This window comes from Melanerpes formicivorus, unplaced genomic scaffold (assembly GCF_026170545.1).
Source record: "Melanerpes formicivorus ecotype bairdi unplaced genomic scaffold, bMelFor1.0.p_v2 SCAF_152, whole genome shotgun sequence".
Classification (NCBI taxonomy): domain Eukaryota; kingdom Metazoa; phylum Chordata; class Aves; order Piciformes; family Picidae; genus Melanerpes; species Melanerpes formicivorus.
In genome coordinates this window covers 177,643-245,814 of record NW_027142504.1, presented here as the reverse complement: position 1 = coordinate 245,814, position 68,172 = coordinate 177,643, and the positions used below count along the sequence as shown (strand labels likewise).

General features: G+C 60.0%; 1 protein-coding gene across 1 annotated transcript; it reads right to left on the bottom strand.

Annotated features, from left to right (window-relative positions):
* Positions 1–9,304: 9,304 nt before the first annotated feature.
* Positions 9,305–20,727, bottom strand: LOC137456981 (hydrocephalus-inducing protein-like). Its single transcript, XM_068168675.1, has 11 exons — positions 20,651–20,727; positions 19,852–20,090; positions 18,928–19,000; positions 18,460–18,664; positions 17,858–18,096; positions 16,846–16,997; positions 15,485–15,677; positions 14,575–14,680; positions 13,725–13,988; positions 12,966–13,108; positions 9,305–9,539 (listed from the first exon to the last, which is right to left on the bottom strand). The coding sequence occupies exons 2-11, from the start codon at positions 20,052–20,054 to the stop codon at positions 9,369–9,371; spliced, it is 1,749 nt and encodes a 582-aa protein (XP_068024776.1). The 5' UTR covers positions 20,055–20,090; positions 20,651–20,727; the 3' UTR covers positions 9,305–9,368.
* Positions 20,728–68,172: the final 47,445 nt, after the last annotated feature.

The window sequence follows — 68,172 nt, the reverse complement described above, 5'->3', positions numbered from 1 at the left end:
GATTTCCATGGCTCACCTAGTGATAGTAAGTTATTAGCTGTCACCACTGGGGCACAGAGCACTGGAGAGGTTGTGGAGTCTCCTGCTCTGGAGACTTTCAAAACCCCTCTGGATGTGTTCCTGTGCAACCTGTGTTAGATTCTGTGTCCTGCTCTGGCAGGGGGGTGTTGAACTTGATGATCTTCGGAGGTCCATTCCAACCCCTAACATCCTGTGATCCTGTGATTATGTCTTTGTTCAGAGTAAAAACCAGCCCAAAGGTGAAACTGCTCCAGGGTGTTATGTGGATGAAGAATGGCAGAACAGCTCAGCTGGTACCACCCTCTTTGGTGATAGTTTTGAGGCTGTTGGTTGATCTGTGGCTGATACCAAGTGATTGATATTTCTTTCTAGTTCTGAAACCCTTTTTCCCCTGTAGTGTTCCCCTGAGAATAACGTAACAACATGCACAGGATTGCTCTGTCAGCAGAGTGTGTTCTGACTTTGCTTCCCATCTCCCTGAGAGCCATATGCACAGGATTGCTCTGTCAGCAGAGTGTGTTCTGACTTTGCTTCCCATCTACCTGAGAGCCATATGCACAGGATTGCTCTGTCAGCAGAGTGTGTTCTGACTTTGCTTCCCATCTCCCTGAGAGCCATATGCACAGGATTGCTCTGTCAGCAGAGTGTGTTCTGACTTTGCTTCCCATCTACCTGAGAGCCATATGCTTTCAGTAGCAGTGGGAGAGTTAAATTTCACAGCACTGAAGGATGCTGGACTTGGAAAATTAATCACAGGCTATCATAATTATTGATATTTAGCAGGTGAAAAATCTGCCCAGGCCACTGTTATTGCAGCAGACATAAATGTCACAGGATAAACTGCTGCTGTGCCCTGTCACTCCTGCCATGGACATGTAGATAGAGATCCTCAGTGGGACTGCGGGACGTGTAAATATCCTGCCCGGTGTGGCTGGGACTAGCCTTGGCTCCACTGGGATGTGCTGTCAGGTGAGGGGTGTAAAAGCTTAGCAAATTACTGGGAACCTTCAGACCTTGCCTGAGGCTCTGGGCCTGGAAACAGGAGTGGGTGTTCTCTGCTTGGTTAGTGTCAGTATTTTAAAGCGAGGTGGATATTAACACAACAAAATACAGACTTTGAACACAGTGTGAAGGGAAGTGTCTCCTAAAGGAACAGGAGATGTTACTGAGCCCTCTGCAAGGGCTCTAACTTAGGATGCTTACCATCTTTTAGTGTCTGGTTGTGGCTCTTCTTAAATGCATAGACCTTTCAGAATTCAAAGGACTATTTTCCTTTCCTTTCTGATGTGGCCTTCTTTCTCCCCACATACCCTGAGCCATCAACTTTCATTCTCTGCTGTGCTCCTGGAAAACATGAAGGCCAGGGTCTGAGAATAGGGTTTTTTCCTCAATTAAAACCAGAAAGCAGGCAAGTGAAAATAATCTGAAGATTTCAAGCAGCTGCATGGGGGAAAAAAAGTAAGAGTCACATATCTTGTGTGCAGACAGTGACAGTCTAGTAAGTAAGATCATGGTTTCTTTCTTAATTATACCTGTGTGAAAGAATCGACTGTTGCACACAGGTATCATTTAATAAGCATGCAGGTGTGTCTGCAGCCTTTTGATCCCCCATTGGCAACACTTTACACCCCCACTCTCTACACAAGGGTGCATGGGCTTCCTGCGGCTGTAAGGAACCACCCCAGGGGCACCCCCAAACCTACTTTTCTGCCGTGGCTTTCTCCCCGGAGGCAGGGTCTGGTGGGGGCCGGGGCGGTGCGGAGCGGGGGCCGGGGCGGTGCGGAACGGGGCCGGGGCTGGCCGCGCTGTTCGCCGCGCTGCCACTGGGGCTATCTTTGTACCATTCTTCATCCAGCAGCAGGGTTCTCGGCGGTTAGAGCGAGCCGTGCATCCAGGAGCCAAAACAGATGACCACCCTCCATCCCCCCCTCCCCACACACACTCACACGCACACACACACGCACCCCTCGGGGCACCGTCGCGGCGCCGAGATCACCCGCCGGACATCAAGCGAAAGGGATTCGCCTGGAGGGCAATTTCGGCTCGGGGGAGATCTATTGGATTAGTAGGATCATCTGCTTGCGGACGGAGAGAAGGAGCGTTTGATCATTTCCATTGCTTGCCTGATGGTCGGATTTAAATGGAGGTGGCTCGGCACGGATGAGGCTGAATTCCGGATGGGGATTTCCAGCTCCCCGCTCCCCTCGCCCCGATCCGAGGAAAGGGGAGAAAAGTATAGAAAAATCGATATAATTGGGAAGTGTCCGGGGCACGATTGGGAAACCTCCAGCTCGCAGCGGCTGGGAGCGAGCCGGAGAAGGCGAATCCAGGGAATTCCAGTTTCAGCTGCGGCTGCAGACCAGCGGCCGTGAACTGGTAACTCCTTTGATGCTCTCGGCGTGCGGGGCGAGCCCGAGCCGGGATGGAGGGAGGCGGTCGGGATGGAAGGGGGCAGCCCGGGGTGCTGAGCCACCCCCCACCCCCCTCCAGCCCCGAACAGGGCAGGGCGGCTGCGGGGCCGGGGCTCGGGGCTGAGCCCGGGGACGCTTTGCGGTTCCGGTTTGGGATCCGTGTGTGAATGTGCGTGCGTGTCCGCGGGCAGGGAGATGCCACTGAAGCTGCTGCAACCGGCCCGGGGTGCGGGGCTGCGCGGGGGCTGCGCGGCTGCGGCGGCGAGCCCGAGCTGTGCCTCGGGGGACCTGCGGGAGGCAGGAATCGCTGCGGGGAGGGGTGGGGGGTGGGTGGGGGGAGCAGGGTGTTGGGAGGAGATTCGCGCACACACACACACACAGCCCCGCACACGCACACCCCACATCCCCACAAGCGCGGTCCGCCCGCTGGCTCCTGCCCCCGCCGCCGCCGCCCGAGCGAACTTTTCCTGCCCCGGTGCCCCCGGGCAGGCCGGGCCCAGCTCTCGCCTTCGGCCCGGGCACGGAGCTGCGCGGTCGATGCCGCCTCCTCCGCGCAGTGCCGAGGCTCTCTGAGGCTGCCATGCCTTTCCCCTTTCCCTTCTTCAGACATCTTCTCGCCTGGCTGTAAAGTCCGGGTTTGTCTCTCCCCTCCCCGTTCCTTTCTTCCTGACGATCGCACTCGAGCCTCATCTTCACTTGCTGAAGGAAAATCAGTTTTCAACAGGTTTAATTGAAATTAATCAGTCAAATTACTTAATATTAATTGACTTATAATTAAAGGCAGAAAGTTACCTTGGAATCAGGAGAAAGGATATTACCTGGGCTCGTTTTAAGGATCCATATGGCTCTACAGCAATGACATTAACATAATTGTTTCAATACAAGAAGGAAGAGCTTGATCAAAGGGCTGCGTTCCTGCTGCTTCAGGGGACACAATCTGGGCAAGCTCTTTTCTCCTGTAAATGTGCTGACCTTTGTAAGGAATCCCATTTGAGTTTGACGCTGGTTTTGCTTGCTGGAAGGCCAGTTTATTTCGGCTCTAACAACTGTGATATTAAAAAGCCACCAGCATGCAATGGAAACATATCTTATGGCAGTTACCAATATCAAAGGGAATGTGATTAGGTGTTCTGTAAATGTGAAATGAAGAGGATGATTTTTTTCCCCTCCCCAGCATGAATTGTTGTAGGAAATATTTCTTTCCAGCACAGGCATCCACAGTGGCAATATTTCCATTTCTCCATAGCCTTAGTGGGCTCAGGCAGTGCTGGTAAATTCACAGAGATAATTGAGGTCTGAAACCATCAATGCCCAAACCAACTTTTTCGTACTTCCTGCAGACCTAAGGGTCCTTTTAGGCTTGTTTATTTTTTCCAGCAGCAGTGTGTTTGATGCCTCTACAGAGCATTGCTGCTGGTGACAGAGCAGCACTGGGATCCTTGGGACCTTTTCTCCTACTTGTTTCCTGTTTTCCATTGGCTTAGTTGAAACAAAGGACACTTATGAAATGGCATGTCTGTTACTGCAGGCACCTGACAAGTGAGAGACTCATGGATGATAGAAATGAACGTTTAAAACTAGATCCCATGATTCAGGGCCCTGAGTTTCAAAGCTCCTGATTTCCATTGGCTGCACTGAGACTTGTGTGGGCTCAGCAGCTGTAACACGCAGCCCACTGCTGCAGCTTTGGAACTGCAGACTGGGAGCCAAAAGCTGAGTAGCCATGTTTGAAAGTGCTGGTTGGGTGTTTGGTTTGTTGTGGGCTTGTTTGGGTTTAGTTCTTTATTTTCATTATTGTTTCTCTTTCTGTTTTTCCCTTCCTTCTCCATTCCTGGTGCACACTGCTGGGTTAAAGAGGAGCACTTCTTAGTTCCTTTTGATAAGTGACACTGCTTTGCTTAGACTCCAGCTACAGACTGCAGCAACCTTCCACAGCCAGTGCTGCAGTAAATCATTAGAGGGTCTTTAGGTGCATATAAAGAGATCCCATTTATTCTGCATACTTCATATGAATCATATGCAGACTGTGGGAAGAAAAAGGAGACTGAGGATAATCATACTAAGTGTGCTGGGAAGCATCAGTGGTGCCAGTGGTGCCATCCTTGCCCTCAGGGCTTGGCTTCCATCTTGGTTTGTGTCTCTGTGTCTCTATCCCATGGCATTGTTCTTCTTCCCATCCCAGCTGGGTTAGTTTCTTCCCCAGCCCATCAGCCTCTCTCCCTTCTTCCCTTTCTCTTCCCTTAGGAAAGGCAGAGGGGTTCATGGAGAGCCTCTGGCACTCCTCTGGTGCCCAGCCCTGCCCTGCCCCTCAGTTTGGGATCACTAACCCCACAGCAGCCTAATCACCAAAGGGCAGGTGACACTTTCTAGGACCCTCTGAGCCAATGCTGTGGATTAAGCCAAATGTTATCAGTTTCCATCAAATAAGTTCACAGAGGACCTCTGTGGCTCCATCCTCCTGGCACCTTCCCTTCTGAAAGTCAAAACTTAATTCAAACCAGGACCTTGTGGCTGGGCACCTCCTTTGTCAGAGGCAGCTGTAGCAGCAAGAAGCACTTCAGACACCAGAACTGCCAACCCTTGCAGCTTTGCATGAGACTCAGTGGATTTAGAACTCCTTAAGCTTCATCCCCTGAACCCTTCTGATTGCAGAAAGTTGCAGATATCATTTAAAAGATGCCATAAAAAAAGGAAGTCAGTTCTGAGCCTTGTGTTCAAAAGCCTCAGTTCTAGGAGGTAAAGGACAATAGTCCCAAATGTAATTAAATCACAGAATCAATAAGGTTGGAAAAGACCTCAGAGATCACCAAGTCCAACCTATGAGCTAATACCCAACACCTCCTGACAACTGAACCATGGCTCCAAGTGCCACATCCAAGCCTTTTCTGAACACCTCCAGGGATGGGGACTCCACCACCTCCCTGGGCAGCACATCCCAGTGGCCAATTCCTCTTTCTGGCAAGAACTTTCTCCTCACCATCAGCCTAACCTCCCCTGGCACAGCTTGAGACTGTGTCCTCTTGTGCTGGTGCTGGCTGCCTGGGTCAGACTTTGCCCTTGCAAGGATTAATGCTGTGTGTACCAACTGCATCAATGAAACCAGGAGGATCCTGGCATCACAGAGTGGTAGTGGTTGGAAGGGACCACCAGAGATCATCCACTCCAAGCTCCTTGCCAGAGCAGGGGCACCCAGGGCAGGTCACTCACAAATACATCCAGGTGAGGCTTGAAAGTCTCCAGAGGAAACTTCTCAACCTTTTATGGGCAGCCTGCTCCAGTACCCTCACACCAATGAAGTTTCTCTTCATGTTGAGGTGGAAGATCAACCTCCAGCCTGCCAACCTCCAATCTGACAACCCTCAGCCTGATAGCCCCCAGCCTGACATCCTCCAGTGTGACAACCCCCAGCCTGCCAACCTCCAATCTGACAACCCTCAGCCTGACAACCTCCAGCCTCACAACTTCCAGCCTGCCAACTTCCAGCCTGACTTGTGCAGCAGCTCTGCTGTGTGTCTGCACACACACACACATGCAAGGCCACCTTGGGAACCTCTGTGCCTGCCCATGACCGCCTCTGGGCCCTACAGAAGTCCTCAGAGGTAGGCTCAGGACATGCTGACACTGCCTAGGGTCAGGGGATGCAGCAACCTTGTGGCCCTGCTGCCCTACAGGGTGGCTCCCTCCCAGTGGAACGCTGCTTAGGGAGCTGCAGAAGCCCCCCAGGCCACAGCAGCAGGACACAGTGACAGACTCAACCCTTCCCTACTCCTCAGCTCCACTTCAGAGATCTGGATTAGTGTAGGAATTCAGCAGAGGCTGTGCTGAAGCTGCACCTGCCCAAGAGATGGCAATGTCTCACTGTCAGACACAGCCTCTGCAAGGCAAAGAGCTTTGCATGAGGGAAAGCTTTTGTCTAAAGCTTAGTAACCCATCCTGAACACTGCAGGCAGGCTCTGTTTCCATCCTGTGCAATCCACTCAGCTGAAACTACCCAAGTCAAGAAGCATCTCCTGAGATAAAAGGCTGAGAGAGCCCCACAGCAGCAAATTTCCTGCAGCAGTTTTGTCCTGCTCCCCTGGGCCACAATGTCACACAACCACAGAGCTGTTTGGGTTGGAAAAGGCCTCTAAGATCACCCAGTCCAGTCAGCAACCCAACCCCACCATGGCCACCAAACCCTGTCCCCAAGTGCCATGGCCACACAGCTTCCTTGAACACCTCCAGGGCTGGGGACTCCACCACCACCCTGGGCAGCCTGTGCCAGTCCCTGACCACTCTTGCAGCAAAGACATTGTTCCTCATCCCCAACCTAAGCCTCCCCTGGCACAGTTCCAGGCCATTTCCTCTTGTCTTATCACCTGATAGTAGAGAGAAGAAACCAACCTCCCCCCGGCTCCAGCCTCCTTTCCTGCAGACACACAGTGACACGGAGTCTTTGCAGGTCATCTTACATCAGGGAGTGCTGCAGCACCCTCTGCACATCAGGAAGTGGAAAACTCAACTTCCCTTTCACCCAACTTCTCTTTGCTCTGGCAAATATGTGCTTGGCAGGTTCCAGCATGGATCACAGTGGTGTGCAGAGACCTGGGCAGGCTGAGAGCTGGGCACAGAGGAACCTAAGGAGGGTCAAGAAGGATGAGAGCAGAGTCCTGCAGCTGGGCAGGAAGAATCAACTGCAGCAGCACAGGTTGGGAGGGGATCTGCTGGAGAGCAGCCCCAAGGAGAAGGAGCTGGGAGTGCTGGTGGGCAGCAAGCTCTGCATGGCACAGCAATGTGCCCTGGGGGCCAAGAAGGCCAAGGGGGTCCTGGGCTGCATCCAGAGGAGTGTGGCCAGCACAGCCAGGGAGGTTCTCCTCCCCCTCTGCTCTGCCCTGCTGAGACCTCACCTGCAATATTGCATCCAGCTCTGGGCTGCCCAGCTCAGGAGGGACAGGGATCTGCTGGAGAGAGTCTGAGGGAGGGCTGCAAGGATGCTGAAGGGACTGCAGCACTGCCTGGGGAGGAGAGGCTGAGAGCCCTGGGGGTGGTTAGTCTGCAGAGGAGAAGGTTGAGAGGGATCTGATCAATGTCTATCAATAGCTGAGGGTCAGGAAGGAAGGGACAGGGACAGGCTCTGCTCAGTTGTGCCCTGGGATAGGACAAGAGGCAATGGATGGAAACTGCAGCACAGGAGGTTCCAGCTCAACATGAGGAGAAACTTCCTCACTGTGAGGGTCCCAGAGGCCTGGAGCAGGCTGCCCAGAGAGGTTGTGGAGTCTCCTTCTCTGGAGCCTTCCCAGCCCTGTCTGGATGTGTTCCTGGGTGACCTGTGCTGGATTCTCTGCTCCTGCTCTGGCAGGGGGCTTGGACTGGCAGATCTCCAGAGGTCCCTTCCAACCCCTAGCATCCTGTGAGCTTGTGATCCTTGGCCCCTCACCCAGCAGCAGAGGCAGGGAATGTATCTCCCAGAGAAAGGGAATATAAGATAATCACCAGCATCACTTTGAATTATAAAAGAGTGCAGACATTAGAGCTCCTGACTGGGGCAGGAGCAGAGTAACTTCCTTCCTTTCCATCTCTCACTGCAGGCCTTGAAAGGGGAGAAAGAGCCAAAGGTGCTGCAGTGGGAAGGATTTCTCTGTGCAAGGTGACAGAGCCTGGGCTGCACCCAAAGGCAGTGCCAAGCCCTGCCACCTGCCAGCCCTGCTGAGGAAATCATAGAATCATACAATCAGTGAGGTTGGAAAATACCTTTGAGATCATCAAGTCCAACCTGGCACCCAACACCTCCTGACAACTCAACCATGGCTCCAAGTGCCACATCCAATCCCCGCTTGAACACCTCCAGGGATGGGGACTCCACCACCTCCCTGGGCAGCACAGCCCAGTGGCAAATTACTCTTTCTGGGAAGAACTTTCTCCTCCCCTCCAGCCTAATCCTCCCCTGGCACAGCTTCAGACTGTGTCCTCTTGTTCTGGTGCTGGGTGCCTGGGAGAAGAGACCAACCCCCACCTGGCTACAACCTCCCTTCAGGGAGTTGGAGAGAGCAAGAAGGTCTCCCCTGAGCCTCCTCTTCTCCAGGCTAAGCAACCCCAGCTCCCTCAGCCTCTCCTCACAGGGCTGTGCTCAAGGCCTCTCCCCAGCCTCATTGCCCTTCTCTGGACACCTTCAAGTCTCTCAATGTCCTTTCTAACCTGAGGAGCCCAGAACTGGACACAGGACTCAAGGTGTGGCCTCAGCAGTGCTGAGGCCAGGGCACAATGACTTCCCTGCTCCTGCTGGCCACACTCTTCCTGATGCAGGCCGGGATGCCATTGGCCTTCTTGGCCACCTGGGCACACTGCTGGCTCATGTTCAGGCAGCTGTCAATCAGCACCCCCAGGTCCCTCTCTGTTTGGCAGCTCTCAGCCACTCTGACCCCAGCCTGTAGCTCTGCATGGGGTTGCTGTGGCCAAAGTGCAGCCCCTGGCACTTGGACTTGTTGAATGCCATCCTGTTGGCCTCTGCCCATCTGTCCAGCCTGGCAAGGCCCCTCTGCAGAGCCCTTCTGTCCTCTAACTGACCAACATCTGCCCCCAGCTTGGTATCAGCTGCAAATGTGCTGATGCCTGACTCAATCCCCTCCTCCAGATCATCAATGAAGATGTTAAAGAGGATGGGGCCCAGCACTGATCCCTGGGGGGCACCACTGGTGCCTGGCTGCCAGCTGGCTGTGGCACCATTCACCACCACCCTCTCTCCCTTCAGCTTTGAGTTTACTACCAGGAGGGCAGTCACTCTAGAGGGAATCCTTCCTCTCTCTACAGTGTTCACATCGTTTGCGTTACCAAGGTGCTGGGGAAGGGATTCCCCACCGGATCCCCGAGCCCAAACAAATGAGAACGAAGTTTATTAACCTTTGGGGCAGGGAAATTATGATGAATGAAATGAATTAATTCCTTCTATCATCCTGCCTCTCAACCCTGAGGAGCCTTATCTTCTGAACTGGATGCAGAGGAAGGCTTCCCCAGCTCCTCTGGGGGCAGCTGGAGCTCAGCGCCGGTGACAACAGCGCTGAGGAGAAGCTGCACCTCGCGGCTGCTGCCCTCCAGCACAGTGTGAGCTGGCTCTGCCTCTGGCTCCAGCACCTGCCAAGAGAAGAGGGAAGAGTCACTGAGCAGAGCCCAGAGAGCCAGGCTGAGCAGGGAGCCTCCAGCAGCAGCCACACCCAGGGGCCACCAAGGCCATCCCCAGGCCTCAGCCCCGAGAGAGGGCAGCAGGAGAGCCTACTGCTGGAGGCTGGGGGTCACCTGCTGGCCAAAGCCACCAGCGCTGCAAACACAGCCCTGGGGACTGCCCCTGGCTCCCAGGGCCTGACCTTGCTTTTCCTGGCCCCTAGAAACCCAGCAGCCTCTCCTGCAGGAGTCAGTTTCCCTCCTGGAGCTCTGGGGCTGGAGCAGCCCAAGAAGGAGCAGCTCCAGCAGCTCCTTTTCCTTCCTGTCCTAGCAGCAAGGATTTCCCAGAGAGAAGTCTCCTGTGGGGCATCAGCCACGCTGCTGGGGGCTGGGAAAGGGCACTGGGGGCTGGGAACCAACTCCTTTGGGAAGTCTCTGGGTGCTGTCCCTCTGCTGGGCAAGAAGCTTTGGGGCCCAGGTCTGACACTGGCTCAGCAGCTGGGGCAGAGGCAGCAGCCAAGAGCAGTGTGTTGGACAAGCAGGAAAGGCAGAGCAGGAGCTGCTGCTGAGATCCCCCCAGCAGAGAGCCCACAGCCAACAGCAGAGGAGGGTTGGGTTGGGAAAGACCTGGATGCCTGTGGAGGCCAAGCATCAGCCCTCTTCTCCAGAGGCCTGGCCAGCTCTGCTGCCCTGCTTGGTGCAGACAAGGCTCAGAGCTCAGCCCCAAGGGGCCAGGGAGCTGGTCAGCACACACAGCAGAGTGCTGCTGCTGCTGCTCTGCACCCCAAAGCAAGCAGCAGGGGCTTGAACTCCTTGGGAGTGCAAAGGCACTGAACCAGAGAGAGAGATCTGCCCTCCAGGGAATGGAGACCTGCTCAGTGCTGACCAACAGCTCAGGTGGAGGGCAGGGGGTGGGAGGCAAGAGGCTGGGGCCAGACTCTGCTCAGTGGTGCCCAGGGACAGACAAGGGGCAATGGGCACAAACTGGCACCCAGGAGGAGAAGAGGCTTTGGGGTGAGGGTGCTGGAGGCCTGGAGCAGGCTGCCCAGAGGGGTTGTGCAATCTCCTTCTCTGCACAGCTCCCCACCCCCCCTGGCCCCTGTGCTGCTGGGCAAGCTGCTGGGGGTGCCCTGCTTGAGCAGGGGCTTGGACTGGCTGAGCTCCAGAGGGCCCTTCCAAGCTGCAGCAGGCTGGGCAAATGTGTTCAAAACTGTGAGCTCCCATCCAACACAGGCTGCAACACTTCAGCTCTTGGCTTAGGCTTTGCCTGTGGCCAAAGCCTCTCTTGTCAGAGACTTCCCCACCTTGGCTGAGCCCTCAGAGCCCCCAGCAGCCTCCTCCCCTCTCACCCACTCTGCTGCTTCCCCTCAGGGATGGAGTCACTGCCAGGAGGAAGAGCAGCTCTTGGCCAGCAGAGAGGGAGATCTGCTGCCAGCAGCAGCTCCTCTTGGGGCAGCTCAGGGAGCTTTGGCTGCTGTGCTTCTCACCTTCTTCTTGAGAGGCCAGCTGGCACCTGGGGCCCTGGTGGTATCCACCCACTTGAGGGTGCCCAGGCGGTCGTCCCAGTCAGGGACCTCCTCTGGGGGCAGCTGGAAGCAGATCCTGGACAGGAGACACCTCACAGGGTGCCTCTGGAAGGTGACCTCCACTGCTGACTGCAAGGTGACTGTAACATCTTTGGCACAGCCAGCATGCAGGTGCCCCACCTAGGGAGAAGCAGAGAGCCAAGACCAACCTGGGATCACTGCCAAGGCCAGGCAGGCTGTGGGTGTGGGGAGCAGCAGTGCCAGGAGCAGCTCTGTGAGGAGAGGCTGAAAGCCCTGGGGCTGTTGAGCCTGGAGAAGAGCAGCCCCAGAGAGGTTCTCTCAAAGCTTAGCAAGAGCTAAAGGGGAGGGCACAAGAGGCTGGGGCCAGGCTCTGCTCAGTGGTGCCCAGGGACAGGACAAGGAGCAGTGGGCACAGACTGGACCCCAGGAGGTTCCATGTGAAGAGGAGGAGAAAGTTGTTTGGTGTGAGGGTGCTGGAGGCCTGGAGCAGGCTGCCCAGAGAGGTTGTGGAGTCTGCTGGTGTGGAGAGCTTCCAACCCCCCCTGGGCACTGTGCTGCTGGGCAAGCTGCTGTGGGTGCCCTGCTGGAGCAGGGGCTTGGACTGATGATGCCCAGAGGTCCCTTCCAACCCCAGCATGCTGGGACTGTGTGAAACTGCATCTGACTGAGTATTCATCTGGGCTTTGCTGGAGAGGAACAGCACCACAGGATGCCACCTCCCACAGCATGGAGCCTCTTCTGGCCCCAGCAAACCAGGGAGGGCACCTCCTGGGTGGCACTGAAAGGAGCTCTCACTGCTCCCTGGTGGCTCCCCAGTAGCTCCTGGGAAGCTGCCAGGCAGGGGGTGGGCAGCTGGGGGGCAGAGACAGCTGGGCAGGGGGTGGGCAGCAGGGGGGCAGAGACAGCCAGGCAGGGGGTGGGCAGCAGGGGGGCAGAGACAGCCAGGCAGGGGCTGGGCAGCAGGGGGGCAGAGACAGCCAGGCAGGGGCTGGGCAGCAGGGGGGCAGAGACAGCCAGGCAGGGGCTGGGCAGCAGGGGGGCAGAGACAGCCAGGCAGGGGCTGGGCAGCAGGGGGGCAGAGACAGCCAGGCAGGGGCTGGGCAGCAGGGGGGCAGAGACAGCCAGGCAGGGGCTGGGCAGCAGGGGGGCAGAGACAGCCAGGCAGGGCCTGGGCAGCAGGGGGGCAGAGACAGCCAGGCAGGGGGTGAGCAGCAGGGGGGCAGAGACAGCCAGGCAGGGGGGTGAGCAGCAGGGGGGCAGAGACAGCCAGGCAGGGGGTGGGCAGCAGGGGGGCAGAGACAGCCAGGCAGGGGCTGGGCAGCAGGGGGGCAGAGACAGCCAGGCAGGGGGTGGGCAGCAGGGGGGCAGAGACAGCCAGGCAGGGGGTGGGCAGCAGGGGGGCAGAGACAGCCAGGCAGGGGCTGGGCAGCAGGGGGGCAGAGACAGCCAGGCAGGGGCTGGGCAGCAGGGGGGCAGAGACAGCCAGGCAGGGGGTGGGCAGCAGGGGGGCAGAGACAGCCAGGCAGGGGCTGGGCAGCAGGGGGGCAGAGACAGCCAGGCAGGGGGTGGGCAGCAGAGGGGCAGAGACAGCCAGGCAGGGGGTGGGCAGCAGAGGGGCAGAGACAGCCAGGCAGGGGCTGGGCAGCAGGGGGGCAGAGACAGCCAGGCAGGGGCTGGGCAGCAGGGGGACAGAGACAGCCAGGCAGGGGGTGGGCAGCAGGGGGGCAGAGACAGCCAGGCAGGGGGTGAGCAGCAGGGGGGCAGAGACAGCCAGGCAGGGGGTGGGCAGCAGGGGGGCAGAGACAGCCAGGCAGGGGGTGGGCAGCAGGGGGGCAGAGACAGCCAGGCTCACCTGGGGGCAGAAGTGGAAGGGGGCCTCAGGCAGCCACTGGAAGCGCAGGGCCTGCTCCCTGCTGCGGTTGGTGAGGCTGAAGGTCACGGAGCAGGGGGTGCCCAGGGCACAGGCCCCAAACTGGATGTGGTGCCCTGGGGCAGCTGTTGGCAGGGAGAGAGAAAGGTCTCAGTGTGCAGGCAGACCCAGCTGCCCCCTTACCCCACAGACACTCAGGGCTCTGCCTTCTCCAAGCCTTCCTTCCTCTGGCACCTGCAGCCCAGGACGTGGCTGGGCCTGGGCTGTGAGCTCAGGGGGCAGCTCCTGGGCAGACTTTCACCCTCTGCACCCCCAAGGCCTTCTCTGCAGGGCTGCTCTGGGCCCAGCATGGAGCCCTGAGGGACACCCCTCGTCCCCAGTCTCCATCTGGACATTGCTGATCACTGCCCTCTGGCTGTGAGCAATTCCTTAGCCAGCAGCAGTCCATCCCCAGAGGACACAGAGGATCAGCTGTGCTCTGCACAGCACCCCGGGGGCTGGCAGGCCTCCTTGCAGAGGTCCTCAGCCCAAAGCTGCTCTCTGGGAGCCCTCCCTGCTGGCCTGCAAGCTCCTGCCTGGGCAGGCCAGCTTCCCTGGGGCTGCCAAGCAAGGCTGCTCTGCAGGCTCCAGCAGGGGACAGCAGCTGGCTGCTAAATCTGGGCCAGCCCTGCGCCGGCACAGCCTGAGCCCAGCCCTGGAGATTCCTGTGCCCTGCTCCGGCCTGGCAGCCTCTCCTCTTACCCTCCAGGCTGTCCTCCTCCAGGCTGCTCTCAGGGAGGTTCTCCTCCTCCCTGTCTGCCACCAGCCCCTGGATGTTGTCCAGGCTGAAGTCCTCCTGGCAGCCTGCCCCCAGCAGCCTGATGGTGCTGGCCCCAGCAGGGTTGTCCAGCACTGCCAGCTGCAGCTTCCCTTCCAGGCGTTGGGGCAGGCTGGCTCTGAAGAGCACCTCCAGTTCTGCTGCCTGCCCACACTGCAGGAGCAGGGAAGCAGTGTGGAGCTTCCTCTCTGCACAGAGATGGACAGCAGGGACAGGTGAGGCACTGCAAACATTGCCATGCTGCACAAGAGGAAGCCCAGCTCCAAGCCCAGCTGCCTCTAGGCACAGCCTGCCTCACCAATGCTCCCAGACCTTCCTCCCAGGCTCACAAGGCTGGGACCCCAGCAGCAATCTCCCTGCTGCTTGCTCTCAGCTGAGCTCAGCACTCAGCTCTGGCTCAAGCTGCAGCCAGCCAGCTCCTGCCTTCAGCAGAGCTGACCCAGAGAGTGCCTTGGGCTTTGGCTGGCTGGCTGTGGGCTCAGGGGCTGCCTCCTGCCAGGCTGGGGACTCCCCACCTGCAGCAGCAGAGAGCTCAGATGCTCCACTGAGGTGCTGACAGCCCCCCAGGACTCAAGCCCCCATGTCCAGAGGAAGAGAAACACTTCCCAGAGCTTGCCAGAAGGAAAGCAACCCTGCAGAGAGTCCCTCTGCAAGAGCCCAGAGAGCCCCAGGACACAGCCCAGGGCCAGCAGCTGGTTGCTGCTTGGCCAAGCCAGCAGCAGGAGAGGAATTCTCCCTGGGGGGGTGAGCACATCTCATGCTCCAGGACTTCACCTTCTCCAGCAGAGTCCTCCATGCCCACAGCCTGGTAGAGGCACTTGGTGCTGGGCCTGGCTTTCAAGAAGAAAGCTCCCTCCTCATCCAGCAGGTCCAGCAGCACCTGGGAAAAGAGCAGGAGCACACTGGGGTGGGCACAGCATGGCCCAGGGCCTGAGCCCACGCTGCTGCTGTCCCACCACAGGGAGCCCAGGGTGCTGCCCCCCTTCCAACACAGCTCTGAGCACAAGGCTGGAGTGAAACCAGACCAAAGCCAAGGCTCCACAGCCCCTGGGAGCTGATGGAAACAGCAGCAGGCAGGACAGGAGGGGCCAAAGTGAGGAGCACAAGGGGACTAAGCCACAAGTGAGGCTCAGCAGAGCCTGGTAAAGCAGGAGCAGAGCCAAGCCAGCGCCAGCAGGACAGGAGGATGTCCTCCAGCCCAGCCAAAAGGGGAGAAGGGAGCCTGGGGAAGCCCTGCCCCTCCAAAGCCTCTCTCAGAGGAACTCCCTTCCTGGCAAGCAGAAGGCAGCCAGGGGCTTCCAGCAGACTTTCTGAGGCCCCTTCCCAGGCTGTTCCCTGAGGCAGGGAGCAAGGAAGCAGCACAAGCCCCAGGGCTGGCTCAGGAGCGGCAAGGCCAGCAGCAGCCGAGGCCAAGGAGAGGAGGACACAAGGGAAGGGCTGAGGGCACCTTCCTGGAGGCAGCTGCTGGCAACAGGCCTCTGCCCACTGCTTTGCCACAGCAGAGGCTCAGGAGGTCGTCCTCCTGCCACAGAGGGGCTCTGAGCACAAGCCAAGGCTTTCCTTTGGGCTCCAAGGGCACCTGCAGAGCCGTGGGGCACCTGCCCACCCCCCCGGCTGCGCTGGGCCCTCTCCTCCCCAGCAGCAGCCTTGTTCCCCGAGCAGAGTTCCCTCAGCAGCTGCTCACCTGGGCAGGGACAGGGCCAGAGTTCTGCAGGACCAGGGGCAGCTTCTCCCAGGCCCCCAGGGGCAGCTTCCTGAAGAGCAGCAGGGGGTTCCCTCTCCTGTCCCTCCGCGCCGGGCGCAGGACCCTCACCTCCGGCACCTTCCCCTCGCCGCTGACCTCGAAGCTCAGGCTCTGTGCTCTGCCTGCTGCAGGGCTGCAGGAGAGGGGCAGCAGAGCCATTGCTCACTTGGCAAGCAGGGAGGCCAGGGCCAGCTGCTGCCCTTGCCCTGCCTGGGGCTCCTGGCCCCCAGGACACAGCTCCCCCTGGCTCCTCTCCTCCCGCAGCAGGAGCGGAGCGGCAGGAAGTGGCCAAGCCAGAGGCACAACTCAGTGACCCCAGCAGGGAGCTGATCTCCAAGGAGCTGCTCCTCAGGGCAGCAAGCTGCTGGACCTGGCCCCAGCTCAGCCACTCAAGGGCTGGGCCAGGGCAGGGCAGGCCCAGGCCACACAGGGGGCCCAGGGCAGAGGAGCTGAGCTCTGTCAGAGGGGAGCCAATGGCTCCTTCAGCACCAGAGCTCTTCGTGCCCCCCAGGAGATCCAGCAGATCACCTCCTCAGCACAGCAGCAAGGAGGCAGCAAGGGCAGCTGCCTCGGGGCACAGAGCCACTGCAGCCAATCCTTTGTCCTTGGCAAGCTCCAGCTCAGCTGGAGCTGCACAGCTCCACTGCTGCCCGAGTCCCCCACCCCCTGCTGGCTCCTCGGGCTCACAGAAGCCTGCAATGCTTTGCCTTGGAAGGGACCTTGGAAGCTCATCCAGCCCAAGCCCCTGCAGGCAGCAGGGACAGCTGCAGCTCCAGCAGCTTGCTGAGAGCCACAACCAACCTGAGCTGCAGTGGTGCTGAGCAGGGGGCAGCTCCCACCTCTCTGGGCAGCCTGGGTCAATGTCCCACTGCCCTCACAGTCCCTGCTGCAGGCTGCAGCAGGACATTGCCTTCCCTGCTCTGCTGGAGCTCAGAGCCACAGCTGCTGATTTCCCTGCAGCATCCCTGTGGGCAGCAGAGGCTGAGAGCCCTGGGGCTGCTGAGCCTGGAGAAGAGCAGCCCCAGAGGGGATCTTGAGTGGGAGGCTGCTGGAGCCCTGCAGCAGGCTGCCCAGAGAGCTTGGGGAGTCTCCTCTGCAGAGAGTCCAACCCCCCCTGCACCCTGGGGTCCTGGGCAAGCTGCTGTGGGGGCCCTGCTCAGGCAGGGGGGTTGGGCTGGCTGAGCCCCAGAGGTCCCTTCCAAACCCCTCCCTGCTGGGGTGCTAAGCACTCTGCCCAAGGCCACTCCAGGAGCCAGAAGCCATCAGGAAGCTCCCTCCCAAGCTCTCCTGAGGTGACTTACCTTCTCTGAGCATCAAGGCAGGCCTCAAAGGTGCACTGGTACCTCTGCACCTTCTGTGGGCTGAAGGTGACAGTGGCAAAGGCCTGGGAGCAGCTGGGCACACACAGCTGGGCAGGATCCACCTGGAACACCTGGCCAGGGCGGCTCTTCAGCTTGGGGGAGCCAAGAGAAGGCTGTTAGGAGGAAACTTTTCTCCATGTGCTGCTGTCTCACCCATACAAAGATCATGAGGAACAGCCCCAGACAGTGTGGCCCCCTTCTGGCTTCCCTAGACAGGCTCCATCTGTCTCAGGGCTGAATCCAAAGCAGTGCTGAGCCAGGGGGCTGCCAGCAAGCCCAGGAGTGCAAAGCTTGCTTTGAGCACTGGGCAGAGCCCCAGCACAGATGGGAGGTGGGGACTGCATGGAGAACCCTGCAAAGACCCTGCCCCTGGCCTCTAAAGAGAAGGGGCAAAGAGCAGGGAGCCTCAGGCAATCAGAGAATGGCTTGGCTTGGAAGAGGCCTTTAGGATCCTCAAGCCAAGCCAGAAGCCAGCACTGCCAGCTCCCCACCAAACCATGGCCCTCAGCACCACAGCTCCACAGCTTTGAAACCCCCCTGCAGATGCCTTGGGCAGCCTGGGCCAGGCCTTGAGAAGCCTCCAGGGGAGGAAATTGCTCCTCGTGTCCAACCTAACCCTCCCCTGGCACAACCTGAGGCCATGGCCTCTTGTCCCAGCACTTGCTCCCTGGGAGAAGAGGCTGAGCCCCCCCCCAAAAGGCTCTGCTGGGAGCCCTGGCTCAAAGTTGAGGGCAAGCTCCTCCTCTCTCTGTGCTTCCAGGAGAGGCTCACAAGGCCCCAGCTCTCCCCCCAAGCACCCAGGGGCCTTGAGCTAAAGCCTTGCCTGGGACACGCTGAATGCAGCCCAGCTGTCAGCTGAGCTGGCCTAGCCTGGGCAAGAGGAAGCCATGAGGCTGGGGAAGAGGGCAGCTGTCAGGCAGGCTGCAGAGTGCCCAAGGCCTCCTGTCCCTACCTTCCTGGGGCTGGCTTTGATGGAGAGCAGCACATCACAGGGGACTCTGTTCCTGTTGCAGATGCTGAAGCGCGCCGTGGCCCGCTGCCCCACCAGCACGTCAGGGAAGAGGAACTTCCTCTGGTCGGTGAGGAACACTCCCTGCTGCTCCTGCCCTCTCTGCAGGCCTGGGCAGAGGTTGCTGCTGCTGCAGATCTGGTGCCCCTCAAAGATGGCCTCGATGTCATCGACCACGAAGGCTGCGAGCGGAGCAGAGCAGAGGGAGGGCTGAGCAAGGAGAAGCTTCCTGCTGAGCTGCCCCTGGGGCCCCCTGGGGGCCTCTCCCGCCCTTGGAGAAGCCCTTTCTGCCCAGGCAGCTGCCAAAGCCAGCCCTGGCTAGGGGAGCTGCCTGTGAGGAGGGAGCTCAGGCACCCTGAGCACCAAAGGCTTTCTTCTGCTCCTTCCATGCAGCCCTCCCAGCCTCTCCCACTGCTGGAGCTGACCAGAACCTGCGAGGAGGCTGAGAGGGGAGCTCGGGCTCAGGCTGGCTGCTCTCTGCCAGGACTGAGGCTGGGTGCTGAGCAGCAGCAGCCTGGCCCCAGGGAGCTGTGGGCAGCACCTACCTGGAAGGCAGGACTCGGCCAGCAGGGTGTAGGGGATGCCAAGAGGGTTGTCCCTGGGGTCCCTGTGGCTGATGTCGATGAGCAGCTGCTCCTGGCACGGCCCTGGCGGCCCCGCGGCGCAATCCACTCTCACCAGCTGCTGCTCCCCAGCAAGGATGCAGCCAAAGGCAGGGGACACAGTGAACATGCCCAGGGTGAGGCCAGCCTGCAGAGAGAGAGCCAGCAGAGGCTGATGGCCAACAGCCTCCCCCTCAGCCTCCCAGCAAGGAGGACTCCAGGCCTCGGCCTGCAGCTGGGCCCAGGGCAGGCAGGGAGGACTCCGTGGCCCAGAGCACAGCCCAGGAGGGGAGAAAGAAGCCAAGCAGAGGTGCAGGCCCAGCATGCAGAGCGTGTCCCACGCCATGGGGACAAGCCCCCAGCCTGGGCACAGTGTGGAGGAGCCTGTGCTGGGCAGCAGCAGCCACTCACCTGCCTGCAGCTCAGCCTGGCTGCAGCAGAGCTTCCCTCCAAGCTCTGCCTCCGCTGGGCCTGGGAGGACTTCCTTTGGGGTGCACCAGAGGGGAGAGCAGAGAACATCCCTCAGGCTGAGCTCCTCCTGCCCCCCTGCAAAGCCAAAGCTTCCTCCCCCTGCAGGAAAGTCCTCCTGCTCTTCATGCCCCCTGCACCACCTGTGCCTGCAGCTGATGGACAGATGGGCTCCAGCCCCAGGGCCAGGAGGATCCCCAGGAGGATCCTGGGGCCTCTTTCTACACCCTGCTCACAAGCCAGTTGCACAGGCAGGCAATAAGCCAGGGCTCACAGGAGATGGACTTGCTTGGCTGGAAGGGACCTTGCAGATCAGCCAGCCCAGCCCTGAGCCCAGCACTACCAGGGCACCACTGTTCCATGGCCCTCAGCAGCAGCTTTGAAAGCCCTCCAGGGACAGGGACAGGGACTCCACCACTGGCCTGGGCAGCCTGGGCCAGGCCTTGACAACCTTCCAGGGGAAGAAGTTCTTCCTCATGGCCACCCTAACCCTCCCCTGGCACAACCTGAGGCCTTTTCCTCTTCTCCTGTCGCTTGGGAGAAATGACCAAGCCCCACCTGGCTCCAAGCAGCTCCCTGCAGGGAGTTGGAGAGAGCCAGAAGGGCTCCCCTGAGCCTCCTCTTCTCCAGGCTGAAGCCCTCCCCCAGCTGCCTCAGCTGCTCCTCACAGCCCACGTGCTCCAGGCCCCTCAGCAGCCCTCTTGCCCTGCTCTGGCCACACTCCAGCCCCTCAATGGCCTGGGAGCCAGGAAGCCAAAGCCGAGGCCAGGAGGCACAGCGCAGCCTGGTTGTGTGTCCTGCCTGCCACAGCCCAGCCCTGCTGTGGGGCCCCCTCCAGCAGGAAGGCTGCTGCAGGCCTTCTCTCACCCTTTCTCTGTGGGCTCAGCTGCCCCCTGCTCTGCTCTGCAGATGAGGAACTGGAAGGGCAGGAGGCCTGTGTTGTGCAGCAGGAAGCTGCAGGCTCTCCTGGTGCCGCTGGCCATGGCCCCGCAGTCGAGCAGCGCCGCAGGGCTGATGCTGTACTGGCTGAGCACAGCTCTGGCTGAGAGCCTCACTGGGATGCTGGCCATGGGCTCCCCTCCTGCACGCAGGCTGGGCTCCAGCACCTGCAAGCAGAGAGCGGCCTCTGTCCTGGCAGCACAGCCCAGCCGCCCAGCAACTCCTGCCCTGCTTTGGAGGCCTCCTCCAGAGCTGCATTTCCAGCCTCTCTGCCCAGCCTGGAAGGCCTTGGAAGAGTCATTGCTCAACCTCCCTGCAGGCCCTCAGCAGCTGCTCAGCTGAGCAGCACCACAGCAGGTGCTCCAGAGCCCCAGCCAGCCTGCCCTGCAACGCTCCCAGGGATGGGGCAGCTACCCCCTCTCTGCCCAGCCTGGGCCAGGCTCTCTCTCCCCTCAGTGTCAAACATTTCCTCCTGCTCCTCCTCTCCAGCCTCAATCTCCCTCTTCTACTTCCAAAGCATCAGCCCTGGGCAAAAGTCTGGCCCCAGCTTTCTTCCTGGCCCCTCCAGGCCCTGGCAGGCAGGAAGGAGCACAGCTGCTGTCTGAAAGCCTTTGCTGTGCACAGAGGAGAGAAGAGTCCCCAGCTGAAGCTCTCCTTCCAGCAGAGCCATGTCCTCCTGCCCCCCTCAGCCCGGCTGTGCTCACCCTGCCCGCCCCAGGCAGCTCACCTGGCACAGCAGCACGGCTTTGTCCTCAATGCTGAGCTCCCTCTGAGGGTGGAAGAGCAGCTGGACAGCGACAGGGCGCTCAGAGAGAGGCAGCAGGCCCTGCTGGGGCTGCACAGTGAAGTGGGAGGCCAGGTCCTGGGTGCTGGGGCCTGCGGGACGCAGCCTGAACCTGGGCAGGGAAGGAAGGAGGAAGGGAGGAGAAGATCTCTGCAGTGAGCAGCCCAGGGGCCAGCAGCACAGCCAGCACTGGGCATGGCACCAGTGACAAGCAACAAAAGGCAAGAGGCCAGCCCCAGCTCCTGGCAGAGCCAGGCAGTGCTGAGTGCTGGCAGCTGCCCTCCACCCCCAGGCTTTTCATCCTGCTCTAAAGAGTCTCCTGAAGAGAAAGGACTTGGCCCTGGAAGGAGGGCAACAGAGCTCAGCAGGGACTGGCCTCGACTTCAGGGGCACAGAACCCTGGAACCCAGCATGGAGGGGTTGGAAGGGACCTCTGGGCATCATCAGTCCAAGCCCCTGCTCCAGCAGGGCACCCACAGCAGCTTGCCCAGCAGCACAGTGCCCAGGGGGGGTTGGAAGCTCTCCACACCAGCAGACTCCACAACCTCTCTGGGCAGCCTGCTCCAGGCCTCCAGCACCCTCACACCAAACAACTTTCTCCTCCTCTTCACATGCAACCTCCTGGGCTCCACTTTGTGCCCACTGCTCCTTGTCCTGTCCCAGGGCACCACTGAGCAGAGCCTGGCCCCAGCCTCTTGCCCCCCACAGCTCCTTTGTCTCTTGCTGAGCATTGCTCAGCTCCCCTCTGGGGCTGCTCTTCTCCAGGCTCTCAGCCCCAGGGCTTTTGCTCCTCACAGAGCTGCTCCAGGTCCCTCAGCATCTCTCTAGTCTCTGCTGGACTCTCCCCAGCAGTTTCCAGTCTCTCCTGAACTGGGGAGCCCAGACCTGGAGCCAGGACTCCAGATGTGCTCTCCCTAGGGCAGAGGAAAGGCAGAGGAGAATGTCCCCTGACCTGCTGGCCACACTCTTCTTCCTGCACCACAGAGCCCAGGGGCTGGGTCTCTCCTTCTGCTGCCTGCTGAGCTGTGAGCAACTGGGCTGTGGCTGGAGCCTGGAGGTCAGGACAGTGCCAGTGCCCACCCCCAGCAGGGCAACAGCCTCCAGCCATGCAGAGCAGCAGACTGCAGGCCTGGGCAGGTGGTGGCCCCAGGCACTCCCAGAGCAGGCAGCTGGACCAACCTGTATGCAAGCTTGCACTGCCCTTGGTTCCTCAGGGTCAGCACTTGCTTGGCACTCCCCAGGACGTTCAGGACTCCAAAGTCCAGGCAGCCCTCTGCACCTGCAGGACACCCCCAGAGCGAGGGAGGGAATGGGGAGGAGACAAACATTTGGAGATCTCAGCTGGGACCAAGCCCTGCTCAGCAACTTGCCAGCCTTGCAACTTTGCCCTGGCTCCTTTGCTGCCCTTTCTCTTCTTCTTGAGAGAGGAGCTGCAGGGCTTGGCAGCCAAGGAGCTCAGCCTCCACCTCCCTGATTCCAAGCACAGATCCAACCACTTGATGTGCTGTGCTGAGCCCTCAGCAGCTGCCAGCTGCTTCTGCACACCCCTGCTGCTCCAAAGCCCCCACATCAAACCAACAGGAAGGGGCACACTTCAAGGGCCAGAGATGAGAGAGGCAAAGCTCTGTGTGGCCTGACAGGGCTTTACTCCACACAGCTGGCAAGAGGCCTGTGTCATGGATCCGTGCCAGGCTTGCACTGCTGTCCCCTCCCATCCCCTCCCCTCCCCTCCCCACTCCCATCCCCTCCCCTCCTCACTCCCATCCCCTCCCCTCCCATCCCATCCCCTCCCATCCCCACTCCCATCCCCTCCCCTCCTCACTCCCATCCCCTCCCATCCCCACTCCCATCCCCTTCCCTCCCCACTCCCATCCCCTCCCCTCCCATCCCATCCCCTCCCATCCCCACTCCCATCCCCTCCCATCCCCACTCCCCTCCCCTCCCCACTCCCATCCCCTCCCATCCCCACTCCCCTCCCCTCCCATCCCCTCCCCTCCCCATCCCCTCCCCTTCCATCCCATCCCATCCCCTCCCATCCCCTCCCATCCCATCCCCTCTCCACTCCCATCCCCTCCCCTCCTCACTCCCATCCCCTCCCATCCCCACTCCCCTCCCCTCCCATCCCCTCCCATCCCCACTCCCATCCCCTCCCCTCCCCATCCCATCCCCTCCCCTTCCATCCCATCCCATCCCCTCCCATCCCCTCCCATCCCATCCCCTCTCCACTCCCATCCCCTCCCCTCCTCACTCCCATCCCCTCCCATCCCCACTCCCATCCCCACTCCCCTCCCCTCCCATCCCATCCCCTCCCATCCCATCCCCTCCCATCCCCACTCCTATCCCCTCCCCTCCTCACTCCCATCCCCTCCCCTCCTCACTCCCATCCCCTCCCCTCCCCTCCTCACTCCCATCCCCTCCCCTCCCCTCCTCACTCCCATCCCCTCCCATCCCCACTCCCCTCCCCTCCCATCCCCACTCCCATCCCCTCCCATCCCCACTCCCCTCCCCTCCCCTCCCCCCTTGCCAAGGCCATGCAATCCATCTGAACTCCTCTGCTCTGGGGCCAGCCACTGACCTTCAGGCAGGGTGATGTTCAGAGCAACTTCGTAGGCCTCGGCCAGGACCTGGATGTTCTCCACCTGCACCACACCCTGGACATTTTCTGCATCTGAAACCTGAGGCACCAAGACACAAACCCTGCTGGAGTCCTTCTCCTCAGTGTTTCTGGCAGGCACCACCTGAGGAGCTCTTGTCTCCAGCAGCTGTGTGTAAAGCCCCTGGGAGGCACCCACAAGGTGTCCCAGAGCAGGTGGCAATGACACCCAACTCTCTCTCTCAGCACACAGCAGCCTCCCTGCAAGGCAGCCTCTCAACCACAGGCAGCAAAACCCAGGCAGAGATTTCTTTGCTCTGCCTTAAGAGCCTGAGCAGGAGACTCCACAAGCTCTCTGGGCAGCCAGCTGCAGGGCTCCAGCAGCCTCACCACACAGATGCTGGAACCTCCTGGCTTCTGCTTTCTGCCCATTGCCCCTCGGCCTGTTGCTGGGCACTGCTGCCAAAGCCTGGCCCCAGCCTCTTGCCCCCCACCCTTCAGCCCTTGCTCAGCACTGAGAGCTTGCCAAGCAGCATCCTCCAGCCAGGGGCTCTTGCTGCTAAGGGCCCAGGCAAGGTGGGGACAAAGGCATCTGCTGAGGGCTCCTCCTTGGGCCTTCAGGCACAGGCTGCAGGGCCCAGAGCACTCTGCCCAGCGCTGCCAGGCAGGGCCCTGCGCCCTCACCTCCAAGCGGATCTTCTTCTCCACGCTCAGAGGCTTGCTGGCCCTGAAGCACAGCTGCACGGCCAGCTCCGAGCGGGGCCCGACCGTGCCCTGGCTCTGCGACACCCAGAAGCTCTGGCCGAGGCTCTCCAGCCCGCTGAGCCTCCAGGCCACCGGCAGGGGGCAGCTGTTCCGCAGCAGCAGCATCCTGCTCTGCTCCCTGCAGAGACACCAAGGCTCCGTGCCAGCTGCTGGGGGGCACAGCGGCAGCCCTGCCGCCGGCAGCAGCCCTCCCCACGGCGCTGAAACCAGCCTTCGGGCTCGGCTCTTTGCCACAAGCCCCAGAGGCCAGGCCCTGGGGCAGAGCCGGCTGGCAGAAGGGGATGCCACGGGAGGCAGAGCCAGAGCAGCTCCTCCGCTCCCTCTGCACCAGCAGGGGAGATGCAAATGCAGCGGGGCAGCAGCGCTGGGGGCTGCCCTGGCACCTCCAAGGCAGCAAGGAAGGCTGAGCAAGAGGCTGGCAAGTGCTGGCAGCCAGAGGGCTGCTGGCCAGGCTCCCATCTCAGCAGCCACACGGCAAGGGGAGGGGAAGGCAAGTTGCAGCAGAGCCACCCCCGGCACAGTGCCCCTGGCCTGACTGACCTGTGCAGCAGCACCCTGGCGAAATGCAGCTGCCTGGGGCTGACCTCCAGCTTCACCTGCACCCCCTGGCAGCACAGCTGGAAGACCACTGGCTCTGGGTTGTCCTTGATGCGGCAGATGAGGCTGTCCTCCACCAGGCCAACTGCAGTGGGGTAGGCCCAGACGCTCAGCTCCTGGCCCCAGCCCCGCAAAGAGAAACACAGAAGAGCCTCCAGTGAGCAGGAGCAACGGCTCCTGGGCTCTGCTGCTGCTGCTGCTGCTGCTCCCACCTGCCTGGCCCCTACCTGCTTCTCATGAGGCTGCAGCTTCATGCTGGCAGGCTCCAAGAGGAAGGTGCCCCTGCTGCCACCCCCGCTGCCAGGAGAAGTGCACCTCTGCCTCCCAGGGGCTGACGTTGCGGATGGAGAGCTGCTCGCGGTTGCCAGCCTGCAGCACAGCCTTGGACCTGGCCACAGAAGGGGCAAAGGCTGCAGGGCAGCTCCAACAAGCAGCCTCAGAGAAAGCCTCACCTCCAGGGGCACTTTGCATGCTGCCTGCCTTCATTCCCAGCTTCCCTCAGTGCCCAGCCCACACTTGCTGCCTCCATCCCAGAGCTGTGCACAGGCCACCTCCAGAGGCCTTCTGCACACCAGGACCCCAAAGGTGCCTGCACAAAGAGCAGCACAGCAGGCACCTGGCTTCCTCCCCTCCTCTGCTGGCTTGCCTTTCCTGCAGGCTTCCCAGAAAGGCTGGGACAGGAGGTTTGAAAGAGCTCAGCTCCTCTCTTCCACAGCAGCCAGGAGACTGCCTTGGCCCAGCTGCTGGCTGAGCCTGAGGCTGAGGGGGGGGTTCCCAAGAGGAGTCCCAGCGTTAACAAATGCCTCTTGGCTCGGGGCTGGGACAGAGTGTGGAGAGAAAAGGGCAAAAAGGGCAATTCCTCAGCCTGGCCAAATCCTCTCCTGGCTTTTAAACACTTGGAACTGCACTTCCCTGGGGGGTCCAAATGCCACCAGCTCTCCAGAGCCCCCCTGCAGACAAAACTTCATTCCTAACCCTGAAAGCAGGGAAAGAGGGAAGTGAAGAGCAGGAAGATGGCAGCAGCTCCAGGGACAAGACTCTGAGGCCAGACTTGATCCAGCAGTGAGGATCAGGGAAGTGGAAAGCCCATTTCTCCTGCTCTGCACGGTGTCTGTGTCCCCTGCTGACAGCTCCAACCATCCTGGCTTGCTGACACTGCAGAGTCATGGAGGCTCCACAAACCATCAGCAGAGAAAGCCTTCCCTTCAGGCTGCCCACAGAGCTCCCAGCACTTGAAATACCACCACAAAGCTGCTGAAGCTGAGATGGGGGCTGACAAGTGACCCCCAGCTGCCTTCAGGCTGCAGGCAGCACGTGGCTCTGGCCACCAAGGCAGCCCCCAGGCAGGAAGAGCAGCTCCATCCCTCCCCAGCTCCTCCAAGCCTCCTGTGCCTGCTAGGTGCTCAAGCGGCCAGAGCTGTGCTCCTCCAAAGCCACCAAAGCCCCAGCTCTCTGCCTGGGCCTGCCCTGAATCGTGCCCCTGGGAGCAGGTTCCTGAGAGCACAAGGTGCTGCAGATCCCTTCTCAACCCCCCCTGCATGCAAGCAGCACGGCTGGGCTGGGCAGCACCTACCGCTCCCTGGCCTTGCCACACAGCAGCGGCCCGAAGTGGAACACCCTGGTGCCCAGCACATACTCCTTGGAGAGGATGGCCTCAGCTGCCTTGCTCTGCCTGCAGCGAGGAAACACCTCCCTGGGCACAGGGAGTGAGGAGCTGTGAGATGCTCTGAGCACAACACCTGCTCCCAGAGCCCCCACTCTGAGCGCTGGCCGAGGCAGCAGCAGCGCTGCCCAGCTCCAAGCACAGCAAGAGATGCTGGGGGGCTGAGGGGCTGAGGGGCAGAGTCTCAGCTCTGAGCTCAGGGGCAGCAGAGCGGGATGGCCCCAGGGGCCAGCCTTACCGTGGCTCCTGGCTGATGGTGGGGTACAGGCAGCTGCCCCTGCAGTGCAGCTGGTAGGGGCGCTTGGTGCCCAGCAGCTCAAAGTGCAGCCTCTGCTCAAAGCTGCCCAGCAGCGCCGAGCTGAAGTGGACCTGCAGCACCACCTGGCCCTGGGCAGGCACTACCCAGCGGTAGCTGCTGCTCCTGGCAGGGAAAGAGGAACCTTCAGGCACTGCTGAGGAGCAAAGGAGAGCAGGAGGAGCTGGGCACTTGCTGGGGGGGAGCTGGGCTCAGCAGCCTCCTTGGCAAGCTGGCCCTGAAGCAGAGGGATCCCTCCTCCCCCACGGCTCACCTGGCACAGCTCTCTGGGGCTGGCACAGTGCCCGTGGGCCTTCGGCCCTCCTCAGAGGGATGGATGGAGGCTACCGTGGCTGACCTGCGCAGAGCTCTCCTGCCATCCCCAGAGCTCCGCTTCCTCCTCACAGCTTCCTGGCTGCTGGAGGCTTTTGCCCCCCTCCAGTGGCCTCTGCCTGGGGCTCCCTGCTCCTCTGAGAACTTCACCCCAAAGGGAGAGAGCAAAGGGAAATGTGCCCTGAGAGCCAGCCCTGCAGGGGGGGCTCAGCAGAGCACAGGGGCAGCACCCCCTCAGGGGAGGCTCTCTCCCTCCCAGACTTGCCCTGTGCTCAGGGCAGAGAGCAGAGCTCTGTCTCTTCTGGACAGCCAGAAGGGATGGCTGCAGGCCTGGGGCCCTGGCACCTCTTCACTGCCCTTCCACTCTGAGCCTTTGCCACCCCCCCTGCCCCCATCCAGCCCTGGCACCTTCACTGTGCGCACAGAAGCAGCCTCCTCTTCTGGCCCTGGGGCACCTTGTGGCAGGAGGACAAAGTGCTGGTCGGCCTCTGCCACAGGCAGCTCTCTCTTGGCTGGGTAGTGAGCCACAGAGTAGAAAGCAGTGGGGGGCAGGGGGGGCCCTGAGGGACCCAGGCCCAGCTCCTCCAGGACCTAGGGCAGAAGAGCAAACCTCGGTCATGCTCCCGGCACCTCCATCCTCACCCCTCCTGAAAGACACTCAGCTGTTGGTCAGCTCTGATGGAGGGAGGTGGAGCACAGCCCCACCCCCAGCCCAGGCTGCTGGGCAGGCTCCAGAGCAGGGCCAGGGCCCACAGGGGGCACCTGCAGAGGAATCTCTGCTCTGAGTGGCTCAGCTGAAGGAAGCAGTGCCCTGGAGCTGGCCTGGCACCACCTTTCTCTCCAGAGCGGGAGAGCAGCTGGCAGGCAGGAGGCCTGCACAGAGAGCACTCCCTGGCTGCCCCCAGCCAAGCCACAAGGCTGCTGTGGGGCAGCAGCAGCAGCCTGGGCAAGGCTCTGTGCCCTTGGCACCCGCTGGGACACAAGGCCCCAGGGCCCCCCCGGGGCAGGCTCCGGCGCTGAGCCTCGCGGGGCTCTACCTGCTCCGGCCTTGGCAGCCTCCTGCTCTCCAGGATGGTGCTCAGCACATCTGCACAGCTCAGCACCTCGATGTCTAGGCAGGGCACCCCGACTGCCTGGCCGCCGCCTGCCCCTGCTGCACCTTCCCCTTCCAGCTGGGCCAGCTTGCGCTCCCCCAGCCTCTTCTGGAGCTCCTTTCTAGACTTCTGCCTCCTGAGGCGGGGGGAAGGCTGCTGCTGGCCTGCTGGCTGCAGCACCCCCGGCTCTGCAGGGACACCCTGCACCCTGTCCCAGCAGGACAAGAGATGAGCCACATGCTGCCGTGACGCCTCGTAGCTCTGGAACCGCAGGGCCAAGCTCTGCTCGCTCTGCTCCCCTGAGCAGCTGTCTGCCAGGCCCAGCTTGCTCTGCTGCTCTTCTTCTTCCCTGCCAGGTGCAGCAGAGGCTGAGCACTCCTGGGCAGAGCCCTTCTCGTTCCTCCTCTTGGGGATGCTCTGCTGCCTGCCGGGGGCCTCCTTGCTGCTGCCGCTCGATGTCTTTGTGCTCTGGGCAGGAGGAGCAGGAGAAAGCCATCAGCATTTCCAAGCTGCAGGACACTGAAGATCTTGGCAAGAGCAGCCCAAGCCTCACCCCAGACCTGTGCTAGGTGCTCTACAAATCCCAGGCCAGAAGGCAGCTGGCACCCACTGGAGCTCCACTGAAACCCAAGGCCTCGGCGCCAGACCCACGAGGAGGCAGCAACTGAGGAGCTGCTCCAAGCCCAGCAGGGAACTCCAGAGGCCTCCTTCCTCCTGGGCAGGCCCTGGGGCTCCTTTCTGGGCTGCTCAGCACCCCTGGCTCTTTGGCAAGAGACACCTGGGCCCTGCTGCTGGCCCTGCTGCTCTCTCCTGCCAGACAGGCAGGAGCAGACCTCACTTCCCAGAGGGGACCTGGCTCAGGGCTGCAGGGCACAGGCAGGGCAGGGAGAAACGCTGGAGCAAAGCCATCCAGGCCTTCCCAGGGCATGCCTGGAGTTGTGTGGAGCCAGGACTCAGAGGCAGCCTGATCCCAGAAGAGCAGCTCAGCCACAGGGCCGTGGCAAAGCCCCCAGGGAAGCAGCAGCAGCAGGCAGCAGCTGCTGTCTCCCAGCACAGCCCCAAGCAGGAGCAGGCTGCCCAGCAGGGCCTGGGGCTGCTGGGCTCTCAGCAGTGCTGCAGCTCAGCAGCAAGGTGCCCAGGGCTCTTGCTCACACAGCCACCCACCTGCCTGACCAGGCTTCTCTTCCCTCTGCCTTTGCCCTGCTGCTCCAGCTCCTCTGCCTCCTTGCAGCGCTGCTGCTGCTCCTGCTGCTCTCCAGCCAGCTGCAGCCTGCAGCGAGGCAAAGGGAAAAGAGCTCTTGAGAGTCACCACCACAGCCCTGGGCTTCCTCAGCCCTTCTCCCTGGGCACAGCCTGCTCCTTCCAGAGCACAGTCACAGCACCCAGGGGCTGCAGGAGCTCCCCTCCTGCAAAACAGGAGTCCTGCTGGAGCCCAGCTGTGACCCAGGCAAACCTCTGCTCTCTGGCCTCACACAGCTGTGCCTCACACAGCCCCACAGCACACCCCCCCTGCTTGGGGGAGGGAGGGCTGAAGGGGATGGAACCGAGGCCACGAACTCAGAGAGCCTCCGAAGGGCGAGGGCAAGGCAAGCACAGAGCCCAGCTGCCTGCAGCAGGCTCTGAGCCCGAGGCCTCGGCACCAGCAGGAGCAGGAGATGTTCTCAGCCCCCAGCAGGAAGCTCTCTCCTCTGCCGGCAGCCAGGCAGGGGGAAGGCACCACCCCTGTGCCGCTCGGCATCGCCACTTTGGGGCTCTCCTCCGGACCCCCCCCGAGCTCAGCCCAGCTCCCCAGAGCAGGGACACCTCTCCGGGAGCCTGTGCTGGGCAGCTCCCCACAGAAGGCTTACAGACCTCTGCTTCCTCTGCCGCTGGAGCTGCCGGATCCTGCTCTCCAGCTGAGCTTGCTGCTGCTGCGGGAGGGCAGCAAACTCCTCCTCCCCCAGCTCCCAGAGCAGGGCTTCCTCCCTCCTGGCTGCAGCTTCCTGCTCCCGGCCTGCAGCAGGGGTCAGAGGAGAGAGCATCAGCAGAGCTGTGCTGGGGGAGCCGAGAGGAGCCCCAGCCCAGCCCCCTGCCGGCAGCTAGCAGGGAGCTCCCAGCCCTGCTCCCAGCTCCAGAGCCCCAAGCTAGCGCCAGGCTGGCAGCTCCTCTGCCTTGCTGGGCTCAGGCCCCAGCGTGGGGCACATCTGGCTGCTGCTCAGACACTGAGCCCCAGCAGCTTGCACTTGGGCCCCAGCTTCAGTGCTGCAGCCTGAGAGAAGTCTCCCAGCCTCAGCCCTGCTGTGCTGGCAGCAGGAAGGAGGCTGAAGGCTTCCTACAAACACCTCTCCCCAGCTGTGCTGTGAGCCAGCTCCACCTGGGCAGGGCTGAGGGCTGAGGGGAGAAGCCTTGGGAGGCAGGGAGATGAGGAGCCTCACCTGCCCGCTCCTCTGCAGCTGCCTGCCTGGCTTGCCAAGAGCCATAGTCCTGCAGCAGGTTGACAAAGTAGATGTGGGGTCGGTTTCCCACAGCCTGGAGCAGGCAGAGGAGAGCAGAGAGCGTGCTGCCTGCACAGAGGCTCTGCAGGCCATCAAACACCACTCCCTGGCAGCAGTCCCTCAGCTGTGGAGAAAGGCCAAGACAAAATCAGCTGTGCCCTGCCTGCAGCTCTGGGCCACTCGGTGAAGCCCCTTGGCAGAGGGCAGCAAGCAGCTGTCCCCAGCTCTGAGCTGTCCCCAGGGCCCTGCCAGCTGCTGGCATCTGCAGCTTCCCCCAAGGAGAAGAGAGCAGAATAGAACAGACCAGGCTGGAAGAGACCTTCAAGGTCATCACGTCCAGCCCCTCACCCAACACCCCCTAATCAACCAACCCATGGCACCCAGCACCCTATCAAGTCTCCTTCTGAACAGCTCCAGGGATGGGGACTCCACCACCTCCCTGGGCAGCCCATTCCAATGGGCAATCACTCTCTCTGTGTAGAACCTCCAGCCTGAACCTCCCCTGGCACAGCCTGAGACTGTGTCCTCTTGTTCTGGTGCTGGGTGCCTGGGAGAAGAGACCAACCCCCACCTGGCTACAACCTCCCTGCAGGGAGTTGCAGAGAGCAATAAGGTCTCCCCTGAGCCTCCTCTTCTCCAGGCTAAGCAACCCCAGCTCCCTCAGTCTCTCCTCACAGGGCTGTGCTCCAGACCCCTCCCCAGCTTTCTTGCCCTTCTCTGGACACCTTCCAGCAACTCAACCTCCTTCCTAACCTGAGGGGCCCAGAACTGGACACAGGACTCAAGGTGTGGCCTGACCAGTGCAGTGTACAGGGGCAGAATGACCTCCCTGCTCCTGCTGGCCACACTCTTCCTGATGCAGGCCAGGATGCCCTTGGCCCTCTTGGCCCCCTGGGCACACTGCAGGCTCATGTTCAGCCTACCATCAACCAGCACCCCCAGGTCCCTCTCTGCCTGGCTGCTCTCAGCCACTCTGACCCCAGCCTGTAGCACTGCCTGGGGTTGCTGTGGCCACTGTGCAGCACCTGGCACTTGGATGTGTTCAATCTCCTGCCCTTGGACTCTGCCCAGCTGTCCAGCCTGTCCAGGTCCCTCTGCAGAGCCTCTCTGCCCTCCAGCAGATCAACTCCTGCCCCCAGCTGGGTGTCATCCCCAAATGTACTGAGCCCAGGAGCCCTCCAACAGCAGGACTCCTCCTCCTCTCCCAGCCCTCCTGCGCTGCCTGGCCCTCTCCAGCAGGAAGCTCTCCTTCCCCCCCTGGCCACGCACCTGCAGCCTCTCGGAGAGGATGGCCACCAGCAGCTCCTGGGGCAGCACACAGCTCCCCAGGCCCAGCTCTGCCACGCCGCTGCCCCTGGGGCTGAGCCGCAGCTGTGCCGGAGGCGCCGAGACCAGAGGAGAGCCAGAGGAGCCCTGGGGGTTGAACAGCAGCACACTGAACATCCCCAGAGCAGAAAGCCCCCTGGGAACCCCCTGAGCAATCCCAGCTGCCGGCCTTGGAGCTCTCACTAGCAAGAAACTCCAAGGCAAGCGTGGGCCAGAGGCTGCAGGGGACAAGCCTGCAGAGCACAGCCCTTGAGCAGCAGCCCCCAGCGCTGGCAGCAGCCCACAGCACAGGAAGGACAAGCAGGAGCTCAGGCCCAGGCAGCGTGGGGCCAGGAAGGGTCCTGCTGGGCCAGCCTGACCTTCAGCTGCCCAGGGCAGTGCTGCAGTCCCCACCCCTGAGGCACTGGAAAGCCACAGAGATGGGGTGCTGCGGGACAGGGTGCAGTGCTGAGCTGGCAGTGCTGGCTCAGCAGCTGCATTTGATCCTCCTTCAGCCCTGCCCCAGGCAACACAGCTCCCAAAGGGAAGGGAAAGGGCCCTGGCATCAGCCAGCGCAGGCCAGGCCTCACCTGGGAGCCTGAGGACTCTGCTGCAAGCTGTCTCACCACAGACATCTTCCTCTGGCCTGCCCCAGCTCTGGCCTGGCCTGGTGAGCTGAGGGAGTGCTGGCTGCCTCTGTCCCCAGAGCTGGGCTGGCTCAGGCTGCGGCTGAGCCTGGCCTTGGAGTAGCGTCGCCACCCCGGGGAGCCTGCAGAGGGCACAGAGGACTCAGGGGGCTGCTGTGGGGAGCAGCCAGGCACCTTCCAGAGCAGTGGGCACCCTGGCAGGGACAGTGCATTTGCAAGGCACAGAGCTCTGGATGCACTGCCCAACCTCTGCTGCCCATCTCCATGGAGCTAAGAGCTCCACGGGAGACAACCCCAGCAGGGAGCCAGAGCCTTCTTCCTGCCAGCAGCTTTCAGGCCAGGCAGCTTCCCAGCTGAGCACTGCAAAAGCAGCCCAAGCAGAGCCCAGCTGGTGGCCACAAGGGCCAGGCTGGAGCTAGCAGGCAAGAGAAAAGCTCCCAGGAAGATGCTGGGGGCTGCCCCAGCCCCAGCAAAGGAAGCTGTGCAGAGGAGGCAGAGTGCCCCTGCCCGAGCCCTCGGGCTGCAGCCTGAGTGCCCAGAGAGGCTCTCGGAAGGGCTCTGCCCCGCTCCGTGCCGCAGCCCTGCTCCCCAAGCCCCCCGGGGCCGTGCCACTGCTCTGGAGCCGGCAGAGGCGCAGCCCCGGGGGCTCCCGCAGCGCCGCTCCGGGCCCAGCCTGGCTCCTTACGGCCATCCTGTGGCTGCTGCGGGCTCTGCTGGCTGCCGGCGCTGCACAGCTCCCGGGCTCGCCGCCCTGCCGCGCTGCTCCCGGCCGCCACGGCCTCGCTCACCACAGCGTCCAGGGACAGGCAGGCGGCGCCGTAGTGCTTGGCCAGGGCGGCCGCTGCCGACGTCTTGCCTGCAGAGAGAGGGAGGCTGCTTGGGGACCCCTGCGGCCGCAGGGCTTGCCGGGGACAGGCTCTGCCAGGCCCCCACGCAGCTGAGGGCTGCAGCCCACCTCAAGCCTGCGCCCAGGCTGCCGCTTCCAGCCCTGTGCCAGCACCGCTCGGACCCTGCCCTGCCCTGGGCTGCTTGCCCTTGCCTCGGGCAGCAGCTGGGCGCAGCTCGGGGCTGGGGAGCGCTCCGCAAGGCAACGTGGAGCACGGCAGCCACCGTGGTGCCATGCGGCCACGGGGACAGGCTCACCCTCCTGGGGGGAACGAGAGCCCAGCTGCCTGGACACAGGAGGAGCCACAGCCCTGGCAGCAGCTGCTGAGGGCCTGGGGCCAGCCCGGCAGAGCCGTGCCTCACCTCCCGGCACCTCAGCCGCTCAAGCCAGCGCCATGGGCCGCCAGGACACATCTCCCCTGCTTCCCCCCTCCTCACAGCCCAGGCTGCAGCTCAGCTACCTGCCAGGGGTGCCCCATGGACGATGACCACGATGCCCCTGCCCTGTGGGGCTGCAGCTCCTTCGGCAGACGCAGCGCTGCCCAGGGCCAGGACCCTATGGACTGGGCTGGCCTGCGGCTCTTCTGAGGCCTCCCTGGTGCCAGTGGTGCTTTGCTGATGCTCTGCTGTGCACACACAGGTACAAGAGTCATCCTTCTGCCCTGCCTAGCACAGCTTCCCCATCAGCCTGATCCCAGCAGCTGCTGGGGCAAAGCTGAGGCTCATTTGGCAAAGCTGAGGCAAATTGCCCAGGCCTATCACTTGGCCCTGCTCCCCCCTGCCAGGAGCCATCCTCATTGCTTCCCCAGGCAGGGCAGATAGGAGCTGGCTTTGGTTGCACTGCTGGCTGTCCCAAGCCACAGTTTCACCAGGGCCTTGCTCCACCCAGCTGGGGCATGAGGACTGCTGGAGCCCCAGAGAATGAGGCCCTGGAGAGCTGGGGGCTGGGCTCCCTGCTGAGCCCCCACTCAGGACAGCCGAGAGCAAAGCCTCACCCTCGTCCTGGGCTGTGGGCTGCTCAGGCTTGGCCTTGGCCTGCTGATCCTGCAGCCTTTTCTGGCCCCGAGACAGCTGCAGCAGCTCTGGAGGCAGCTGCTCCCCCGGGGCACGAGGAGGCAGCAGCAAGGTGCTGCGGCAGTCGAAGCCTTCCAGCGCCCTCAGGATCTGTGCATGGGGAGGAGAAACCACCCCTGGGAGGCACTGCTGGAGCTCCAACACGGCCCGGCCCCGCCCACAGCCACAGCCCCGCCCACAGCCCCAGCCCCGCCCACAGCCCCGCCCACAGCCACAGCCCGCCCCCGGCCCCAGCCCCAGCCCCAACCCCGGCCCCAGCCCCGCCCACAGCCACCCCCAGCCCGCCCCCGCCCACAGCCCCAGCCCCGCCCACAGCCCCGCCCACAGCCCCAGCCCCAGCCCCCCCCAGCCCGCCCCCGGCCCCGGCCCCAGCCCGGCCCCAGCCACAGCCACCCCCCCAGACCGGCCCTGGCCCCAGCCCCAGCCCCAGCCCCAGCCCCGGCCCCAGCCCCAGCCACCCCCCCGGCCCCAGCCAGCTTCCCCCTCTTGCCTTCCTCACAACTGCAGGACCAGCCAAGCCCCTCCACAGCCTGCCAGCAGAAGAGGCTAACTCTGAACCACCACCCCCCCAGGCTGTGCCCTGCCTCCTGTCTCCATCTCCCTGGCACAAGGCTGGGAACACTGCAGTGCCCTGAAGCTGCACAAGGTGGATGTGGGGAGCAGAGCTCCTCTCTTTACCTGCTCCTCAGCAAGGTACTGCAGGTCATACTCCAAGGAGTAGAACTCGATGGGGAAGCTGCAAGGGTTCTTCACCACCACTGTGCCCTGTGCCCCAGGGCTGGATGGCAGCACTGGCCCCAGCTCCAGCACTTCAGGCTGGAACTCCAGCCGTGGCTCCAGCCCACTGCCTGAGACCAGCAGCTGGAGGTGCTGGCTGCTGTGGCAGATGTGGATCTTCAGAGTGCTCCTGTAGAGCTTCTGAAAAGAGAGAAGGGCAGAAAGCTCCTCCATGAAGTGCCAGGGCCTCAAACTCACCCTGTGCCCCGAGGCCAGGGCTGGCAGTAGCACCTCTGAGCTGAATGGAGAACAGAAAGCAGGACAAGGAGGGCTGCTTGGAAACTGGAAAAGGCAGAGTCAGGCTCAGGGAAGGGAGACACTTGGCATGCTGAGAGTGCTGAGCCCCTGGCCCAGGTTGCCCCACGGGGGAGATGCCCCCCAGCAGCACAGGGCTTTGCCTTGCATTTTGGAGAGGGAACCTGGAGCAAAGAGCTGCTCAGCCTGAGCCTGCTCAGCATAGCCCAGGGCCCTCTGATCCCCCAGGAGCCAGGTGGGAGAGCTGCTGCTAGCCCAGGCTGGGCTGGGCAGAGGGACTCCCCAAAGGACTGGCCCTGCCAGGAGAGCAGAGCAGGCTGCTGGCTCAGGAGTCCTGCTGCCAGCAGCTGAACCTCTCCCTGCTCTCTGTGCACCTCCAGCTCTCCTCAGCTGCCCTGGAGCAGAGCTCCTTGGAGCCTGCCCCGTCAGAGGAGATCTTTCAGCACTGCCTCTCCCAGCAGCTCCACAAAAGGCTGCTGGCTCTGTGGAGCAAGGGCAGGGGCAGTGCTGGAGCACGGAGCTGTAACCTTTGCCCTCTGCAGGCTGCTGGCAATCTGCCTCTTGTGGGCAGCAGGAGTGCCCAGAGGTGGGAGATGCCCCATCCCTGGCACCACTCCTGGGGCAGTGCAGTGCTCAGCAGAAAGGTCTGCAGGCTTGTGGTGCCCAGACCCAGCCCTGGCAGCGCTGTGGCGGGCAAGGAGCAGCTGAACAAGAGGGGCAGAGGAGCTCTCCCTGGCCAGACAGGAGGGGAGTCCTCTGCTCAGGGCTTGGCTCCCCAAGCCCCCTCTGCAGAGGCTGCAGCAGGGGAAGCTGAGCTTGCAGCAAGCTGCCCGTGGGGGCAGGGCTCAGCTCCTGCTCCCAGCCTGGGCTCTCCTGCCCACACTGCCCTGCCAGACCTCCTGGGGGGGACCCCAGCCCAGCTCACCTCTTCCACGGGGCAAAACCTGACTCGCAGGTTGCACCACTGCCCAGGGGCCAGGACTCCAGCTGAGGGAAGCACCTCAAAGACGCCGGCCTTGGCCTTGGGCTCCTGCAGCAGCTTCCCACGCCTGCTGGCTGCCAAAGGCTTGTCCACCTGAGCACAGAAACCAGGGGCTGAGGTCTCCTTGCTCTGGCAGGACACAGCTGGCTTCCTGCAGTGCTGGCACTCCTGGCCTCACAGCACCCATCCCAATCAGGTGGGGCCAGCCCTGGCCTAGAACTGGTGGCCAAAGGCAGAGGCAGGACAGGCAGCAGGGGAGGCTGCTCCTGACGAGAGGAGCAAGGGCTGAAGGTGGCAGAGAAGGGAAGCAGCAGCTGCTCAACAGGCCCAGGGCACCCTCCAAAGCCTCCTCAGCCCAGCTGGAGCCCAAGTGCTGAAGCAGCCAGAGGAGCAGAGGAGGCAAGAGGGAAGCAGGAAAGGCAGCCCAGAAGATGCAAGTGGCAGAGTGTCTGTGCTTTACCTTCTGAGCAGGCTCCTCCCTGCTGAGGAACCACTGACAGGGCACTGGCAGCTGGTTGTAGAGCCGAGTGGTCTCCTCCTGGCACTGCCCACACTGGAGAGGGGAGAAGTCCAGCCTGGCCCTGGAGAGGCAGAGGGAGGGCACAACCCCCCTGGCACGCAGGAGCAGACGAACCGTGGGGCCTCCTGTCACCTGGTGAGGCACAGAACAGCCAGGTGAGCTCCAGCTGGCCTCTGCTGCTGGCCCCAGCCTGCCCCCGCAGGGGGTGAGGGCAGAGGGAGGGGAGGAGGCACAGGGCACCTGGATGGGCAGCAGCAGGGCCGCCTGGCCCAGCGGCAGCCTGGCACTCTGGGGCTCCAGGCACACGGTGAAGCTCCTGCTCTGGGAGCAGGGCAGCTGCTCCACGCGCTCCAGCTCCACGCTGAAGCCTTCAAGAGATGGACAGGAAGCAGCTGAGGCACAGGGGACAGCAGCTGGGGCACCAGCAGCCTAGGGCCACCTGAGTGTCCTGGCTGGCAGCCCTGGCAAGGACTCTGCCTCTCCAGAGCAGCTGCTGCTGCTCCTTCTCCCCCGGCACCGCTGCAGGCCCAAAGCTTGGCACAGCCAGAGCCCAGGCCCCAAGGGGGGAAAGGAAAAGGTTTCAGCTGAGGAGCTGCAGCAAGGCCAGGGAAGGACACTCAGACCTCTTCAAAGGAGAATTCCCAGCTAAGATTTGCCCATGCCCTGCTGCTGCCTAGAAACAACTGAGGGAGGCCTCTGGGCACCCTGCAGAGACAGCAGGGCAGCGCTTGGTGCTGCTGCAGCCTTGCCTCAAGGGCCGCTCCAGAGGCCTGTCTGGATACAGCACAGCCCCTGCCAGGCTGTCTCCTCAGCCAGGGCTGAGCACAAGTGCCACGACCTCAGGAGCTTCACACCAAGCAGCTCAGCAGCACCCAGGCTCCAGCTCCTTGCAACACAAGGCCAGAGAGCACCCAGAGAAGCTCAGCTGCTGCTGCTGGCAGCCAAGAGCAGAAGGTGCTGAGAGGTGCCCAAGGTGAGCAGCCCACCCAGCCCCTGCAGGGCAGAGTTAGGGCAGCCACAGGCAGGCCAGGCCCCTGGGCACTGCTGGCCAGCAGAACTCAGGCTCCAAAGCAGCAGGTCCCCAGCAGGACAAAGCTCCCCAAGAGCTCTCCGTGGCAGTGGCTCAGGCTGAGCTGCCACAGGCAGCTCTTGCAAGGCCACAGGAAGGGTCCCCAGCACTGCCTACCTGTGCCACACAGGAGCTGCCCAGGCACTTGGAAGGACACAGGGAAGTGCCCCAGGCTGGTGACCTTCACGCTGCGCCTGTGGATGCCACCCAGCCCCACGCAGCCAAAGTCCAGGATGTACTCAGGCAGCTCAGCTCTGCAAGGAGGAGGGAGGGCACTCCTGACCCCACAGCCTGGCCACGTTGCCATGGCATGGGAGGTGCAACTCCAGGGCAACGACTCAGCTCAAGCCCCTGGAGCCCAACACCTGAGCAGCTGGTGCCAAGACTCTGGCCGGTGCCAGGGAAGGCAGGGCCCAGCTTCTAGCAGCTCCCAGGGGCACCTTCAAGCACAGCTGGCTGCCAGTGGGCACTGCCCACAGCTCCTGGGCCACTGCACACAAGTCCACTGCACCTCCACTGCTCTCAGTGCAGCTGCTGAGCCTGGCCCACAGCCCACCCCTGAAACTGCTTCAGGACCTTGTCAGCAGAGTTCTCCCTCCCCCTCCCCCCCCAGGAAATCTTCACCACTCTGCACCCAGCTCTGTCCCCAGAGCCCCAGGGGCCGCAGCCAGCAACCCCTGTGAGAGCCACAGGAAGGTCCTGTCCAGAGCCATCCCACTGGGAAAACACAGCCAGGATCTGTTCTGCACAGCACCTTCTGCCTGAGCTGGAGCCTGCTGCTCCCACTGCTCAGCATCAAGGAGCAGAGGGAAGGACCAAGCGACCTAGGGGAGCCCTGCAGTCCCCCCAGCAGCCAAGGTCCCTGAGGGAGACTTTGCCAACCTGCTCTTCGGGTCAGATGTGGTCTGGTGGCACCAGGAAGCCAGCTCTGAGCTGCCTCTTTCAGGGCTGCCCAGCTGGGATGGTGTCTGGGCTGGCTGGAGGGGCCTCATGGTCTGCACTGGGTCCCCTCAGCTCTAGGCACAGAGCCCAGCATCTGTGGGGAGCTGAGAGCAGCTCCACAGCTCAGGGAAGCGAGGACACTCAGCTGCTCCCAGGCAGCACGGCACAGCTCTCAGGAGCAAAGCCTTGCTGCTGGCCACAGCTGCTCCAGGCTCTGCAGAGCCCAGCAGCTCTCAGCAGCAGGGCTGCACTGCTGGCTGTCACCCCCAGAGCACCTGCAGACGGCCAGGGATGTCCTTACTCACTCGAGAAGCCTGCGGCGAGCAGGCAGCCTCAAGGCAGCTTCCTTTGGGGCGCTGCAGGCCACAGCTGCCTGCTGCTCCAGGATGTGCTCCTTGAGCAGGATGTCCTCCAGCTGCACCTGCAGCCCAGTGTCCAGCTGAGGCAAGGAAAGACAGGGACTGCTTAGCCAAGGGCCTTCCCAGGGCATGGGCTCAGCTCCCCAGGAGGCTCCCAGCCTGCTCTTGTTGGGAGGGCTGAGGGAGTCCTCCTGCCCCACTGCCTGGGACACCTCCAGCTCTCTTTGGCAGGACCTTGTCTCCAGAGCTACCAACTCCAGCCCCTTCAGCTGCCCAGGCACTGCAATCCAAGCTGATCTGGCCAGACACAGAGGGACAAGCCAGGGACCTGCCAGAGCTCTAGGCATTGGCCTGCCCCCAAGCAGTGCCAAAGCAGCCTGGAGCAAAGCCCTCTTGCCAAGGAGGCCAGGAGGAAGCTGCTGCTGCTGCCTCTTGGAGATGAGCAGCGAGATCACAGTCCCAGGGCTGGCTCAGGCACCTGGCACACCTGGCAGAGCTTGGCTGGGGGGCAAGAAGCAGCCTAGAGATGGGGCCCCAGCAATTCATCCCCAGGAGCAGGGCCTGCAGGATTCCCCTCAGGCTGCCAGGAAGCTCCTCCAGCTCCAGCAGGGACAACTAGCAGAGCTGGAGAGCTGAGCTGATGATGTCCCAGCTAAGTGTGGCAGGGAGGGCCCACCTGTTAGCAGGGCACCCAGAAGCCTGCTGTGGGCTCCAAGGGGATCCATGGCACAAGGGGGAGAGGCTGGCAGGTGCCACACGGGGCAGCAGCTGTTCTCACCGTGGCGTCCGAGTCAGCTGGGGGGGGTTCTGTGGCTGCAGCCTCCCCCAGGACATCTGCTCTCTCTCTCTCCTTGTCCTGGGCCAGCTCCCCTCTCAGCTCCCTGAGAATCTGCTCCCATCTCTTGTTTCCTGAGGGCAGAAACCCCCCCTCAGGTGGCAGCGTGGGCATCTCGGCTGGGCAGCCCCCTCCCCACGCCGCCTCTCCCAGCAACGCTCCTCCAGCAGCTCTGGGCAGTGGGAGCTGCTCCTCCTGCCTGCAGCCTGAGCTTCAGCCCTGCCCAGCTCCCTCCCCCAGAGCAGCAGCTCAGCCCCTGCCAGCTGATGCCCATCCAAGCCTGCCCAAAGCCCTGCCTGCGTCTCGCCCAGCAGCTCGGCAGGGCTGCAGCAGGGAGTCTGCCGGGACACAGCCCCCAGGGACTGCCAGAGACTCAGGAAGCAACCAGTGCTGCTCTGAGAGCCCTGAAGCCTCCAGGCTTGGCTGTGGGAGATGGGGGAAGAGGCAGGGGAGCATCCTGAGGAGCAGCCAGGCAGTGCTTGCCTTGGATGTTCCTGGGCAGGTGCAGGCAGATCCTGGGAAAGCTTCCCTCTCCTCTCAGGCAGATCTCCTCTGGTTGCAGGTGACCCACTTGGAGCTGGAAAGCCTTGCAGAAGAGCCCAGGCACTTCTGGCAGGTAAGAGACTTTCAGCACCTGCTGCTGGCCGGCTTCAAGGCAGCCCTGCAGGGAGAGGAGGGAGGGAATGCAGCAGAAAGGCTTGGCTGGAGTTGAGGGCACAGCTGGCCTGGAGGGTCTGAAAGGCCTCTTCCAAGCCCAAGGATCCTGTGATTCCATCCCCCTCAGCAGAGGCAGCTCCCAGCCCTGGCTGCTGCTGGGGGATCTTCCTCTGCTCTTCTCCTTCTCCCCATTTGTTCCCTCCAAGCCCAGCCAGGGCAGTGCAGGCTGGCACAGGCACAGGCACAGGCACAGTCCCTTGTGCTGCCCCCATCCTCACCGTGCTGGGCACCACCAGGGGCACGCCGGGCAGGGGGCTGCGGGCAGTGGCCGTGCCAGGGCTCAGCACCACGAAGGTGAAGGGCAGCTTCCCACTGTTCTGCAGGGTCACCTCTGCCTCCAGGAGCGAGTCCCACAGCTGCAGAGAGGAGAGAGGAGCGGGCAGTTAGAGACAGGCCTGGCACTGGGCATCTCCTGCAGCTGGCACTGGCACAAGAGCCAAGGCAGGCAGCACAGCAGAGCAGCAGGAGAGGAGGGCACTTGGCTCTGCCAGCTTCACCTGGGGACCCCCAGCCACAAGGGAGCTCTGGGCCCTGCACAGGAGCTGAGCTTTGGGGCACCCTGCAGAGGGACAGCACCGAGCATGAGAGCAGAGAGCAGCCAAGTGCCTTGAGGAGGACTTAGCATAGAAGGGTCCAGGCTGGCAGGGAGCTCCAGAGCTCAGCCAGTCCATCCTGCCCCCAGGCAGCAGGGACCTGCAGAGCTCAGCCAGTCCATCCTGCCCCCAGGCAGCAGGGAGCTCCAGAGCTCAGCCAGTCCATCCTGCCCCCAGGCAGCAGGGAGCTCCAGAGCTCAGCCAGTCCATCCTGCCCCCAGGCAGCAGGGAGCTCCAGAGCTCAGCCAGTCCATCCTGCCCCCAGGCAGCAGGGAGCTCCAGAGCTCAGCCAGTCCATCCTGCCCCCAGGCAGCAGGGAGCTCCAGAGCTCAGCCAGTCCATCCTGCCCCCAGGCAGCAGGGAGCTCCAGAGCTCAGCCAGTCCATCCTGCCCCCAGGCAGCAGGGAGCTCCAGAGCTCAGCCAGTCCATCCTGCCCCCAGGCAGCAGGGAGCTCCAGAGCTCAGCCAGTCCATCCTGCCCCCAGGCAGCAGGGACCTGCAGAGCTCAGCCAGTCCATCCTGCCCCCAGGCAGCAGGGACCTGCAGAGCTCAGCCAGTCCATCCTGCCCCCAGGCAGCAGGGACCTGCAGAGCTCAGCCAGTCCATCCTGCCCCCAGGCAGCAGGGAGCTCCAGAGTTCAGCCAGTCCATCCTGCCCCCAGGCAGCAGGGAGCTCCAGAGCTCAGCCAGTCCATCCTGCCCCCAGGCTGGCAGGGACCTCCAGAGCTCAGCCAGCCCATCCTGCCCCCAGGCAGCAGGGAGCTCCAGAGCTCAGCCAGTCCATCCTGGCCCCAGGCAGCAGGGACCTGCAGAGCTCAGCCAGTCCATCCTGCCCCCAGGCTGGCAGGGAGCTGCAGAGCTCAGCCGTCCATCCTGCCCCCAGGCAGCAGGGACCTGCAGAGCTCAGCCAGTCCATCCTGCCCCCAGGCAGCAGGGAGCTGCAGAGCTCAGCCAGTCCATCCTGCCCCCAGGCAGCAGGGACCTGCAGAGCTCAGCCAGTCCATCCTGCCCCCAGGCAGCAGGGACCTGCAGAGCTCAGCCAGTCCATCCTGCCCCCAGGCAGCAGGGAGCTCCAGAGCTCAGCCAGTCCATCCTGCCCCCAGGCAGCAGGGAGCTCCAGAGCTCAGCCAGTCCATCCTGCCCCCAGGCAGCAGGGAGCTGCAGAGCTCAGCCAGTCCATCCTGCCCCCAGGCTGGCAGGGAGCTGCAGAGCTCAGCCAGTCCATCCTGCCCCCAGGCAGCAGGGAGCTCCAGAGCTCAGCCAGCCCATCCTGCCCCCAGGCAGCAGGGAGCTCCAGAGCTCAGCCAGTCCATCCTGGCCCCAGGCAGCAGGGAGCTCCAGAGCTCAGCCAGTCCATCCTGCCCCCAGGCAGCAGGGAGCTCCAGAGCTCAGCCAGTCCATCCTGCCCCCAGGCAGCAGGGAGCTCCAGAGCTCAGCCAGTCCATCCTGCCCCCAGGCAGCAGGGAGCTCCAGAGCTCAGCCAGTCCATCCTGCCCCCAGGCAGCAGGGAGCTGCAGAGCTCAGCCAGTCCATCCTGCCCCCAGGCTGGCAGGGAGCTGCAGAGCTCAGCCAGTCCATCCTGCCCCCAGGCAGCAGGGAGCTCCAGAGCTCAGCCAGCCCATCCTGCCCCCAGGCAGCAGGGAGCTCCAGAGCTCAGCCAGTCCATCCTGGCCCCAGGCAGCAGGGAGCTCCAGAGCTCAGCCAGTCCATCCTGCCCCCAGGCAGCAGGGAGCTCCAGAGCTCAGCCAGTCCATCCTGCCCCCAGGCAGCAGGGAGCTCCAGAGCTCAGCCAGTCCATCCTGCCCCCAGGCAGCAGGGAGCTGCAGAGCTCAGCCAGTCCATCCTGCCCCCAGGCAGCAGGGACCTGCAGAGCTCAGCCAGTCCATCCTGCCCCCAGGCAGCAGGGACCTCCAGAGCTCAGCCAGTCCATCCTGCCCCCAGGCAGCAGGGACCTGCAGAGCTCAGCCAGTCCATTCTGCCCCGAGGCAGCAGGGACCTGCAGAGCTCAGCCAGTCCATCCTGCCCCCAGGCAGCAGGGACCTGCAGAGCTCAGCCAGCCCATCCTGCCCCCAGGCAGCAGGGAGCTCCAGAGCTCAGCCAGTCCATCCTGCCCCCAGGCAGCAGGGAGCTGCAGAGCTCAGCCAGTCCATCCTGCCCCCAGGCAGCAGGGACCTGCAGAGCTCAGCCAGTCCATCCTGCCCCCAGGCAGCAGGGAGCTCCAGAGCTCAGCCAGTCCATCCTGCCCCCAGGCAGCAGGGAGCTCCAGAGCTCAGCCAGTCCATCCTGCCCCCAGGCAGCAGGGACCTGCAGAGCTCAGCCAGTCCATCCTGCCCCCAGGCAGCAGGGAGCTGCAGAGCTCAGCCAGTCCATCCTGCCCCCAGGCAGCAGGGACCTGCAGAGCTCAGCCAGTCCATCCTGCCCCCAGGCAGCAGGGACCTCCCCGCTCAGACTTCCCAGCTCGGGTGGGGTGGGGATGGCCATTCCAGAGCAGCTTGGAAGCAGAATGCATCACTCCAAGGTGGTGCTTCCAAGGCCTGGAGCCAGCACAGCAGCTAGCCCTAGGGCTCAGTGGGCAGCCCCCAGCAGAGAGGGCTCCAGACAAGGAGAAGCCTGCGCTACCTGCAGCCCAAAGTCCAGCTCCGTGGTGTCCAGGTGGTAGCTGAGGAGCGAGGCCTCCCCACGCAGCCTGAGCTCGTAGCTGGGGCCTCCCTGCACCCTGCAGAGGGCCCTGGCACAGGCCACAACGTTGGGGTGGCCAAAGAAGCTGAAGGTGACCTGCTGGCTCTGGCCTGGCTGCAGCAGCCCGTAGAGTGGCAGCACATCGAACACCTGGGGAGGAGAGGGGGAGAGGCTGAGCAGGGGAGGGGCTGAGTGGGGGCAGAGGCTGAGCAGGGGAGGGGCTGAGTGGGGGCAGAGGCTGAGCAGGGGAGGGGCTGAGTGGGGGGAGAGGCTGAGCAGGGGAGGGGCTGAGTGGGGGCAGAGGCTGAGCAGGGGAGGGGCTGAGTGGGGGCAGAGGCTGAGCAGGGGAGGGGCTGAGTGGGGGCAGAGGCTGAGCAGGGGAGGGGCTGAGTGGGGGCAGAGGCTGAGCAGGGGAGGGGCTGAGTGGGGGCAGAGGCTGAGCAGGGGAGGGGCTGAGTGGGGGCAGAGGCTGAGCAGGGGAGGGGGCTGAGCACTTGGATTGGGAAGAACTTAATCAATGCACCACACTAAAGTCATCTGGGAGGGATCCTGGCAGCAAGAAATTCTCTCTGCTGCACAACTTGGCTTTCCAACCTTCCTCACTGGCTGGAGGATCACACCAGGTGCTAAGCTGAGAGGCCTTGCAGCCAGGGGGGCCTCCAGCCCAGCTCCCCTGACTCCTGCTGCTCCTCACTCTCTGATCTGCACTCTGCTGTCTCTCCAGATGCTACAGCAGAAGCCACTGGCAAATGTCCTCTCCAGCCCTTGCTTAGTGACAGGGTGAAGAAGATGTGCAGCTTGTGGCCAGCAGGCCAGGGGACATTCTCCTGCCCCTCTCCCCTGTCCTGGGGAGGCTACCTCTGGAGTCCTGGCTCCAGTGCTGGGCTCCCCACTTCCAGAGAGACAGGGAACTGCTGGAGAGTGTCCAGTGGAGGTTGCAGAGCTGCTGAGGGGCCTGGAGCAGCTCTGGGAGGAGCCCTGGGGCTGTTGAGCCTGGAGAAGAGCAGCCCCAGAGGGGAGCTGAGCAATGCTCAGCAAGAGACAAAGGAGCTGTGGGGGGCAAGAGGCTGGGGCCAGGCTCTGCTCAGTGGTGCCCTGGGACAGGACAAGGGGCAGTGGGCACAAAGTGGAGCCCAGGAGGTTCCATGTGAAGAGGAGGAGAAAGTTGTTTGGTGTGAGGGTGCTGGAGGCCTGGAGCAGGCTGCCCAGAGAGGTTGTGGAGTCTCCTGGTGTGGAGAGCTTCCAACCCCCCCTGGGCACTGTGCTGCTGGGCAAGCTGCTGTGGGTGCCCTGCTGGAGCAGGGGCTTGGACTGATGATGCCCAGAGGTCCCTTCCAACCCCTCCATGCTGGGGTGCTGTGAATGCCCCCAGAGCTGCTGCACAAGGAGTGTTTTGGCTCAGCCCTACACCATGTCCTGCATGGCCTCTCCATGCCCAGCTGCCTGGAGGGATGTGAGGCCACTCTGTGAGCAGTGCTGAGGGCCAGCAGTGGCAGTCCCAGCTGTGGAACTGCTTCTCCCACTGCAAAGCTGGAAGCCAGGCAGCTTCCCACTTGCCTCCTCCAATCCCAGCCTGTGGGGCTCTGTCTCCTTCAGCTTCATCAGCTGCCTCATCCCAGCTGGGCTGGGAGCTTCCACAGCACCTTCCAGGGCACCCTGCTGCTGCACAGCACCTTCCAGGGCCCCCTCCTGCTGCACAGCACCTTCCAGGGCCCCCTCCTGCTGCACAGCACCTTCCAGGGCACCTTCCAGGGCCCCCTCCTGCTCCGTGGCACCGGACAGCAGCTGCAAAGCAAGCCCCAAGGGCTGCAGTGAGCAAGTGGCTGCTCTGGGTGAGAGCACTCTGCTGCAGGCTCCAGCACCTCATCAAGCCAGGGGCAGCTGAGATGGGAGCTGGAAGCAAATCAAGTCTGGCTATGGCCATGGCATCTGCTGAGTGTGGCTCCAAGGCCAGCCCCAGGTCAGGCCTGGGCTCCATCCTCACCTCCTACACACAAGCTTGCAGGAGCCTGGCAGAGAGCCCAAGGGGGCAGCTGGCACCCTGGTGCCAGTCCAGCTCTGCTCCCTCCTGCCCAAAGAACATGTTGAGAAGCTCCTGCCTGGACAGCTTAGGTTCTCCAGGACCAAAGCAGGGACACAGCTGCCCCTGAGACTCCCCAGCACAGGCAAAGGAGGACTGAGGGAGGGCTTGGCCCAACTCTCCAGTTTCAGGTGGTGCTTTGGTTTCATTCCATGCCCTGATGGCTGCTGGAGAGCTGAGGAGCTCCACCAGGTCATTATTCTCCAGACACCCTCCTGAAGAAGGCAGCTGAGATGTTTTCCTGCCCTGCAGCAGCTGGCAGCTTGTCTTTAACCTCAGAGGTGCCAGCTTGCAAAGGGAGCCTTGGCTCTGGCCTTCTGAGCCCTGTTTCTGAGAGAGGCTTCTGGGCTTGCTCCTCCAGCTCCAGAGGCTCTGCTGCTTCAGGAAGCTGAGAAGTGCTTTGTGCTGGGGCCTGGCCACCAGCAGGCTCTGCAGGAACGCTGCTGGGGCATCCTTGGGCCTAAGCAGAGCTACATCTCCCTGGCAGACAAAGCACTGGGCAGGGCTGAGTCTCCCCTTGGGTCAGGTCCCTTCCTGAGCCCTGACAGCTCTGGGGCTGTCTCTGCCATCCCAGCCCTTGGCTAAGGCCAGGATGTGCCAATGGCTGGGGCTGTCTCTGCCATCCCAGCCCTTGGCTAAGGCCAGGATGTGCCAATGGCTGGGGCTGAGCAGGTGGCCCCTGGCGATCGGTGCTGGGCTTGGCACAGAAGGAAGCTCAAAGCCTTCCCAGCAGCATGCAGGTAAAAGCCTCATTTGACACTGGGAAACAACCCAGCCCAAACTCTCCAGAGGCCAGGAGGAGCTGAGGGAGGCCTCCCCCAGCCAGACTGTCCTGTTTGTCCCTCCCCAGCAGCCCTGTGTCCAGCTGCTGGCCCTGCTGCCCTTCCTGCTCTCAGGTGGCCGCGGGGCCATGAGAAGGGAGGTTGGCAGCAGCAGGGCTCTGGGGGCGAACTGGGAGGTGTCCCAGGAAAGCTACCTCTGCTTCCAGGCAGTCCTGGGCATCTGCTGGCTCCTGGGCAGGGTCCCCCACTGCCCCCAGGGCTTGGGCTGGCTCCTCCACACCCCCATGCCCGGAGCTGCTCCCTGCAGAGGCCGAGCGCTGCCCGCAGGCTCTCTCCTCCTGCGCTGCTGGGGCCGGGAGGCTGCACCTGGAACAGAAGCTCCCTGTGAGCAGGGACTGCAGGGGCAGGCAGGGGAGACTGCCCCAGCAGCTCCTCGCTGGCCACTGCTGCTCTGAGCTCAGCACTGGCTCTGGCCCAGCAGCTCCAGCCCAGGGTGGAGCAGGGCCAGGCTCTGGGCTGCCCAGCTTGGCACAGGGGCAGTGCAGGCACCTGGCTGCTGGCAGACAGGGCAGAGGCCAGGGCTGGGGGCCAGGAAGGGCACCAGGAAGGGCAACCAGACACACACTGTGCAAAAAGGGAGACTGAGAAGCAAAGGGGCAGAGCCCAGCAGAGACCTTCTGGTGGCCTTGCAGCACTCCCAGTGCCCTACAAGGAAGCTGGGGACAGCCTTTGGAGCAGGGCTTGGTGTGCCAGGCCCAGGGTGGGGGGAGGCTTGAGCTCAGAGATTCAGAGCAGACACAAGGCAGACATTTGGGATGCTGAGGAGAGGGAGACACTGGCCCAGGGTGCCTGAGGAGGGGGGAGATGCCCCATCCCTGGCACCACTCCAGGGCAGGTGAAGGTGGAAGGAAAAGAAGCTACCAGCCAGGTTGCAGCCAGGAAGCGATGGAGCCCTCAGCCTCTGTCCTGTCCCTGCAGCAGCCCCAGGAGCTGAGGCTTTGTCTCTAAAGAGACAAGGTGAGAGCAGGGGCTGAGGGCCCTGGGGCTGTGCAGCCTGCAGAAGAGCAAGCCCAGAAGGGATCTTCTGAGTGCTGGGCAAGAGCTCAAGGGCAGGGGGCAAGAGGATGCCTGTGGTTTGGCAGCAGCAGAGCAGCTGTGCTTGGGGGGACAGAGGAGTGGCCTCTGCTTGCCTGAAGGTGGAGGCTCTTGGAGCAGGGGCTGGGTGCCAGGCAGGCTTCACCTCTGAGCAGCCAATCCAGCCCCCACACAGCCAAAGTTTCTCCTCCTGCTCAGATGGAAGCCCCAGGGGTCAGCAGGCTCCGTGCCCTGGCACTGGGCACCAGGCACTGGCCCCAGCCTCCTGCCCCCATCCTTCAGCTCCTGCTGAGCATTGCTCAGCTGCCCTCTGGGGCTGCTCTTCTCCAGGCTCAACAGCCCCAGGGCTCTCAGCCTGTGCTCCTCCCAGAGCTGCTCCAGGCCCCTCAGCAGCTTTGCAGCCTCCCTGGGACTCTCTCCAGGAGGTCCCTGGCTCTCCCGAGCTGGGGAGCCAGCACTGGACAGCGTCCCGGGGGCAGTTCCTGTGTCGGTTCTTAGGACTGGAATGAGAAGAGGTGGGGCTGGCAGGGCAGGCAGAGAGCTCCCAGTTTGTCTCTGCTTGTCCCAGGGCCCAAGCAGCGCTTTGGAGCTCCAGAGACAAAGCAGGACTGGGGGGCATGGGCTCCAGGAGAAGTGCTGCCAGTGTCTCAGAGGCTGGCTTGCAGAACAGTGTCTCCTGCCCAGCATCACAGTGCTGCAGGACTCCTGTGCCCTGAGCAGCCAGCCTGAGCTCAGCTGGAGGGCTTGGTCCTGTTCCCACCAGGGCAAGGGGAAAGCAATTGGTCAGAGCCCAGGGAAAGCACCTTGGTCTCTGCAAAGCACAAGCAGGACAGCAGGAAGGAGAAGAGCTGCAAGGAGAGGGCAGAGGTGGCCATACCTCAGCTGGCTGCCCTGGCTGTCTGGCAGCAGCTGCCAGCAGTAGGAGACAGGCAGCTGGCTGCAGTTGGTCATCTCCAGGCTCTGCACAGCTCCAGTGCCATTGAGGATGCAGCCAAAGTCCACAGCCATGCTCTGGAAGTGCAGGTTGGGGCAGCAGACTTCTCCCCGCAGCAGGACCTGCTCCTGGTGAGGGTGCTCCAGGAACTGGATCCTCAGAGCCTCTCCACTTGCCAGGAGTGCAAACCCTCTGCATGAGCAGGGTTAAAGCTGATGCAGAGCTGAAGCTCCTGCCCTGCCTCCAGCTTCATGGGCTGCAAGGAGAGGAAGAGAATCCAGCAGCCGTGGGATGCCGTCCCCAGGGCTCAGGGCATGAACCATGGCAGTGCCCAAGTGTGGCTCCAGCAGGGCCTGCCTGTGCCAGCCCCACCCCACTGCTGGCCCAGCCCCCCTCAGGCTTCAGCAGAGGCACCAAAGCCCCCCCCAGAGCAGCACCCTGGCACCAAGGCTGTTTGCCCTGCTCCTCCCAGCACTGCAGCCTGGCCCTGGCAGGGCTGGCACCGGCAGGGCACAGGAGTGGTGCCCAGGGCAGTGGTGGAGTCCCCATCCCATGGCAGAGTCCTGGGGATCTGGTGCTGAGGGCCATGCTTTAGTGGTGAGCTGGCAGTGAGGAGTTCCCAGTTGGCCTTCTTGAGCTGAAAGGTCTCTTCCCACCCAAAGCATCCCATGGCTCTCTTCCCCATTCAGAGGGTATCTTCTTCCCTCCAGCAGCTCATTTCCAACCTGATTTAGCTCAGGCCAGCCCTCTGCTGACTCCACAGCAGCCAAGTCTCTCCTGGAGGCCCTCCCAAGAGCAGCACAGCAGCACAGCCCTCCCTCTTCCCACTCCAGCAGCAGCAAGGCCCAGGGCTGCTCACCTGAGCATCTGCAGGCAGGGGCTGCTGCTCCACGTCGCAGATGGAGAAGGGCTGCCCTAAGGCCAGGACCATGCTGAGTGGCAGGGGGCAGATGTTCTTCAGAGCAAGAGGCTGGGCCAGGGGAGTTAGGACATCCCCTGCTTGCTGCAGCCACAGGAGAGAAGCATCAACCAACCTCAAGTGCCCAGGCACCTCCTTCCCCTTCTGATGCCTTTCCAAGCCTTCAGCCCCCACAGCTCAGCACAGCTCCTCTGGACTCTTTGGGTTTGTTTCTGCCCTTCTGGAAGGGCTTTCTCTAAGCACAGCACAGCTGCTGCTGGCTGCAAACCACAGCACTGCCCAGGGGCCAGGGGCACAGCCTCATGGGCCAGGCAGGGAAGGGGACCCCGAGAGGAGGCAGCTGCTGCCAAAAGATCAAGCCCAGAGTGTGAGCCCAGAGCATCTGACTCCAGTGGTGTGTCCTCTCTTGGGGACAGCAGCACAAGAGGAGTTCCAGTCACCTAGCTTGCACCCCTTGCAACCTTTCCAGCTCCAGGAGCCTCCTCAAAGCAGGGCTGCTGGGCAGGAGGCAGGGGAGAGCCTGCAGCAGCCTAAGGTTGGCTTTGACCAGGCACAGCCAGCCAGCACCCTCCAGGCACCTGCTGCCCCTGCTACAAGATGCTGAAGGGCATCTGCCTGAGGAGCAAAGGCTGAGAGGCCTGGGGCTGCTGAGCCTGGAGAAGAGCAGCCCCAGAGGGCATCTGAGCAATGCTCAGCAGGAGCCAAAGGGAGCAGGGGGTGGGGCCAGACTCTTCTCAGTGGTGCTACACCAAGGAGGGCAGAGTCGAGCTGCTGAGGCTGTTCCCAGCCCCAGGGGAGCCAGGAAGGACCTCAGTGCTAATGGCCAAAGCTTGGTCCTGCTGCAGTCTTCAGCCAAAGCCCTGGGGACTGGGAGCAGCTCTTTCCCCTCCTGCTTGCAAGCCCAGCACAGGCAGCCCACAGCTTCCAGCCAGCAGCCAGGGCTTCAGTGCCAGGATGCCAGCCAGAGGCTCACCTTCTCCACGTGGAAAGAGATTGCTGTGGAGGACATCTGCAGGGCAGGAGCAACGAACTGGCAGCTGAGCTCCACCTGCAGGATCTGTCTCCTCCTTGGCCTCGCCGCCCACCGCGGCCTGGCACAGCAGCTGCTCCCTCACCGCCTGCAGGGAGAAGCCACAGGGCACAGGGGGGCTGCCAGCAGGGGGCCAGGAGACAGCCTGCAGCTGCCAGCCACGGCCCTGCCACTGCCCTCAAGTGACACTCCCTGCTCCCTCTTTGCCCCTGCCCTCCACAGCCTCTGCTGCAGCCCAGTTCTGCTGAGCTCCAGAGGCCATCCTGCTGCAGCCAACAGCCACACAAAGCTCTGGGCAGGTCTGTGCTGCCTGGGACAAGCCCTGCCCCAAAGGGTTCTGCCCTGGCTGTGCACAGTGCTGCAGAAAGCTGGAGGAGCTGCTGGGATGGAACTGGAGCTAGTCTCAAGCTGTGCCAGGGGAGGGTCAGGCTGGCTAGTAGGAAGAAGTTCTTCCCAGAGAGAGAATTGGCCTCTGGAATGTGCTGCCCGGGGAGGTGGTGGAGTCACCGCCCCTGGAGGTCTCCAGGGAAAGCCTGGAGGAGGCACTCAGTGCCAGGCTCTGGTGGATTGGACAGGGCTGGGTGATAGGTTGGACTGGGTGATCCTGGGGGTCTCTGCCAGGCTGGTTGATGCTGTGACTGCAGGACAAGTCCCAGGGGAGGTGATCTGATGGGGAAGGCTCAGCCCTCGGGAGGAACCTCACCTGGGGAGTGCTGGAGAAGGCTTCCAGCATCACCTCCATCGTCTGGCCTGGCCTCAGCTCCATAACCTCGGGCCGAAGCTGAAACACAGGGCAGGCAGCTGCGAGGCTCTGGGGGAGCTCTGGCCTTGGTGCTGCTGAGGGCAGGGAGCTGTCCGCGCTGGGCAGGCAGGGAGCAGCCTCCTAGGGTCCAGTAGAGGCGCTGGGAGCGGCGGCCTCGGTTGGTGACCTGGAAGCTGTAGCAGCAGGGAGCCAGGCTGCAAGAGGAGCAGAGATGGACAAGGTGAGCAGAGCTGCTGCTGCCCAGCGCTCCCCCAGCTGGTGCCGCTGCCGTCTGACCACACAGCTGGCAGTGCAACCCCCTCGGAAAGGCTGAGCCGGCTCAAAGCTTCAGCAGGAGCCAGCCCTTGCCTGGCCCCGAGCTTCTCCCCTCCCGGCAGCTGCCCTGTTTGCAGCCAGCCAGGAAGAGCTTCCTGCAGAGCTGTCCCGACGGGGCACAGCCGAGCCCAGCCCCGGCTGCCCCAGAGCCCTTCCTCCTTGCCGCAGGCCCGGAGCGGCAGCGGCAGGGAGAGGACAGAGGCTCCGCACGGAGCTGGCTCCGGCCTCGCCGGCGGCACCAAGGCAGCAGCAGAGCTGCTGGGCAGGGCCCTGGCCGCTCCCCGCTGTGCTGCTGCTGCTGCTGCTGCTGCTCAGGAGCTCCTCGGCTCCGTCTCAGCTCGCTGCTCTGCCGCTGCTCCGCTTTGTTTCCAGCGGCAGTTCCAGAGAGGGGGGGTGGGAAACCCTTCCCTTTCCCCCCTTGCTTCTGCCCGGTGCCGGCCGGCTGGGGGAGTGCTGCTGGAGCCTCCCCTCCGCCGCTGCCCAGCGGCTCCACTTTCCCTCTCGCTGCGGACAAGGGGGAAGCTTAGCTCCTGCTTTCGCTTTGCCTCTGCCATTGCATCCAGAGCGCGGCTTGGGCTCAGGACATTGCCTGCCTGCAGCTCCCGGCACAGCCTCTTGCCCTGAGCAGAAGTTCCCCACCTGAACATTGCTGTGTGAGGAACCTGCCTCTGGAGCTCAGGCAAAGCCTCCGGAGTTTGGGGCTCCCCCCCGCCCCCCCTTTGCTCTGCCTTTGCTGCAGGCAGCAGCTCAAGGCAGTCCATCTTGTGACCGAAGCAGAAACTGCAGCTCCTGGGCTCTGGCTCTGAAGGGGAGCTCAGCTTTAGAGTTGTCTTTTCCCTTCCTCTGCCCAAATCGTTCAGCTGCTGCTGAAGGTGCCTGGGATGGGGATCCTTCCCAGCCGGGCCCAGGAGCCTGGACAAGCTGTACCAAAGTTGTGCTGGCCTTCCCTGGGGGCCTTTTGGCTGAGCCAAGTCATCAATAGCATTCTTCACGGTCCTGCCCCTGAGTAAGGCTCCCAGCCCTCCCCAGCACATCCTCTCAGCTGCTGCGGGCAGGGCAGCATCCCTTGGGCACTGCAGAGAGCTGCCCTGGCTGAGCCCCTGGCAGCAGCAGGAGCTGAGGGACACCTACCTGAAGCGAGTGCCCAGGCTGAGCTGCGGAGCCAAGGGCCTGTCCAGGACGATGGTGCTGCCGACGCCGAGGGCCCGCACGGGGATGCCGTAGCCACGGCTGTGCTCCACCAGCAGCTGCACCTCGGCCTGGAACTGCCCTGTGTCGTCCAGCTGGGCTGTGACAGACACAGACACCTGGCCCTCGGCGGGGATCACTCCTCGGCTGGGCTCGACCCTCCAGCAGCAGCCTCTGCCAGCCTGCAAGACAAGGCAGAGCCCAGCTGAGGCTGGAAACCGGGGCCCTCGGGGCGAGGAGCTGAGGGGAACAGAGCAGAAAGGCTTCACCTGCCTGCAGCTGAGCCAGGGGGGCTGCAAACAGCACCTCTGCAGGAGCTTACACCCCCCTGTGCCACCCTCCTCTCACAGACTCTCCTCAGTGCCCCCCATGGCACAGTATCACCAAGGCTGGAAGAGACCTCAGGGATCATCCAGTCCAACCTGTCACCACAGACCTCATGACTAGAGCATGGCACCAAGTGCCACCTCCAATCCCCTCCTGAACACCTCCAGGCATGGGGACTCCACCACCTCCCTGGGCAGCACATTCCCATGAGCAATGACTCTCTCAGTGAAGCTTTCTCCTCACCTCGAGTCTAAACTTCCCCAGCCCAAAGGACACCCGGCCTCAAGAGAAGGTTGGTTCCTCCTCCAGTCCCCTTGGAGGCCTTTTGCTCAGAGGCCTCTTGAAGTACTGAGGGGCTGCAAGAAGTTGACTTTTCTCCAGCCAGTCCCAGGGAGAAGATCAGAGAATCACAGAATGGTTTGGGGTGGAAGGCACCTGCAGGATCTTCTAGTTCCAAGCCCCTGCCCTGGGCAGGGACATCTCCAAGTAGAGCAGGTTGCTCAAAACCCCATCCTCAGTTCAAAGCTGAGACCCAGGCTTGTTCAGCCTGGAGAGAAGGAGGCTGAGGGGAGACCTTCTGGCTCCCTGCACCTCCCTGAGAGGAGGCTGGAGCCAGGGGGGGTTCAGCATCTCCTCCCAGGCAATAGGACAAGAGGAAATGGCCTCAAGTTGCATCAGAGGAGCTTTAGGTTGGGCTTGAGGAACAATTTCTTCCTCTGGAGGGCTCTCAGGGCCTGGCCCAGGCTGCCCAAGGCAGGGGTGGAGTCCCCATCCCTGGAGGCATTTCAAAGCCTTGGAGCTGTGGTGCTGAGGGCCACGGTTCAGTGCTGAGCTGGCAGTGCTGGGTTCAGGCTTGGCCTGGAGGATCTTGTGAGAGTCTAATAAGTTTGTCTCTCTCTATGTGAGTCAACAAAGATAAAGTGATAGCAGAGCCACTGGAAAGAAGGTGGAAAGAATCCTGTCCACCAATCCTGGATGCAAATCAGCTTGTGATTGCATCGTGATAACACGGGACTACAACAATGGACCCAAGGACCCAGCCATCACACCTTTAGGGCAAGATAATCACCACCTGTTTCCTGAGCTTTGTCTGGATGGAGACAGGGTAGACGGAGATTCCCCCCTCCTCCAGCCAGGGTCTTGCCCAAACACACAGATTTCCTGCCACTGGAATTTCTGAGGGACAATATTTGACTACATACCTAAGGACTAAAAAACTGTATAAAAGACTTGAGCAACTGCTGGTTTGTAGAGAGAAACAGAGGAGAGAAACAGAGGAGAAAAACGGGGAGAAAAATGGAGATGAAGAAAAACACAGGAGACGGGCCAGGCCGCTGAGAAGCCGGGACAATGCTGCTCCGGAGAACAGAAGCTGCCCGGAGGACCACAGCTCCAGCCCTCTACAGACCCAGGCTGCCCAGAGGAGCCTCAGCACTGTTCCTGTATCAACCCAACATCTCCCCAGAGGACCACAGCTGTTCTCCAGCAAAAGCCTCACCACGGTGTCTCTACGAACCAAACATCTCCTGCAGCACCTTTCCTCCACAGACTTTAACTGTCCTGGGGGGGATGAGAGGTGTGGTAATATAATTCCTTTCCTCTTCTATCTCTCGTCTCTCTCTCTCTCTTTTCTCCCTTTCCCTTCTTATGTCCACTTTCTCTATTTTCTCCCTCTCCCTTTCTTATTTATGTAATAAATAGTCTAGCTGTTGATACTTTGGCCTCGTTTGTGCCTTTAATTTCACAACACGGGAATATTTAAAAGAACTGTGTCTCCGGACCGAGACATCTAATGTCTCCGGACCGTGACAGCCTGCTACTACTGTATCACTAGTAGAGTTTCTGACACTGATGCAGCCTGCATCCAGTATGGCCTAGCTTTGAAGACCTCAGTGGCCTATACACACATTTATTTGTGCATAAGCACACACACATATATAGCTATAAAGTGTTTGGACTCATTTGAATGAAGGGGAAAATAGTTTCAGATTATTAGGATGTCACTCAATATGTTTTGGCATGCTGCAGATCAAGAAGTTACACTTGTATTGAAATCTAAGACATGCAAAACTGGTTTAAAGGATGCCATTAGTTACTGTTTAGTTTGGCTGAGTCTTGAGAGGGATGTGCTATCTGCATTTATTAAAGTAATGCAAAGAAAGATCAATTTCCATGGACAGAAAAGCCATGGAAATGTCAAAGGCCAGCAGTTGGCAATACCATGACATTGAACTCTGCTCCATTTGCTCTGGTTTAGGAATATAAAACCCTACCTATAATCCTTACCTAAGCACTTAGCTTCTAAAAAGAGCAAAACATACAATCAAAAGCTAGAAGGAAAGAAGCTACCAATCAGCAATCCAAGCTAAACACTCAGCTGAGGTATAGAAACTATGTACCTGAATCATTAAAGAAAGGTTTCTATGTGACACAAGTTTCATGAGCTATTGAAAGATATGACTTAAGATAGCAAAATGCTTTCCTTTGGAGTATAGATTTACCTGACCAGCAGATCCAAGCAGATGAGGCCCTCCATAGGCAAATAGAAGCAGCTTCCAGGTCACAAGCCCTGGTCCTCATGGGGGATTTCAACCACCCGGACATCTGCTGGAGGGACAGCACAGCAAGGCACCAGCAATCCAGGATGTTCCTGGACTGCATAGAAGACGACTTCCTCCTCCAAATGGTAGAGGAACCAACAAGAAATGGTGCTATGCTGGACCTTGTTCTCACCAACAGGGAAGGGCTGGTAAGCAATGTGAGGCTCAGAGACAGCCTTGGCTGCAGTGACCATGAAGCAGTTGAATTGAATCTCCTCAGGGCAATCAGGAGGAAGTATTCCAAGCTCATGACCCTAGACTTTAGGCATGCAGATTTTGATGGCTTCAGGGATCTGCTAGCCAAAGTGTCCTGGGACAAAGCCCTGGAGGGAAGAGGGACCCAGGACAGCTGGTCAGTATTCAAGGACCACCTCCTCTGTGTCCAGGAGCTCTGTGTACCAACAAAGAGAAAAGCAGGTAAGAATGTGTAATGGGTTGGGGCAGGCCCCCTCCCCACCACGCGCAGAAATAACGACTCAGACAAACGGATTGCAAAGGTGATGGAAAGTTTAAATAGAACAGTGAGTGCGTGCAGGAAAAAAACAAACTAAAAATAGAGTGACGAGAGAGAGAGACCCAAAAACAGACCCAGAGAAACCCATCCCTACCTGAGGGTACACCCGAGACCCCCAGGGCTCCTTCTTCCCCCTCCCATTGCTAGGCTAGTCTCAGCTGGCCAGACCTGAGACTGCCCATCCCCCCGTGGCCTTGGGCCTAGCCAGGCCCAAAGCCAGGAGATCTCTCCCCCATGTTACCAGCTGACGGAGGAGGAAGAAAAGAGGAAGTGCCAGACCCCGCCGCGAAACTTATAGTGGTGCAAGGGATCATGGTAGGAAATAACCTAATTTCCTGTGTCCACCCACTGGGCTGGACTTCTGGACACAGGAAACACCCCTGTAGCAGAGGGCAGCCAGCCCAAACTACGACAGGATGCTAGGAGGCCTGCCTGGATGAGCAAGGAGCTACTGGACACACTATTACTTAAAAGGAAACTCTACAGGCAGTGGAGAGAAGGACAGCTAGAACAGGGGGAATACAAGGAAGCTGCCCCAGCAGCAAGAGTCCTGGTTAGGAAAGCCAAAGCAGAGTTTGAATTGAATTGAGCCAGGGAGGTTAAAGGGAACACTAAGAACTTCTACAGGTGTATGAATGGGAAGAAGAAGCCTAGGGAAGGTGTGGGCCCCCTCAGAAAGGAAACTGGTGACATGGTCACAAGTGATGAGGAAAAGGCTGAGGTACTTAATAACTTCTTTACCTCAGTCTTCACTGCAAGGGCCTCTAGCCACACTCCTGATGTTATGGAAGACAATGCCAGGGACAGGGAGGAAGAACTGCCCATGGTAAGTGCAGATCAGGTTGGTGATCACCTGAAGAACCTGAAAGTGTTCAAGTCCATGGGACCCGACGGGATACACCCACAGGTACCGAGAGAACTGGCAGATGAGGTTGCTAAACCCCTCTCTATTCTATTTCAAAAGTCATGGCAGCCTGGGGCAGTCCCCACAGACTGGAACAGGGGAAACATTGCTCCCATCTTCAAAAGGGGTAAGAAGGAGGAACCAGGGAACTCCAGGCCAGTCAGTCTCACCTCTGTGCCTGGAAAGATCATGGAGCAGATCCTCCTGGAGGCACTACTGGCTCAGAAGAATAGTGAAGAGGTGATTTGGAACAGTCAGCAGGGCTTCACCAAGGGCAAATCCTGCCTGACCAACTTGGTGGCCTTCTGTGAGCAGGTGACAACATCAATAGCTGAGGGGAGAGCAGCTGCTGTTGTTTGCCTGGAGCTGAGCAAAGCCTTCGACACTGTCCCGCACGACATCCTGGGCTCCAGGCTGGTGACACATGGGTGTGAGGGGTGACCACTAGATGGATAAGGAACTGGCTTGAGGCCTGCACCCTAAGAGTGGCTGTCAATGGCTCCATGTCCCAGTGGAGGCCAGGGACAAGCAGAGTCCCTCAGGGGTCAGTCCTGGGACCAGGCTTGTTCAGCATCTCTGCTGATGCCATGGAGAGTGGCACTGAGTGCACCCTCAGCAAGTTTGCTGATGACACCAAGCTGTGTGGTGCAGCAGACAGGTGGAGGGAAGGGATCCATCCAGAGGGACCTGGACAGGCTGGAGAGGTGGGCACAAGCCAACCTCAGGAGGTTCAACAAGACCAAGGGCAGGGTCCTGCATCTGGGTCGAGGCAATCCCAGGCACAAATCCAGGCTGGGCAGGGACTGGCTGGAAAGCAGCCCTGAGGAGAGAGACTTGGGGGTGCTGGGGGAGGAGAAGCTCAACAGGAGCTCTCAGTGTGCACTTTCAGTCCAGAAAGCCAATCAGATCCTGGGCTGCATCAGGAGAAGTGTGGCCAGCAGGTCAAGGGAGGTGATTCTCCCCCTCTACTCAGCTCTGCTGAGACCCCACCTGAAGTACTGCCTCCAGTTCTGGAGCCCCTATTCCAAGAGGGATCTGGAGGTGCTGGAAGGTGTCCAGAGATGGGCCAGGAGGATGAGCAGAGGGCTGGAGCACCTCTCCTGTGAGGACAGACTGAAGGAGTTGGGGCTGTTCAGGCTGGAGAAGAGAAGGCTCCGAGGTGACCTCATTGTGGCCTTCCAGGATCTGAAGGGGTCCTACAGGAAGGCTGGGGAGGGACTGCTCAGGATCTCAGGCAGTGATAGGACTAGGGGGAATGGAATGAAGCTGGAGGTGGGGAGATTGAGGCTGGAGGTGAGGAGGAAGTTCTTCCCCATGAGAGTGGTGAAGCCCTGGAATGGGTTGTCCAGGGAGGTGGTTGGGGCCCTGTCCCTGGAGGTGTTTAAGCCCAGGCTGGATGAGGCTCTGTCCAGCCTGATCTAGTGTGGGGTGTCCCTGCCCATGGCAGGGGGGTTGGAACTAGATGATCCTTGTGGTCCCTTCCAACCCTGACTGACACTATGATACTATGATAGGAGGAGGCTGAGGGGAGAGCTGGCTCTCTACAGCTCCCTGAAAGGAGGTTGGAGCCAGGTGGGGGTTGGTCTTTCTGCAACACATAAGGTGAAGCAACCCCAGCTCCCTCAGCCTGTCTCTATGGCAGAGCTGCTCCAGCCCCCCCATCATCTTTAGGGTCTCCTCTAGACCCTCTCCCTCAGGTCTGTGTCCTTGTGTTGGGGCCCCAGAGCTGGACACAGCACAGCAGGTGAGGTCTCCCCAGAGCAGAGGGGCAGGATCCCTCTCTCCATCTCTGGCCACACAGTTTGGATGCAGCCCAGGCTGCCATTGGCCTTCTGAGCTGCCAGTGCCCATTGCTTCAGTCTTACCAACCACCCCCTTCAGCTTGGCCTCACTGCAGGTTTGCTGAAGTACTTAAGCTACTCCAGCCCCACTTTTTTCACCACTCAGTGAAGAAGAAAAGAGACAGAACATGCAGGACTAAATCCAGCTTCTGCCAGTTTGAAGCCATCACCTCTCCTGTCACTCCATGCCTTGGACACAAGTCCCTCCCCAGCTCTCCTACAGCCCCCTTCAAACCCTGGGAGGCTGCTCTAGGGTCTCCCTGGAGCCTTCTCCAGGCTGGACAACCCCAGCTCTCAGTGTGCTTTCCCAGCAGAGGTGCTCCAGCCTCTGCTCACCTGGCGGAGCCCTGCTGTGTGCTGTCCCAGGGATTAGTGTGGTGTAGGCCACCTGATGTCACTGTTGCCTCATCTTGCTGGCCCCAAAGCACAGCTGCTCTAAGGAGAAGGGGTTGTGAGCTCTGAGAAACTCTTGCACTGTGATGAATATACTGGTGATTTGTGTTAAAATTGTAAGACTTAGAGTGCACTGGGATTAAGGGTCAGGATCTTGTGAGGCCTGTTTAGAGGGTAAAGGGAAAGAAACCTATCTTGCAGACTTGCAAGGACACTGTCTGGTTAATTGGAGACATCACGGCTGAGAAGGAGCTGTCTTAAAGATAAACATTCAGAACTGGGAATTTGTTTTCTTCAGATAAGAAGCCTGCACAATTGAGCATGTGTGCAAGTGGATACTTTGACCCTTACCACACTGAATGTAGGGAGAAGGGATTTGACCATCTATTCTAAGACTAATTATCATATGCCTGCCTTCTATTTAGCATAAGTTTGATTATGTAGATGATGTAACTATATAAGATGAAGAAAACTATTGTAAGGTTGCTTTTTGGGTGAAGTTTTGTACCCTCACATGCCCAACCGGTTGCTTTGCTTGCTTTTATTGCTTTTATTGCCTTTTTACGATCTTTTAGTGCCAATAAATCTGTTACCAAAAACTTTTACCTGGAGTCATCTATAACAAATGGTGCATTGGCCGGGAATCATCTGAACCTTCACATCTTTTGAACTGCAAATGAAGGGGCGCCCCACAGCATTTTCTGTGGCTTCATTGTAGTCAAAAGACGGAAAGGTCAGCACGATCAGAACTCAATAGAGGCAAGCAAAGAAATTTTTAATTTTTTTCTTTTAATTTTTTTTTTCTTTTATTTTATTTTCCTTTTTATTTTTTTTCTTTTTATTTGGTGTTGTTTTGTTGTTTGACGTCCAATTGGAGGACGTGGACCCCGTAAAACTTCGTATACGAGATCCAAGCGACGACGACCATGGTGGTGAGAATACCGCTTGGGGGGGGAAGGATTCGGCTACATTTGTATTCGGCTACCGTAGTTTGAGTGTTTGAGTCCGCTGTTTCAGGTTCTGCAAGGGGGGAGGTACGGTGGATCTGGTGCGGTGGCTCTGGCTGGTAAAGAAGAGGGGTATTCGTGAGTAGGAATTATTTTGATTATTCCACTTGCATGATTATTTGTGGTATTGTTCCACTTGAATGAGTATTTGTGGTTTATTCCACTTGCCTAAGTATTTGTGGTAGCCAGGAATTGTATTCGTGAGTAGGAATAGTTTAGGCTGTTCCACTCGCATGAGTTTTTGTAGTAGCCAGGAATTGTATTCGTGAGTAGGAACAGTTTAGGCTGTTCCACTCGCATGAGTTTTTGGAATTCTTTGGATTTTTTTTTAGTTTTTTATTTTAGTTTTATTTTATTTGTTTATTATTTGTAATATTTGTGGTAGTCAGGAGAAAATGGGACAAAAGAAGAGTAAGTCATCAAGGCAGGATGGAAAGAAGGCTTTACCTTCTATTCCTCCAGAGAGTCCGTTAGGAATGCTCATTCAATACTGGGAGGATGATGAACAGAGAAAAGGGAAATCAAAAGAAAGAATGATTCACTACTGTATGGAGGTATGGCCAAAAGAATCATTAAGACCACATGTGTTTTGGCCTATTTTTGGATCTTTTGAGGATTGGATTTGCCAAGCTTTGAACCATCATGTGAATTCTAAAAAGTGTTTTAGTAAGGAAGAAGCTGAATATGTTGCTATTTGGATTAGGGTCTCACGGCCCTCTCCTGTTCCAATATTAAGAACTGAGGATAAGGACAAAGACAAGGAGAAGGAGAAATGGGAACCCCTAGATAACCTACCACCACCTTTTCAGCAGAACAGGGGTCGAAGTCCCCTACATCAAATAGCCCTGCAACCAACTTCTCCTTCACCCACCCAAACAAGAAGCAGAGTGAGGAATGATAGGAATGAACAAGAGGGAGACAGTGTAGGATTCCATCCACTCAGGGAAGTGCCTATGGGGGGGCAGCAAGGAGGAATAGGGTTTGTGACTGTACCTCTCAGTACATCAGATGTCTGCAGTTTTAAGAAAGAGATGGGTACCTTGCTGGATGATCCCTTAGGTGTAGCTGAGAGACTGGACCAATTTTTGGGTCCCAATATATATACTTGGAAAGAGGTGCAGTCTATTTTGAGTATTCTATTCACTGCAGAGGAAAGAAACAGGATTAGACAGGCTGGTATGAGAATATGGGAAAGGCAGAACCAGGGGGGGCCACCAGGAGATCAAAAGTGGCCTAATCAAGACCTTGGGTGGGACCATCAGCAGCCCCAAGGGAGACAGAATATGAGTGACCTGAGAACTATAATAATACAAGGAATTAGGGAAGCTGTTCCTAGAGGACAGAATTTTGATAAAGCTTTTAGTGACCAACAAAGGAAAGATGAATTTCCCACGGAGTGGATGGGAAAATTAAAGAAAGATTTGCACATGTACTCTGGAATAGACCCCAATCCTGCAGTTGGAGTGATACTTCTCAGGACACAGTTTGTGGTAAAATCATGGGGAGATATTAGAAAGAAACTGGAAAAGATCGAGGATTGGCAAGACAGGGGAGTAGAGGAGTTACTACGGGAAGCTCAGAAAGTATATGTAAGGCAGGATGAAGAGAAACAAAAAGCAGAGGCTAAACTGTTTGTAACTGCTGTAAGGGAAAGTCAGAAGTCAGGCAGCTGCTCGGACCTTTGGGGTACTATCGATCATGGATAAAGGTGTCAGGGGCTGTATATTCTGGGGACAAGAATATCTAATGAATCCCCAGAAGGAGGAGGTAATTTTTTTTTGTAGATATGGGAGCAGAAAATTGATTATACAAAAGACTCCTAAGACTCCTAAGAGGGTTGAAAAGGAAAAACCCCAGCAACAGTAATTGAAGCTAAAGGGGAACCTTTTAAGGTGCCCCTGCTTGAAAACTATAGAAATAGAATCTGGAAAAGGATTTGTTTAAATGATTTGTAAGTTGTTTCAGAGACTGAATACACTCTCTTGGGAGAGATCTCTTTTTGTTTTGTCAACAACAGATTGCAGCTGTCCGGACTGCAGAAGAAGGGTGGATGCATGTGTCGCGAGTGAAAGGACAGCAACCTCTGAGCCTGGAGAGATTAGAGTGACTCTACAGACAAAGCAAAACTGACATCAGCATGAATTCCACGCCACTTATACAGATGATTGGAAGCATCTCCGAGACTGCAGTTAGTGCTGACAGATAAGTACTCGATGCAATGCTGTAACATCTCCGTCTGAAAGCTCCGGAGCTTACAAGACAGACCCACCTCCTGAAATATGTGCAATGGCGTGTGATATTGAATCTGTGTTGCAAGAGAACATTGAGGAATATCCCCATTCCACTCTGTGTATAAAACATCATAGAACTCATGGGGGATGGGTAACTTGTAAATGTTTTAAATGTTGTAAGAAATGGTCTTGTATCTCTTATCACTGAGGAGTATTTTGTCCTGAATGCTGTAACTGTAAAACTGTAAAAGTAGGCCCAAAAATAGGCAGTTTGGATTGATAAATATAGAGATCTTATTTTGTGGTAACGAAAAAGGATTTAAATCCCCATGGAAAATTCTTGAAAGGGATTGGCATAAGTGGGAAATAAAGGCTAGAGAAATTTTTAGTTAGGGATACCAAGAACAATTAGAATAGAATAGAATGGAATGGAGTAGGCCAGGTTGGAGGAGGCCTTCGGGATCGTCGTGTCCGGCCTATCGACCAATCCAGCCCACCTGTTCAACTGGGCCATGGCACCAAGCACCCTATAGGGTCTCCTCCTGGGCACTTCCAGTGGTGGTGACTCCACCACCTCCCCGGGTGGCCCATTCCAATGGGCAATCACTCTCTCTGTGTAGAACTTCTTCCTGGCATCCAGCCTAAACCTGCCCTGGTGCAGCCTGGGACTGTGTCCTCTTGTTCTGGTGCTGGCTGCCTGGGAGAAGAGACCAACCTCTGCCTGTCTACAACCTTCCTTCAGGTAGTTGTAGAGAGCAAGGAGATCTTCCCTGAGTCTCCTCTTCTCCAGGCTAAGCAACCCCAGCTCCCTCAGGCTCTCCTCATAGGGCTTGTCTTCCAAACCCCTCATCAACTTCATTGCCCTTCTCTGGACTCGTTCCAGCAAGCCAACATCCTTCCTAAACTGAGGGGCCCAGAACTGGACACAGTACTCGAGGTGTGGCCCAATCAGTGCAGTGTACAGGGGGAGAATGACCTTCCTGCTCCTGCTGGCCACACTCTTCCTGATGCAGGCCAGGATGCCATTGGCCCTCTTGGCTGCCTAGGCACACTGCAGGCTCATGTTCATCCTACCATCAACCAGCACCCCCAGGTCCCTCTCTGCCTGGCTGCTCTCCAGCCACTCTGACCCCAGCCTGTAGTACTGCATGGGGTTACTGTGACCAATGTGCAGAACCCAGCACTTGGATGTGTTAAATCTCATGCCGTTGGATTCTGCCCATCTGTCCAGCCTGTCCAGGTCCCTCTGCAGAGCCTCTCTACCCTCCAGCAGATCAACTCCTGCCCCAGCTTGGTGTCATTTGCAAATTTACTGATGATGGACTCAATGCCCTCATCCAGATCATAAATAAAGATGTTAAAGAGCATGGGGCCCAGCACTGATACTTGGGGCACACCACTAGTGACTGGCCGCCAGCTGGATGTGGCACCATTCACCACCACTCTCTGGGCTCTGCCTCCAGCCAGTTCCTAACCCAGCTCAGAGTGCTGCTGTCCAAGCCAGGGGCTGACAGCTTGGCCAGCAGTTTGCTGTGGGGGACAGTGTCAAAAGCCTTGCTGAGGTCCAGGTAGACTACATCCACAGGCTTCCCCACATCCACCAGGCAGTCACCTGATCATAGGAGGAGATCAGGTTTTTGAAATTGAAAGGGTTAGTAGAAGGAAAAAAGTAAGGAAGACATAAGAAAAATTATTGTAGAGGATTTTGAGGGAAGAGGAATTGAAATAACAAAAGCACAATGGGAAATGGTAAACAAGCCAACTGAGGAAGTAGAGAAGAGACTCCCAATGAAATCTTAAAGTGGGTTAAGGAATCTGTGGGGCTCCTGAAGAATGTAACTGCTGCCAAGAAGACATGACACCTGGCTGCTGGTTGCACCCAGTAGGCTAAGGAGGCAGAGTTAACATATACTGGTGGAGCCTAATCTTGATCCTAACCCTGTTTTTGTATAAGGAGTCCAATCAAAATCAAAGACCATGTTCCCATGTGTGGATAAATTCTCTTCTAATATTAGTAATGACAGGTAGGTTGAAAGGCCATTATGGAGCTAAGATTATAACATCATCTGAAGTAAAGGTATGAGAACAGAGCACTGATATGCAGTTGTTGAAAGGGAGCACAGTCAGCTCAGTCAGTGGAGCATGAGACTCTTAATCTCAGGGTTGTGGGTTCAAGCCTGCATCAGACAGGCAGTAGTGTCCTTTTACTGTTGGATATGTTCCCAGCTACCTGAGAATTCAGCATACAGGTTTCCTTTGATAGGGACAGTCTTTCCTGATGTAACAGAAATACAAAAAGCATTCCAAAAGCCCAGCAACTTGAGGATTGTACCGAGATTCCACAATTTCAGTTAAGGGGGAGATTACAATTTGAAGAACCCTTGGATGTAAATATACCTGTACCCTGGATGTGGGAATGTAATTTTTATAGGACAGTAATCAAAGTGTTCACAATTTATTAGTTAGGAAGAAGGAACTATGGGGAGCCATGATCAGACCAGAAAGAAAGAACACATACCTAAAGGATGGCTGATACCTATCCCATTTTCACCTCAGTGCAGCCTAGCATCAACCTAAGGAACACTCGAGACAAAATCCACAGGCATGGTGATGGTGAAGGACTCATTCCCAGCAATCTGCTCCTCCTGCCTGCAGAGTCTCTGCTGAGGCCTTGCCAAGGCCACTTCTTTTGGCTGCTTACTCCAGAAGAGTTCAAGGGAGGGGTGAGACTCAGGTGGTGGCTTCCAGAGGGGTTTTGGCAATCTTTGCTCTAGAATATCGTTGTATAAGAGAGAGAATTACCTGCTGCCTCCAGAACTCACAAGCTCTTTTTGTGCCTCCTCATAAGCTTAGGATGGAACCTGGTTCAGACACAAGGAACAGAAGGTGAATCATACAATCACAGAACTGTCAGGGTTGGGAGGGGCCTCAAGGCTCAGCCAGTTCCATGCCCCCTGCCATGGCCAAGGACACCTCACACCACAGCAGGTTGCTCACAGCCACATCCAGCCTGGCTGCAAACACCTCCAGGCAGGAGGCTTCCACCACCTCCCTGGGCAACCTGTGCCAGGCTCTCACCACCCTCATGGGCACCAACTTCTTCCTCACATCCAAGCTGAATCTCCCCACTTCTAGTTTTGCTCCATCCCCCCAGTCCTGGGGGACCCTGTCAGGATCTCAGCTGTGTGAAGAAAACCAAAGGAGAATGGGAAAGAAAGAGAAGTGTTTGGGGATAACTTGAAGCTGCAGCTTCAGAAGTGAAGCAATTCTGCTTGAGCTGTCAGTGGTTTGGCCAGGCTATGTATGAGAGCATGCTGAGCCTGCTGCCTGCCTTGGCTGTAGCCCCTCTGGTCAGCCCCTTTGTTAGTAATGTGGCTCTTTCTTCATCCCTGCCTCTCTGTAGTGCACGGCTGAGACTGCAAGGGACTGAATTTTTACCTCAGAACTCCACTGAAAGGAGTTAATGTTTGAATCCTAGAATCCCAGCATGGTGAGGGCTGGAGAGGACCTCTGGAGCTCACCCAGTCCAACCCCCTGCTCCAGCAGGGCACCCACAGCAGCTTGCCCAGCAGCACAATGCCCAGGGAGGGTTGGAAGCTCTCCACACAAGGAGACTCCACAACCTCTCTGGGCAGCCTGCTCCAGGCCTCCAGCACCCTCACCACAAAGAAGCTTCTCCAGATGTTGAGGTGGAACTTCCTGGGTTCCAGTTTGTATCCATTGTCCCTTGTCTAATACAGAAAACTACTAAAGAGAGCCTGGCCCCAGCCTCTTGCCCCCCACAGCTCCTTTGTCTCTCGCTGAGCATTGCTCAGCTGCCCTCTGGGGCTGCTCCTCTCCAGGCTCAACAGCCCCAGGGCTCTCAGCCTTTCCTCACCAGACAGATGAGGAAAAGTTTCTCCTCCTGCTCAGGTGCAACCTCCTGGGTTCCACTTTGTGCCCACTGCCCCTTGGCCTGTCCCTGGGCACCAGCCTCTTGCTCCCCACAGCTCCTTTAGCTCTTGTTGAGCATTGCTCTGGTTCCTTCTGGGGCTGCTCTTCTCCAGGCTCAAGGTCCCTCAGCATCTCCTCCAAAGAGAGTCACTGACACATTTAAGCCAGTAAGAGTGAATGCAACCCTCGAAGTCATTGCTTGAAGCTCTTTGTTCCTTCCAAATGGGATTCATTGCACTGAACATAACTCAGAATTGGCTCCTTTAGGCACCCTGAGCGCCCCAGGAGCAGAGGTGTTCAGGCACTTGGTGCTGAGCTGTCCAGATCTGAGGTTCCCTGATGGAAGCCTCGGTCAGAGGTGGTTGTGCAGGATCCCATCACAGAAGAGACAGAGTTCTCCCCAGAGCAGAGGGCTGCAGGTGCTGGCACACAGAACAGGACACTGCTGGAGGTGCTGGTGGGAGCACTCCTGCTGGGGCAGCTCTTCCAGCGGGCTGTGAGAGGCACTCCTCCTGCAGGCTGTGCTGGGGGGAGGGATATCCAGCTGAGCCCCCCTGCCTGCCCAGGGAGGTGCTGCAGATGGCACACCTTCCCCACCAGCAGTGCCTGAGCCTGGCCTCCCACTGCCTGCCTGCTGCCCAAAGGGCAGGGAGCTGGTGCCTGCTGCCTGCAGGGCCTGCCAGGATGGCTTCCCACAGGACCAACTCCCTGAAGGGAGGGTGTAGCAAGGTGGAGGTTGGTCTCTTCTCCCAGGCACCCAGCACCAGAACAAGAGAACACAGTCTCAAGCTGTGCCAGGGGAGGTTTAAGCTGGAGGTGAGGAGAAAGTTCTTCCCAGAGAGAGTAATTGGCCACTGGGATGTGCTGCCCAGGGAGGTGGTGGAGTCACCGTCCCTGGAGGTGTTCAAGAGGGGATTGGATGTGGCACTTGGTGTCATGGTTTAGTTGTCAGGAGGTCATGGGTGACAGGTTGGACTGGATGATCTTTGAGGTCTTTTCCAACCTTGTTGATTCTGTGACCATCCCTCCCCTGGGCATCACAGCAGGGGAGGGGAACTCAGCCCTTTGCTGGGAAGCCTCCTGCCTGGCTGCAGGGAAGGGAGCAGGCTTGGGGCAACCATGCAGGGACATGCCCAGCACCTCACCCCCCCTGCCTG

Bases quoted from the DNA above. Each gene is read 5' to 3' on its own strand.
- LOC137456981 (XM_068168675.1), bottom strand. From the start codon at position 20,054: ATGGCCAGCATCCCAGTGAGGCTCTCAGCCAGAGCTGTGCTCAGCCAG. The intron at 13,109-13,724 runs GTAAGAGGAGAG...CCCTGCCAACAG, and splicing joins GGAGGAGGACAGCCTGGAGG to CTGCCCCAGGGCACCACATC. The intron at 9,540-12,965 runs GTGAGCCTGGCT...TTCTCTTGGCAG, and splicing joins CCTTCCACTTCTGCCCCCAG to GTGCTGGAGCCAGAGGCAGA.